Raw genomic sequence first — 72,089 nt, 5'->3', positions numbered from 1 at the left:
GTAACATAACATACCATGGTGCCGCCATGCCCTACCTGCTCCACCTGCTCCTATTTGTTAAAAACACTGCAACACATTAAAAATAAATTGCACCACAAACACATCACTTCTCTTATTAAAATCACCAGCAAAACAAACATTTTCATACATTATACATGAAGCCAAACTCTGCTGCACAGCTACTACAATCACATGTAAGCCCTACAAGAAATGGTCCTGTGCTGCAAAAATAACCTAGATATGCATCTTTTTTATGCACCCATTGTTGCCCTGTTCCTTATAATGTCCCAAACAGCACTAGTCATAGTCCAATTGTTCTAACAACATAGTTAACATACCTTACTACAAAACCCATAACATAACTTTATTAACTTGTTTTCCCAACAACTCCTCCTACCTTAAAAAATAACAACCTCTCTTACTAAAAGTACTTCACGATTACCACAAATACACAACAACTGCAAATACAGGAAAAAAGAAGATTGAGCAAGACAGCTACCTAAGGAAGAACACTCTTCACATCCTACAAAGTAAGTACATTAATATAGCATGTGTATCTTTCTATTGGTAACAATGTACTTTCATTATATATTAGCCTATAGTATTCTTTTGTAATCAACAACATTGTATTTCACTTTTACTCATTATATTGCAACATTCACACTCTTTCTTTTCCCATGTAAACATTGCTCTTTTTTCAATACACCACACATTCCTTACTGTCTGACAACATATCCCGCTCTCATCAACTTCTATATCACAATTTCACTTCCTTACTATTCCATTGCCCTATCCACGTGAGGCCCTAATTTCAACTCAACACATTTCAAACTCATTGCATTCCAAATCACAAACACACATTAGCACACATACACACACTTCCTCACCCATTTTCCATTACACCCACTGAACCCTCATACCTATGTACTAAATCAAACCATTATAACAACCATTGTGTTCCTCAACAATCTTAATGTCCCTACTTATTCAAGCAATCCACAATTCCCTTACTCATTAATCCAACCCCATCACACCTGTACAGCCTCTTACTCTTACAACCTTCCCAACCACACCTATCATCCCACTACACAATCACACAACGCTCTACTCATTGGTACAATCACACCCATACACCCATGCATAATACATGCATAAACATTTCACAACTTTCAAACGCAAACTTTCTTTTTTCCCCAACAGACAGAACAGAATGCCTACCAAACATCAACTCAGTAGAAAACAAAGAAAAAAATAGAGCAGACGAAAATAAAAACAAGCCATATAGTCATACACCTCTAAAACAATTCATAGAAAACATTAAAACAAATAAGCTAGTAAACTCACTCAACAAACCTAGATCAGCCACCACTAAAATAAGTAAGGCCTATCTTGCAAAATAGAAGAAAAAATATGTACAAACAAAAGCAGACCTACTAATGAATCTAACACTATATATACCAATGTTAACGTGACCACTGTAAAGCATTCCAAAAAATGTATTTTACAAACAATTTTCCACCAAAGAGTTCTTAACAATCTTATAAACAAAACTACAATTAAAACAACTAAAAATTATGTCACCATCTACCATTAAAAACTACAACAGAAAACTAAACCTCAAAGCTCTAATTGACAGCACATTTCTACTAAAGAGAAAGTTGTTTATATTAATTTTAAACAAAATGAAACCACTAACTATACTAATCAATACATTACAAAAAATACTTCAAACATGCGCAATGTCAATATAGATATATTTTCAAACTTTTGTGAAGGTGAATGGATTCAAACAAGCAGCACAGAACCATATTTCAATAAAGAGGCTTATAAACAAAAACAACTACACCCAAATGTCATAGACAACAATGGCTGAGAGTATGAAATGGTAGGGGACACCCTTATGACAAAATAAACCCTTATAGAAAAAAACATCCCAACAAACGTTGAACCAAATGTTCCTTTTGCCCAAACAAACCATCCAGTGTACAAATCGAAGCTCAATATGTAACATATGCCAAATCATTGAAATATTTACAACAATTCCTCTATGTGAAACTAAAAGACAAAAGTAGAATACAAACTTTACAAACCATGTACTCCTGCCCAGTACCTATCCACACTGGACTGTGAGGACATTAATTAGCATGTATGTCAGAAACTGCTTGCAAAAACACCTTCCACTACATCAAAATGTTAACACACCATTCTGCTATATGAAATCTTGTGCATAGACTGTACTATGCAAAAAGTCCTGCTCTAGAACTCCAAAATTTAGTAAATATGTTTAACTTATTTTGATTCAGAAAATTCCGTAACTTTAGAAAACATTAGGGAAAACATCACAAACACTACCCACCTTACAAAAACATACTAAAAAGAATTAGCTGAGTTTGAAAACACTTCTGCTGAAATACCAGACAAATGGAATTAATGTGCGCCGAAAATTCCCGCGCAGAGGTGCCAAAACGTGCGAATCGCAGGAAAAGTGCGAAAATCGCAGTGCAAGTGCGAAAATCGCAGGAAAACCAGCGCACAGCGATTCATGGAAGTCCGTTCGCGAAAAAACATTGGATGTGCGCTAAAAATGTGCGCCGCGCACGCCGGTGCACAGGTCATTCAACAGCGTGCGCCACGGCCACTGCGAAATCACACATAGCGCGGCGCACATCACAAAAGTAGACGGAACACGGGGCGTAACACTCGGAATGGGGAACAACGCGTGAAAATATGGGCGTCACGGGGGAAGTACAGGAGGCAAGTGCGCGGAACGCCCACATGCTCGCCTACAACCCGTATTCATGGAATCGAATAGGGCAAACCAGCGCACGGTCAAAGACGCGCACAGGGCCAAACAAGTACGCCACAAGAAAGCAGGCGGTAGCGCCCCTGCGACTGAAAAAAATGTGCGCCAAAATGTGCGCTAACAAAAAGCACCCAAATACAGCCATGATGAATGGCCCATACAGTGGCCCTCTAGGACACATGAGGTGCAAAGGGGCACCGACAAACATGGACACCCGCTGTGTGAAAAATATCGTGTGCGCATGTTCCTGGGTCCGCGGGAAGTTCCACACACGATTAGCCTGGGTACGTGTACTTCGGGGTGCGCGGGAAGTTCCACACGGGATTAGCCTGGGTACGTGTACTACGGGGTGCGCGGGAAGTTCCACACGTGATTGGCCTGGGTAGGTGGGGGTGCGTGGGAAGTTCCATATGCGATTGGCCTGGGTACGTGTACTACGAGGTGCGCGGGAAGTTCCACACGCGATTGGCCTGGGTACGTGTATTCCGAGGTGCGCAGAAGATTCACAAGCGATTTCTGCAGGGTACGTGTATTTCGGTGGTGCCAGGGAATGCTACTCGTGATTTGGCCATATGGGTCCCCCCAGGTGTTCCCTCGACACCCTCCACGGCCCCTGCAGGCAGCCCACACCACAGGGTACTACCCTGCACCCCTGCTCATGTCCCACAGGCAACCCATCCACCATGGCCATGTCCACCAGACAACCCACATGTCACCTTGCACTACTAATCACCAACACATGTCTCCCACCACCCCCACCCCCCAGCCACCAGGGGCAGCCTCCACCAGGACCCACTCATGTCTCCCACCACTCCCACCCCCCAGCCACCAGGGGCAGCCTCCACCAGCCCCCCACTCATGTCTCCCAACCCCCCACCCCCCAGCAGTGCAGGGGCAGCCTCCACCAGGCCCCCACTCATGTCTCCCACCACCCCCAACCCCCAGCCACCAGGGGCAGCCTCCACCAGGCCCCCACTCATGTCTCCCACCACCCCCACCCCCCAGCAGTGCAGGGGCAGCCTCCACCAGGCCCCCACTCATGTCTCCCACCACCCCAACCCCCCAGCAGTGCAGGGGCAGCCTCCACCAGGCCCCCACTCATGTCCCCTATTACCCCCACCCCCCAGCAGTGCAGGGGCAGCCTCCACCAGGCCCCCCACTCATGTCCCCATGCACCCTCACCCCCCCAGCAGTCAGGGTCACCCTCCACCAGGCCCCCACTCATGTCTCCCACCACCCTCACCCCCCAGCAGTGCAGGGGCAGCCTCCACCAGGCCCCCGCTCATGTCTCCCACAACCCCACCGCCTAGCAGTGCAGGGGCAGCCTCCACCAGGCCCCCACTCATGTCTCCCACCACCCCCACCCCCCAGCAGTGCAGGGGCAGCCTCCACCAGGCCCCCACTCATGTCTCCCACCACCCCCACCCCCCAGCCACCAGGGGCAGACTCCACCAGGCCCCCACTCATGTCTCCCACCACCCCCACCCCCCAGCAGTGCAGGGGCAGCCTCCACCAGGCCCCCACTCATGTCTCCCACCACCCCCACCCCCCAGCCACCAGGGGCAGCCTCCACCAGGCCCCCACTCATGTCTCCCACCACCCCCACCCCCCAGCCACCAGGGGCAGCCTCTACCAGGCCCCCACTCATGTCTCCCACCACCCCCACCCCCCACCCCCCAGGGGAAATCTCTACCAGGCCCCCACTCATGTCTCACACCAGCCCCACGCCCCAGTAGTGCGGGGGCAGTCTCCACCAGGCCCCCACTCATGTCAAACCACCACCCCCTCCCCCAGCAGTGCAGGGGCAGCCTCCACCAGGCCCCCACTCATGTCTCCCACCACCCCCACCCCCCAGCCACCAGGGGCAGCCTCCACCAGGCCCCCACTCATGTCTCCCACCACCCCCACCCCCCAGCAGTGCAGGGGCAGCCTCCACCAGGCCCCCACTCATGTCTCCCACCACCCCCACCCCCCAGCAGTGCAGGGGCAGCCTCCACCAGGCCCCCACTCATGTCTCGCACCACCCCCACCCCCAGCCACCAGGTGCAGCCTCCACCAGGCCCCCACTCATGTCCCCATGCACCCCCACCCCCCAGCAGTGCAGGGGCAGCCTCCACCAGGCCCCCACTCATGTCTCCCACCACCCCCATCCCCCAGCCACCAGGGGCAGCCTCCACCAGGCCCCACTTATGTCTCGCACCACCCACCCCCCAGCAGTGCAGCGGCAGCCTCCACCAGGCCCCCACCCATGTCTACCTCCACCCCCACCCCCCAGCCACCAGGGGCAGCCTCCACCAGGCCCCCAATCATGTCTACCACCCCCCCCACCCCGCAGCAGTGCAGGGGCAGCATCCACCAGGCCCCCACTCATGTCTCCCACCACCCCCACCCCCCAGCCACCAGGGGCAGCCTCCACCAGGCCCCCACTCATGTCTCCCACCACCCCCACCCCCCAGCAGTGCAGGGGCAGCCTCCACCAGGCCCCCACCCATGTCTACCACCACCCCCAGCCACCAGGGGCAGCCTCCACCAGGCCCCCACTCATGTCTACCACCACCCCCACCCCCCAGCAGTGCAGGGGCAGCCTCCACCAGGCCCCCACTCATGTCTACCACCATCCCATCCCCCAGCTACCAGGGGCAGCCTCCACCAGACCCCCACTCATGTCTCCCACCACCCCCACCCCCCAGCCACCAGGGGCAGCCTCCACCAGGCCCCCACTCATGTCCAACTCATGTCTCCCACCACCCCCACCCCCAGCCACCAGGGGCAGCCTCCACCAGGACCCCATCCATGTCTACCACCACCTTCACCCCCCAGCCACCAGGGGCAGCCTCCACCAGGCCCCCACTCATGTCCCCATGCACCCCCACTCCCCAGCAGTGCAGGGGCAGCCTCCACCAGGCCCCCACTCATGTCTCCCACCACCCCCACCCCCCAGCCACCAGGGGCAGCCTCCACCAGGCCCCCACTCATGTCCCCATGCACCCCCACCCCCCAGCAGTGCAGGGGCAGCCTCCACCAGGCCCCCACTCATGTCTCCCACCACCCCCACCCCCCAGCCACCAGGGGCAGCCTCCACCAGGCCCCCACTCATGTCTCCCACCACCCCCACCCCCCAGCCACCAGGGGCAGCCTCCACCAGGCCCCCACTACTGTCTCCCACCACCTCCACCCCCCAGCCACCAGGGGCAGCCTCCACCAGGTCCCCACTCATGTTTCCCACCACCCCCACCCCCCAGCAGTGCAGGGGCAGCCTCCACCAGCCCCCCACTCATGTCTCCCACCACCCCCACCCCCCAGCCACCAGGGGCAGCCTCCACCAGGCCCCCACTCATGTCTCCCACCACCCCCACCCCCCAGCCACCAGGGGCAGCCTCCACCAGGCCCCCACTCATGTCTCCCACCACCACCACCCCCCAGCAGTGCAGGGGCAGCCTCCACCAGGCCCCCACTCATGTCTCTCACCACCCACACCCCCCAGCCACCAGGGGCAGCCTCCACCAGGCCCCCACTCATGTCTCCCCCCACCCCCACCCCCCAGCCACCAGGGGCAGCCTCCACCAGGCCCCCACTCATGTCTACCACCACCCCCACCCCCCAGCCACCAGGGGCAGCCTCCACCAGGCCCCCACTCATGTCTCCCACCACCCCCACCCCCCAGCAGTGCAGGGGCAGCCTCCACCAGGCCCCCACTCATGTCTCCCACCACCCCCACCCCCCAGCCACCAGGGGCAGCCTCCACCAGGCCCCCACTCATGTCTCCCACCACCCCCACCCCCCAGCAGTGCAGGGGCAGCCTCCACCAGGCCCCCACTCATGTCTCCCACCACCCTCACCCCCCAGCAGTGCAGGGGCAGCCTCCACCAGGCCCCACTCATGTCTCCCACCACCGCCACCCCCCAGCCACCAGGGGCAGCCTCCACCAGGCCCCCACTCATTTCTGCCACCACCCCACCCCCCAGCAGTGCAGGGGCAGACTCCACCAGGCCCCCACTCATGTCCAACTCATGTCTCCCACCACCCCACCTCCCAGCCACCAGGGGCAGCCTCCACCAGGCCCCCACCCATGTCTACCACCACCCCCACCCCCCAGCCACCAGGGGCAGCCTCCACCAGGCCCCCACTCATGTCCCCATGCACCACCACCCCCCAGCAGTGCAGGGGCAGCCTCCACCAGGCCCCCACTCATGTCTCCCACCACCCCCACCCCCCAGCCACCAGGGGCAGCCTCCACCAGGCCCCCACTCATGTCTCCCACCACCCCCACCCCCCACCCCCCAGGGGAAATCTCCACCAGGCCCCCACTCATGTCTCCCACCACCCCCACCCCCAGCAGTGCAAGGGCAGCCTCCACCAGGCCTCCACTCATGTCTCCCACCACCCCCACCCCCCAGCCACCAGGGGCAGCCTCCACCAGGCCCCCACTCATGTCTCCCACCACCCCCACCCCCCAGCAGTGCAGGGGCAGCCTCCACCATGCCCCCACTCATGTCTCCCACCACCCCCACCCCCCAGCAGTGCAGGGGCAGCCTCCACCAGGCCCCCACTCATGTCTCGCACCACCCCCACCCCCCTGCCACCAGGTGCAGCCTCCACCAGGCCCCCACTCATATCCCCATGCACCCCCACCCCCCAGCAGTGCAGGGGCAGCCTCCACCAGGCCCCCACTCATGTCTCCCACCACCCCCATCCCCCAGCCACCAGGGGCAGCCTCCACCAGGCCCCACTTATGTCTCCCACCACCCCACCCCCCCAGCAGTGCAGGGGCAGCCTCCACCAGGCCCCCTCTCATGTCTCCCACCACCCTCACCCCCCAGCAGTGCAGGGGCAGCCTCCACCAGGCCCCACTCATGTCTCCCACCACCCCCACCCCCCAGCCACCAGGGGCAGCCTCCACCAGGCGCCCACTCATGTCCCCATGCAACCCCACCCCCAGCAGTACAGGGGCAGCCTCCACCAGGCCCCCACTCATGTCTCCCACCACCCCCACCCCCCCAGCCACCAGGGGCAGCCTCCACCAGGCCCCTACTCATGTCTCCCACCACCCCCAACCCTCAGCAGTGCAGGGGCAGCCTCCACCAGGCCCCCACTCACGTCTACCACCACCCCCACCCCCCAGCCACCAGGGGCAGCCTCCACCAGGCCCCCACTCATGTCTCCCACCACCCCCAGCCCCCAGCCACCAGGGGCAGCCTCCACCAGGCCCCCACTCATGTCTCCCACCACCCCCACCCCCCAGCCACCAGGAGCAGCCTCCACCAGGCTCCCACTCATGTCTCCCACCACCCCCATCCCCCAGCAGTGCAGGGGCAGCCTCCACCAGGCCCCCACTCATGTCTCGCACCACCCCCACCCCCCAGCCACCAGGTGCAGCCTCCACCAGGCCCCCACTCATGTCCCCATGCACCCCCACCCCCCAGCAGTGCAGGGGCAGCCTCCACCAGGCCGCCACTCATGTCTCCCACCACCCCACCCCCCCAGCAGTGCAGTGGCAGCCTCCACCAGGCCCCCACCCATGTCTACCTCCACCCCCACCCCTCAGCCACCAGGGGCAGCCTCCACCAGGCCCCCAATCATGTCTACCACCACCCCCACCCCCCAGCCACCAGGGGCAGCCTCCACCAGGCCCCCATCCATGTCTACCACCACCCTCACCCCCCAGCCACCAGGGGCAGCCTCCACCAGGCCCCCACTCATGTCCCCATGCACCCCCACTCCCCAGCAGTGCAGGGGCAGCCTCCACCAGGCCCCCACTCATGTCTCCCACCACCTCCACCCAACAGCCACCAGGGGCAGCCTCCACCAGGCCCCCACTCATGTCCCCATGCACCCCCACCCCCCAGCAGTGCAGGGGCAGCCTCCACCAGGCCCCCACTCATGTCTCCCACCACCCCCACCCCCCAGCCAGCAGGGGCAGCCTCCACCAGGCCCACACTCATGTCTCCCACCACCCCCACCCCCCAGCCACCAGGGGCAGCGTCCACAAGGCCCCCACTCATGTCTCCCACCACCCCCACCCCCCAGCCACCAGGGGCAGCCTCCACCAGGCCCCTACTCATGTTTCCCACCACCCCCACCCCCCAGCAGTGCAGGGGCAGCCTCCACCAGGCCCCCACTCATGTCTCTCACCACCCCCACCCCCCAGCCACCAGGGGCAGCCTCCACCAGGCCCCCACTCATGTCACCCACCACCCCCACATCCCAGCCACCAGGGGCAGCCTCCACCAGGGCCCCACTCATGTCTCCCTCCACCACCACCCCCCAGCAGTGCAGGGGCAGCCTCCACCAGGCCCCCACTCATGTCTCTCACCACCCACACCCCCCAGCCACCAGGGGCAGCCTCCACCAGGCCCCCACTCATGTCTCCCCCCACCCCCACCCCCCAGCCACCAGGGGCAGCCTCCACCAGGCCCCCACTCATGTCTCCCAACACCCCCACCCCCCAGCCACCAGGGGCAGCCTCCGCCAGGCCCCCACTCATGTCTCCCACCACCCCCACCCCCCAGCAGTGCAGGGGCAGCCTCCACCAGGCCCCCACTAATGTCTCCCACCACCCCCACCCCCCAGCCACCAGGGGCAGTTTCCACCAGGCCCCCGCTCATGTCTCCCACCACCCCCACCCCCCAGCAGTGCAGGGGCAGCCTCCACCAGGCCCCCACTCATGTCTCCCACCACCCTCACCCCCCAGCAGTGCAGGGGCAGCCTCCACCAGGCCCCACTCATGTCTCCCACCACCCCCACCCCATAGCCACCAGGGGCAGCCTCCACCAGGCCCCCACTCATGTCTCCCACCACCCCCACCCCCCCAGCCACCAGGGGCAGCCTCCACCAGGCCCCCACTCATGTCTCCCACCACCCCCAATCCCCAGCAGTGCAGGGGCAGTCTCCACCAGGCCCCCACTCACGTCTACCACCACCCCCACCCCCCAGCCACCAGGGGCAGCCTCCACCAGGCCCCCACTCATGTCTCCCACCACCCCCAGCCCCCAGCCACCAGGGGCAGCCTCCACCAGACCCCCACTCATGTCTCCCACCACCCCCACCCCCCAGCCACCAGGAGCAGCCTCCACCAGGCTCCCACTCATGTCTCCCACCACCACCCCCAGCAGTGCAGGGCAGCCTCCACCAGGCCCCCACTCATGTCTCCCACCACCCCCACCCCCCAGCCACCAGGGGCAGCCTTCACAAGGCCCCCAGTCATGTCCCCATGCACCCCCACCCCCCAGCAGTGCAGGGGCAGCCTCCACCAGGCCCCCACTCATGTCTCCCACCACCCCAACCCCCCAGCCACAAGGGGCAGCCTCCACCAGGCCCCCACTCATGTCTCCCACCACCCCCACCCCCAGCAGTGCAGGGGCAGCCTCCACCAGGCCCCCACCCATGTCTACCACCACCCCCACCCCCCAGCCACCAGGGGCAGCCTCCACCAGGCCCCCACTCATGTCTGCCACCACCCCACCCCCCAGCAGTGCAGGGGCAGACTCCACCAGGCCCCCACTCATGTCCAACTCATGTCTCCCACCACCCCCACCCCCCAGCCACCAGGGGCAGCCTCTACCAGGCCCCCACCCATGTCTACCACCACCCCCACCCCCCAGCCACCAGGGGCAGCCTCCACCAGGCCCCCACTCATGTCCCCATGCACCACCACCCCCCAGCAGTGCAGGAGCAGCCTCCACCAGGCCCCCACTCATGTCTTCCACCACCCCCACCCCCAGCCACCAGGGACAGCCTCCACCAGGCCCCCACTCATGTCCCCATGCACCCCCACCCCCCAGCAGTGCAGGGGCAGCCTCCACCAGGCCCCCACCCATGTCCCCCACCACCCCCACCCCCCAGCCACCAGGGGCAGCCTCCACCAGGCCCCCACCCATGTCTACCACCACCCCTCCCCCCAGCCACCAGGGGCAGCCTCCACCAGGCCCCCACTCATGTCTACCACCACCACCACCCCGCAGCAGTGCAGGGGCAGCCTCCACCAGGCCCCCACTCATGTCTCCCACCACCCCCACCCCCCAGCCACCAGGGGCAGCCTCCACCAGGCCCCCACGCATGCCTCCCACCACCCCCACCCCCAGCAGTGCAGGGGCAGCCTCCACCAGCCCCCCACCCATGTCTACCACCACCCCTCCCCCCAGCCACCAGGGGCAGCCTCCACCAGGCCCCCACTCATGTCTACCACCACCACCACCCCCCAGCAGTGCAGGGGCAGCCTCCACCAGGCCCCCACTCATGTCCAACTCATGTCCCCCACCACCCTCACCCCCCAGCCACCAGGGGCAGCCTCCACCAGGCCCCCACCCATGTCTACCACCACCCCCACCCCCCAGCCACCAGGGGCAGCCTCCACCAGGGCCCAACTCATGTCCCCATGCACCCCCACAACCCAGCAGTGTGGGGGCAGCCTCCACCAGGCCCCCACTCATGTCTCCCACCACCCCGACCCCCCAGCCACCAGGGGCAGCCTCCACCAGGCCCCTACTCATGTCTACCACCACCCCCACCCCCCAGCCACCAGGGTCAGCCTCCACCAGGCCCCCACTCATGTCTCCCACCACCACCACCCCCCAGCCACCAGGGGCAGCCTCCACCAGGACCCCACTCATGTCTCCCACCACCCCCACCCCCCAGCAGTGCAGGGGCAGGGTCCACCAGGCCCCCACCCATGTCTCCCACCACCCCCAACCCCCAGCCACCAGGGGCAGCCTCCACCAGGCCCCCACTCATGTCTCCCACCACCCCCACCCCCCAGCCACCAGGGGCAGCCTCCACCAGGCCCCCACTCATGTCTCCCACCACCCCCACCCCCAAGCCCCCAGGGCAGCCTCCACCAGGCCCCCACTCATGTCTCCCACCACCCCCACCCCCCAGCAGTGCAGGGGCAGGGTCCACCAGGCCCCCACCCATGTCTCCCACCACCCCCACCCCCCAGCCACCAGGGGCAGCCTCCACCAGGCCCCCACTCATGTCTCCCACCACCCCCACCCCCCAGCCACCAGGGGCAGCCTCCACCAGGCCCCCACTCATGTCTCCCACCACCCCCACCCCCCGCCACCAGGGGCAGCCTCCACCAGGCCCCCACTCATGTCTCCCACCACCCTCACCCCCCAGCAGTGCAGGGGCAGCCTCCACCAGGCCCCCACTCATGTCCCCATGCACCCCCTCCCCCCGGCAGTGCCAGGGCAGCCTCCACCAGGCCCCCACTCATGTCTCCCACCACCCCCACCCCGAGCAGTGCAGGGGCAGCCTCCACCAGGCCCCCAATCATGTCTCCCACCACCCCCACCCCCTAGCCACCGGTGGCAGCCTCCACCAGGCACCCACTCATGTCTACCACCACCCCCACCCCAGAGCCACCAGGGGCACCCTCCACCAGGCCCCCACTCATGTCTCACACCACCCCCACCCCCCAGCCACCAGGGGCAGCCTCCACCAGGCCCCCACTCATGTCTCCCACCACCCCCACCCCCAGCAGTGCAGGGGCAGCCTCCACCAGGCCCCCACTCATGTCTCCCACCACCCCCACCCCCCAGCAGTGCAGGGGCAGCCTCCACCAGGCCCCCACTCATGTCTCCCACCACCCCCACCCCCCAGCAGTGCAGGGGCAGCCTCCACCAGGCCCCCACTCATGTCCCCATGCACCCCCTCCCCCCAGCAGTGCAGGGGAGCCTCCACCAGGCCCCCACTCATGTCTCCCACCACACCCACCCCCAGCAGTGCAGGGGCAGCCTCCACCAGGCCCCCAATCATGTCTCTGACCACCCCCACCCCCTAGCCACCAGGGGCAGCCTCAACCAGGCACCCACTCATGTCTACCACCACCCCCACCCCCCACCCACCAGGGGCAGCCTCCACCAGGCCCCCACTCATGCCTCACACCACTCCCACCCCCCAGCCACCAGGGGCAGCCTCCACCAGTCCCCCACTCATGTCTCACATCCCCCCACCACCCAGCAGTGCAGGGGTAGCCTCCACCAGGCCCCCACTCATGTCTCCCACCACCCCCACCCCCCAGCAGTGCAGGGGCAGCCTCCACCAGGCCCCCACTCATGTCTCGCACCACCCCCACCCCCCAGCCACCAGGGGCAGCCTCCACCAGGCCCCCACTCATGTCCCCATGCACCCCCACTCCCCAGCAGTGCAGGGGCAGCCTCCACCAGGCCCCCACTCATGTCTCCCACCACCCCCATCCCCCAGCCACCAGGGGCAGCCTCCACCAGGCCCCACTTATGTCTCCCACCACCCCACCCCCCAGCAGTGCAGCGGCAGCCTCCACCAGGCCCCCACCCATGTCTACCACCACCCCCACCCCCCAGCCACCAGGGGCAGCCTGCACCAGGCCCCCAATCATGTCTACCACCACCCCCACCCCCCAGCAGTGCAGGGGCAGCATCCACCAGGCCCCCACTCATGTCTCCCACCACCCCCACCCCCCAGCCACCAGGGGCAGCCTCCACCAGGCCCCCACTCATGTCTCCCACCACCCCCACACACCAGCAGTGCAGGGGCAGCCTCCACCAGGCCCCCACCCATGTCTACCACCACCCCCAGCCACCAGGGGCAGCCTCCACCAGGCCCCCACTCATGTCTACCACCACCCCCACCCCCCAGCAGTGCAGGGGCAGCCTCCACCAGGCCCACACTCATGTCTCCCACCACCCCATCCCCCAGCTACCAGGGGCAGCCTCCACCAGACCCCCACTCATGTCTCCCACCACCCCCACCCCCCAGCCACCAGGGGCAGCCTCCACCAGTCCCCCACTCATGTCTCACACCACCCCCACCCCCCAGTAGTGCAGGGGCAGCCTCCACTAGGCCCCCACTCATGTCTCCCACCACCCCCACCCCCAGCAGTGCAGGGGCAGCCTCCACCAGGCCCCCACTCATGTCCAACTCATGTCTCCCACCACCCCCACCCCCCAGCCACCGGGGGCAGCCTCCACCAGGCCCCCACTCATGTCCCCATGCACCCCCACTCCCCAGCAGTGCAGGGGCAGCCTCCACCAGGCCCCCACTCATGTCTCCCACCACCCCCACCCCCCAGCCACCAGGGGCAGCCTCCACCAGGCCCCCACTCATGTCCCCATGCATCCCCACCCCCCAGCAGTGCAGGGGCAGCCTCCACCAGGCCCCCACTCATGTCTCCCACCACCCCCACCCCCCAGCCACCAGGGGCAGCCTCCACCAGGCACCCACTCATGTTTCCCACCACCCCCACCCCCACCCCCCATCAGTGCAGGGCAGCCTCCACCAGGCCCCCACTCATGTATCCCACCACCCCCACCCCCCAGCCACCAGGGGCAGCCTCCACCAGGCCCCCACTCATGTCTCCCACCACCCCCACCCCCCAGCCACCAGGGGCAGCCTCCACCAGGCCCCCACTCATGTCTCCCATCACCCCCACCCCCCAGCAGTGCAGGGGCAACCTCCACCAGGCCCCCACTAATGTCTCCCACCACCCCCACCCCCCAGCCACCAGGGGCAGCCTCCACCAGGCCCCCACTCATGTCTCCCCCCACCCCCACCCCCCAGCCACCAGGGGAAGCCTCCACCAGGCCCCCACTCATGTCCCCCACCACCCCCACCCCCCAGCCACCAGGGGCAGCCTCCACCAGGCCCCCACTCATGTCTCCCACCACCCCCACCCCCCAGCAGTGCAGGGGCAGCCTTCACCAGGCCCCCACTCATGTCTCCCACCACCCCCACCCCCAGCCACCAGGGGCAGCCTCCACCAGGCCCCCACTCATGTCTCCCACCACCCCCACCCCCCAGCAGTGCAGGGGCAGCCTCCACCAGGCCCCCACTCATGTCTCCCACCACCCTCACCCCCCAGCAGTGCAGGGGCAGCCTTCACCAGGCCCCACTCATGTCTCCCACCACCCCCACCCCCCAGCCACCAGGGGCAGCCTCCACCAGGCCCCCACTCATGTCCCCATGCACCCCCACCCCCCAGCAGTGCAGGGGCAGCCTCCACCAGGCCCCTACTCATGTCTCCCACCACCCCCCCAGCCACCAGGGGCAGCCTCCACCAGGCCCCCACTCATGTCTCCCACCACCCCCAACCCCCAGCAGTGCAGGGGCAGCCTCCACCAGGCCCCCACTCACGTCTACCACCACCCCCACCCCCCAGCCACCAGGGGCAGCCTCCACCAGGCCCCCACTCATGTCTCCCACCACCCCCAGCCCCCAGCCACCAGGGGCAGCCTCCACCAGGCCCCCACTCATGTCTCCCACCACCCCCACCCCCCAGCCACCAGGAGCAGCCTCCACCAGGCTCCCACTCATGTCTCCCACCACCCCAACCCCCCGCCACCAGGGGCAGCCTCCACCAGGCCCCCACTCATGTCTCCCACCACCCCCACCCCCCAGCAGTGCAGGGGAAGCCTCCACCAGGCCCCCACTCATGTCCCCATGCACCCCCTCCCCGCAGTAGTGCAGGGGCAGCCTCCACCAGGCCCCCACTCATGTCTCCCACCACCCCCACCCCCAGCAGTGCAGGGGCAGCCTCCACCAGGCCCCCAATCATGTCTCCCACCACCCCCACCCCCTAGCCACCAGGGGCAGCCTCCACCAGGCACCCACTCATGTCTACCACCACCCCCACCCCAGAGCCACCAGGGGCACCCTCCACCAGGCCCCCACTCATGTCTCCCACCACCCCCACCCCCCAGCAGTGCAGGGGCAGCCTCCACCAGGCCCCCACCCATGTCTACTACCACCCCCACCCCCCCAGCAGTGCAGGGGCACCCTCCACCAGGCCCCCACTCATGTCTCCCACCACCCCCAACCCCCAGCAGTGCAGGGGCAGCCTCCACCAGGCCCACACTCATGTCTCCCACCACCCTGACCCCCAGCAGTGCAGGGCAGCCTCCACCAGGCCCCACTCATGTCACCCACCACCCCCACACCCCAGCCACCAGGGGCAGCCTCCACCAGGCCCCCACTCATGTCTGCCACCACCCCACCCCCCAGCAGTGCGGGGGCAGCCTCCACCAGGCCCCCACTCATGTCTCCCACCACCCCCACCCCCCAGCCACCAGGGGCAGCCTCCACCAGGCCCCTACTCATGTCTCCCACCACCCCCACCCCCCAGCCACCAGGGGCAGCCTCCACCAGGCCCCCACTCATGTCTCCCACCACCCCCACCCCCCAGCCACCAGGGGCAGCCTCCACCAGGCCCCCACCCATGTCTCCCACCACCCCCACCCCCAGCCACCAGGGGCAGCCTCCACCAGGCCCCCACTCATGTCTCCCACCACCCCCACCCCCCAGCCACCAGGGGCAGCCTCCACCAGGCCCCCACTCATGTCTACCACCACCCCCACCCCAGAGCCACCAGGGGCACCCTCCACCAGGCCCCCACTCATGTCTCCCACCACCCCCACCCCCCAGCAGTGCAGGGGCAGCCTCCACCAGGCCCCCACCCATGTCTACTACCACCCCCACCCCCCCAGCAGTGCAGGGGCACCCTCCACCAGGCCCCCACTCATGTCTCCCACCACCCCCACCCCCCAGCAGTGCAGGGGCAGCCTCCACCAGGCCCACACTCATGTCTCCCACCACCCCCACCCCCCAGCAGTGCAGGGCAGCCTCCACCAGGCCCCACTCATGTCACCCACCACCCCCACACCCCAGCCACCAGGGGCAGCCTCCACCAGGCCCCCACTCATGTCCCCATGCACCCCCACCCCCCAGCAGTGCAGGGGCAGTCTCCACCAGGCCCCCACTCATGTCTCCCACCACCCCCACCCCCCAGCCACCAGGGGCAGCCTCCACCAGGCCCCCACTCATGTCTCCCACCACCCCCACCCCCCAGCAGTGCAGGGGCAGCCTCCACCAGGCCCCCACCCATGTCTACCACCACCCCCACCCCCCAGAAACCAGGGGCAGCCTCCACCAGGCCCCCACTCATGTCTACCACCACCACCACCCCCCAGCAGTGCAGGGGCAGCCTCCACCAGGCCCCCACTCATGTCCAACTCATGTCTCCCACCACCCCCACCCCCCAGCCACCAGGGGCAGCCTCCACCAGGCCCCCACCCATGTCTACCACCACCCCCACCCCCCAGCCATCAGGGGCAGCCTCCACCAGGCACCCACTCATGTCCCCATGCACCCCCACCCCCCAGCAGTGCAGGGGCAGCCTCCACCAGGCCCCCACTCATGTCTCCCACCACCCCCACCCCCCAGCCACCAGGGGCAGCCTCCACCAGGCCCCTACTCATGTCTCCCACCACCCCCACCCATCAGCCACCAGGGGCAGCCTCCACCAGGCCCCCACTCATGTCTCCCACCACCCCCATCCCCCAGCCACCACGTGCAGCCTCCACCAGGCCCCCACTCATGTCTCCCACCACCCCCACCCCCCAGCAGTGCAGGGGCAGCCTCCACCAGGCCCCCACCCATGTCTCTCACCACCCCCACCCCCCAGCCACCAGGGGCAGCCTCCACCAGGCCCCCACTTATGTCTCCCACCACCCCCACCACCCAGCCACCAGGGGCAGCCTCCACCAGGCCCCCACTCATGTCTCCCACCACCCCCACCCCCCAGCCACCCGGGGCAGCCTCCACCAGGCCCCCACTCATGTCTCCCACCAGCCCCACCTCCCAGCAGTGCAGGGGCAGCCTCCACCAGGCCCCCACTCATGTCCCCATGCACCCCTTCCCCCAGCAGTGCAGGGGCAGCCTCCACCAGGCCCCCACTCATGTCTCCCACCACCCCCACCCCCCAGCAGTGCAGGGACAGCCTCCACCAGGCCCCCACTCATGTCCCCTATTACCCCCACCCCCAGCAGTGCAGGGGCAGCCTCCACCAGGTCCCCACCCATGTCTACCACCACCCCCACCCCCCAGCCACCAGGGGCAGCCTCCACCAGGCCCCCACTCATGTCCCCCTGCATCCCCACCCCCCAGCCGTGCGATTTGCCTTGGTACGTGTACTTCGGGGTGTGCAGGAAGTTCCACACGCGATTGGCCAGGGTACGTGTACCTCGGGGTGCGCGGGAAGTTCCACACTCGATTAGCCTGGGTACGTGTACTTGGGGGTGCGCGGGAAGTCCCACACGCGATTGGCCTGGGTACGTGTACTTCGGGGTACGCGTGAACTCCCACACGCGATTAGCCTGGGTACATGTACATCGGGGTGTGCGGGAAGTCCCACACGCGATTGTCCTGGGTACGTGTACTTCAGGATGCGCGTGAACTTCCACACGCGATTGGGCCTGTGAGAGTGGGGTACATGTATTCCAGGGGTGGGCAGGAATATTTACCCGCGACTGTGCCTGTGAGAGCGTGCTACATGTATTCCTGGGGTGGGCGGGAAGATTCACACGTTCGCCTACGACGTGCCGAAAAATAAATGGTCCAATCCTGAGACACGTACGCCAGCATGAAGCAGGCGTACGTTGACCCGCGCAGCATAAAAGTGCGCGCAAACAAAAAACAAGCTCATACTCCAGGATGAATATACCATTCCTAGCAGCAGTGGCCGTGGGTTACCAAAGGAGGAGGAGGAGGATAGTGAGGGCCCGAATTTTCACTCCAGAACCGGCCTTTTTGGGATGCCTGATGACCAGGTGTATGGGAGGTACAGGTTTCCCCCACACATAATACTGGGCCTGGTCAGTGAGTGGGAGGATGACCTCACATCACCCACCCTGTGCTCCCAAGCACTCAGCCCCCTGGAGAAGGTCCTCAATGTACTGCACTTCTTGGCCACAGGATCATTTCAGCGGACAAGTGCCATAGTGGGTGGGGTGTCACAGGCCACGCAGTCACGCTGCCTACACCAGGTCTTGAACATCATCACTGCACGCCCATCAGTCCGTAGGCACATATACCTGCCCAGGACACCTGCAGAAAGGCAGGCTGCCACCCTCGATTTCTACGGTGTGGCACAATTCCCAAAAGTGCTAGGTGCCACTGACTGCACCCATGTGGCACTACGTCCCCCCAGGGCATCTGAGCACATCTATAGGAACTGCAAGCACTGGCATTACATCAACGTGCATGTAGTATGTAATGCTAATGGAATCATCACCTCAGTATATGGCAACTATCCAGGGTCCACCCACGACAGCTTCATTTACCGAATGTCTACCCTAAGCCGGGACCTAGAAGCTGGGCGGCATGGTGCTACATGGCTGCTTGGTGAGTATGAATGCCACTGAACATGCATGCATGTCAGATGCAGAGTTATGTCACTACCCCACTAATGATACCCATCACCTCCTCACCAGGGGACAGTGCCTACCCTCTGAGCACCCACAAGATGACGCCAATTCGGAACCCCATCACGCCTCTAGAGGTAAGATACAACACAGCCCATATTGCAACCCGGGGCATAGTGGAGCGCACATTCGGAGTGCTCAAGTCACGCTTTCGCTCCCTTGACCGTTCTGGCGGGCAGCTGTTATATGCGCCCCCAGTAGTGTGCAGGATCATAGTGGCAGCATGTGTCCTGCACAATGTTGCAACACGCCGGGGCCTGGCTGTGGACATGGTGGTGCCCCCACATCCCCAACCACATGCACGGCCGCTGCACATGGGAGGGGAGAGGGCACGGGGTGAGGCAGCCCGTACGCAGCTGGTGGCTAATTACTTCACATAGAAATCACAACCCAGTGGAGTGCACACAGGCCTGGCACATACCATCTGATAAGCAATGATGACTCGACCTGACAATTAAGACGAACAAAGGGACTGTCAACTGTCAGAACCATAGCAGCCTGAGATTGTTCATGTGGAAGTGTCACAATGTGTGCATCCCTACCTACACAAACACCACCAATGCAGTGTCATCAAAAGACACACTTCTATGCTGCAGAAATGAATACCCACTTCCAAAATACTACATGAAAACAGTGCCATGTCACCCACCCTGTCCCCGGCACGGCCACACAACACACCATGGCATGTCATGCAATGTGAGAGGAAAGAAATTAATCCCCACAACATGCCCCAAGTGTCAGCAGCAACAGTGTCCTGAATGGAAACATGTCCACACATGAAATGCTCACAGTAATGCAGGACCTACAACCCACATTACCAAATACTTACCAAGAATACCAATCACCTACACAACCTCCAACCTACCTTAAACATGACATTACAGACTTAAAAATTAGCTAGCCTCACCACCTGATGATGACAGCCCTCCGAACACTTCCAAGTATACAGTGCTAGCGCCACGCAAGAGTGTAGGTGCACTGCTTACAACATGGACTCCAGTTCCAAGGTGGACCGCATTGTGAAGACATGAAGAATGGACCAGAAAATATGGAGGATGAGATGGATGCAGAGGCACATATCAATACACCACGCAGTGTACAATACAACAACAATATGCACTATGAATGTATACACAGTATTGACTACAGACTGCCCACACAGCTCATGGGAGTCCAATGTCACCAAGTACGTCAATGTCACTTGGGCACACCCTTTGCAAGCCCATGGAAACGGGAAGCAGGAGGGGTGTGTGTGACAAAAACCCAAGCATCTGAACCAAATCCATGACAAGCCTGCATGTGCCCAGCCACAATGCAACGTATGCCCACGGGAGCCACACAAGGCAACACACTGTCCAAAAAAAAAAAAAAATGGCCATTAATGGGCCCGGGGGGGGGGGTGGGGGGGTGGAAAGGCCAACCAGGAGGTCCGAGGACAAGGTGCACACCAAAACCCACCTGGCCTACACGGCTACCCTATTGTGTGGAGTATTACTGCTGTCGCTATCCAAACCCTCTGCAGCTGCATCAGGAGGTGGTGGCACTATGGGAGGCAGCCCACGCAAAGCCCTAGTCTGCTCCTCCATGGCTGCAAGCATGCGGGTGTGGTAGGTCTCGTTCTGGAGGATAAGTGTGCGGAGGTCCCCATGCAACAAATCACGGGATGCCCGGACCTCCGCCCTAGTTGCCTGCATCTCAGCTGAGAGCATACGGGTGAGACGCTCCAGCTGCTGTTCTGTCCTTCGGTTTGTTGAAGCCTCAAGCTCAACAAGAGTCGTCCTGAGGTGAAGGAGTTCTAGCCTCAGGGCTTCCCTGTGGCCCTGGGACTCTATGGAGATGGCTTCCTGCAGAGTCGCCAGTGCCGCCCGCCTGTCCCTGTCGGACGCCAACATGTCCTCCCTGTGTGACTGGCAGATGGAGTCGGTTGCCTGCTGTAGTCGCTCCATCAGCCTTTCGGGGGGGACAATGGAAGTGGCCACCCTATCCATGGCCTGAGCCATCATCTCTGATGATGCTGCCTGTTGGGTTGCCATACCGTAAATGGATTGCTCCCATGCGGTATTACCAGGTGGGCACCACACCTGTCTGGGGCAAGGCGAACTGCGCCTTGCTGTGCCGGCACTGCCTGAGGCTGCAGGACTGCATTCCCCCTCTGATCTGCTGGCCCAGGAACAGGGTCAGATGTCGCGGAGTGTGACCCTGCATCCGTAACCACCAAAGGCGTACCTGCCAACACTTACATCCCCATTGAGGGCTCTAACCCTGGTGCAGGTGGGTCGGACAGAACAGAATCCCTCCCAGGAACACTCACCTGCGACGGCACGTAGGTCTCATCATCCGAATCGACACCTGAGTACAGCTCGGGGGAGGTGCAGCCAGAGACACCCCTTGAGAGCGCGACCTGCAGCAGTTGTGGGTTCTCCCCCACCACCACACCACGTCCCTCACTGGTGGTCGGTCAGCCCTCAGACCCCTCCTGGGTCTGCACCATCTCCACAACCCCATCAGTATCAAGTGAGTCTTCCACTGCAAAGACATAAAAGAAAACAAATGGAAACAGGTATTAGCACTATGGCACACAATTACTGCTGAGAGGCTACAGAAACAGTATTGATTGACACATGTCCCACATGACTAAAACACTTGCATGCATGCACCATCACTGCGTGTGATGGGGAGGCGGATGGCACACATTGATGACACCAAGATGGAAGATGAACACATTTGCTGCATGCTGCCTAGCAGTGGCATCACACATTGGCCAGTGATTGGCAGGTCAAATACACATGCCATCACACAGATGGCATGTACCCTAGCCATTAAGTGAAGAGGGAGAGGAGGTCACCAATTGTTCATTCAGTCCAGTTTGTTCATATAATTGATTATTTTCATTGTAATGGTTCAAATGTTTAACCTGCAGCTGCCAGTCAAAAATGGTCCTATAGCACAGGGACATGTCCAAACTAATCATGTCCACGAAACTGAGCCAGTCCACTGTACCATAGCCATGTCAGACATGTGACAATAGGACTGAGAAATCTCGGGTAAAAGTGGTGTTATGCAAACAATCTGCCTGAATAAACAGAGGTAAATAAGCAACAGTGTTGTGGCAAGATGACACTCCAAGGGCAACTGGCGTGGTGTTGGGCTGGATGTCTAATGTTGGCCGAAGGGATGCTGCTATACCCAAATGCTGTTGCCAAGAGTGTATAGGAAGAGGCACATGGGTGAGCCAAACCACTGAGGCACACACACCCTCCCCTGGCACCCAAACAGAAGCCCTCCTACACACACCATGCACATGGATGACACACACATGCATATGCACTCACCGGACAATGCCTCGTAATCTGCCAGTTCTCCCACGCCTTGGATCTGTTCCTCCGTGACGTAGGTCCCAGCAACCTGCTCATGTGGAGTGAGTTCTATTTCGTCTGCTGGAGACCCACCTCCAGTCACTATAGTTGTGGCATGACTTGAGGCCAGCTTATTCTTTGCCCTGCGCTTCAGGTCATTCCATCGCTTGTAGCATTCATTAGCTGTGCGCCTCACGATTCCAAGGGCACTTATGATGTCCGCAATGGTCTGCCAGTGTGCCTGACGTTGTGCAGGTGTGGTCTTGGATCCTGCAACAATCACCATTTCGCGGTCATGTGCGGACGCATACTCTACAAGTGCATTCAGTTTGGCCTCATTGAAGCTGGGCTTCCTTGACGGGCCGGACTGTGTAGCCGTGTCTGGGGCATCAGCCTCTACTGGACGAGCACTCTTCCTCTTCCGCTTGGAAGGTGAAGGGGATCCTGAGTGTCCTACGCCGCTCTGGACACTAGGGGCAGGAGCGTGGGATTGCACACTCAGCATGGGAGTTGGTGCAGGCATTATCTCAAGTGTGATGGTGTCAGGGGGAATGTCAGCATGATGGACTTGGACCGACACTGTCCTGGATGGGTGTGTGAGAGGTGGGGTGGATGGAGCCGCAGCTGCCCCTGCAGACTCCCCAGCCTGCCTACGCGGGGCAGCAGATGACCTAGCTGCCCCTGATCCACGTGGCCTGATGACACCAACGTTCACCGGCGCACGTGGCCTAGACCTGCTGACCTGGAAGTCTGCCATGGAGTCACCCTGTGCCAGGTCTGGTTCCACAGTGGGCTGGTCCAACAAGGGCTGAGCATGGATGGTGTCGGCCTCAGTAACCTCAACCAGGGGGGGGGGCATGGGTGTCCCTGACTGCTCCTCCACACATGGGGGGCTAGGGGCACCCTGCAAGTCACAGCCACGTCCCCTACTGGATCCACCACGGCCACCACTTGGGGCTCGGCCACCTTTGCCACCCTTACGGCTTGGTCGCCTCCCAGCCATGGCACTGATGTTATTGTGCGTATGGGAGTCGATGTGAACTATTGTCCTGGGCAATTGGGGGTCAAAGGGGTTGGGTACCAGATGGTAATCGTACCCTAGTGCTCTAGCAAGGCTGTATGTCACCCCTGGGGAAAGATGATGGGTCACGCAACGCACAGGCACCCCAAAAAAGCGAAGTAAGGTGCACGCAACCCACATGCGTGGAAAAATAAACCTGCACTACGCTGTGGCACCCAGGAACACAAGAATGAACCTTTGCGTGTCATACGCAGCCTAGAATGACCTCTGAAGGGGTATGCGACACATGGGGCAAGCACAGATGTTAAATACGTGCGCGACTCACCGTCTGCCAGGAACAAAAGCTTGAAAAATATGCTTGTGTGCGCATTGGCAACACCCCCGCCAAAAGAAGAATTGTACGCTGTCTGAGGAGACAGGACAACAGTAGTAGGGAACGCTGTTTGAGGAAACAGGCCCAGGAAAAAGAGGAAAAGAGAAAAATCTGTCAGAGGTAACAGGGAGTACGAACTGGAAACGCCGTGAAGTAAATCGCGTGTGAACCGACAAGAAGTACAGATTTCACCCACTCGCTCTCCACGAAAAGCACGTACAAGGAAATGGCGTTCTACACGTACCTTTTATACACACGTCACAGACGCGCATACGCGATGAGGCCATTTCCACCAATTATGCGCTTTGACACTCGGACGTGTATCTCTTCATTTTTACACGCGCCTTTCTCTACGGCCATGCGCGTGACGTCACAGCTGCGCATGGTGGCCTTTGGGCCAATGAAATCACATATGCGAGCACACGTGGTAAAACTGCATGTCCGAGTGTCATCGCGTGTAATCGGAGGGAAGTGAGCGTACACGCGATTGGCCTGGGTACGTGTATTTCTGGGGTGCGCAGGAAGTTCCACACGCGATTGGTGGAAATCCATGTGTGCTCTGTCATCACGTGTAATGAGGGAAACACCTGCGCACCTCACGTCACAGACGCGCTCACGCGCTAAGGGCCTTTGGTCCAATGAAATCGCATATGCGTGCTGACGTGCATACGCGCTAAGGGTCTTTCCTTGATTTACACTCAGACGTGCAGGATTTTCATGTGCCAAATCACTCCGTATCAAGCTGGCCACGCGTGAGCACACGGAAGACCACGCTCCTGCCCAAAAGGCCGAATTACTGCCCCCCCAGAGCCCCGAGCAGCCTCCCACGAGCCATCTGCTGCTGCCTGCCTGCCTGCCTGCTGCCACCGTGCCCTGCCATTTGGTGCCTGCACATCAGCCATCTGCAGCGGTCCATTTGCTGTGTCCTCTCCTGCTGGAACAGAAGACTCCCGACTGGGATACCATCACTCCACAGCCCAGCCCCAGGACCCAGTTGCCCACCCACTCCTGCCTCTGGGGTTGCCATGTCGGGCACTGCAACATCTGGCACCACTGGCAACCCCCGGCCAGAGAGGCAGAGGGGCACCAGCTTCACTGCCACCGAAGTTGGTGTCCTGATGGAGCAAGTCCTGGGGCAGTATGATGCCCTCTTCGGAAGTAAGCGCGCCAACAAGGAAGGACGGACTCGGATCTGGACGGACATCGTGACTGCCATCAACGCGGAGGGGGTGGCAGTCCGTGACTACCAACATGTCAAGAAGCGCTGGGATGACTGCAGGTCCAGGGCCCTCTTGAAGGCCCGGCGCCTCGTGGAGGGGGGCCGGGGCCGCATGAGTACCATCCAGATGAGGGTTTTGGAACGCGTAGGCCCAGCGCTCCACGCCCAGATCCTTGAGAGGCAGATCTGTCTGGAGTTGAGCGGTAAGTGGCCAAGCATTGTTGTGTGAGACAGGGCATGTTGCAGTGTGCTGGTTGTCTGATACTTGCCTGTATGTGTGACATAGGCCATGTATGCATGTGTGTGTGCAGGGACGTCATGCATGTGAGACCAGTAATGTGTGAACCACACGGTTGGTGCATGTGTTCAAATGCAACATGGGTTGACCTATGCGGAATGGCCACATGAAAGCATGCCAGTCTCTGTTCCTGGACATGTGTGAGGGATGGGTGATGATGCCATGTACATGTATGCTGTCCATGTCTGTGTGTCTGACCTGCGTGTCTGTGACTTGTGAATGCCAGGGATGCATGACACATGTCTGTCGCAATGTTCAGGTTCACTGATGCAGCCTAGTCATCCTTGTATCCACTGTGTCTGTGGTGTACGAGGCCAGATGGATGAAACTAGGGTGAAGTGTGTGCATGTTATAGGCATGGCCCATGATGCATGTGAGTTCCAAAACAACAGTGTATGTTTCAAGAATCACTTGGACATGTATGCTAATGTCCATAGCATGCGCCATGCCTGTTACCGCATGTGTTTTACCTGCACTGAGCCATGTGTTGTGGAGGGACATGATGGAAGTGATCTTTGACAGTGCCACTCGTCTGCTACTGCTTCCTTTCTAGGGGACCATGTACAGTACCCTGATGCTTGTGTTCTATGTCTCCCTCTACACAGCGCCACGTGAAGAAGAGGGCAGACACGGCTCTGTGGAGCAAAGCTGCGTTTTTGCCCCCACGGCTGCAGCGGAAGGGGTGGGTGAGCCCCCACAGGGGCTTGCAACGGCGGAAGACGGGGTGGAGCCATCCAGGTTGGTGGTTTCCACAGAGGAGGAGGAGGCCGCTACTGAGGCGCACATGGGGCCTGGTGGGGGCATCCCTGCTGGTGCAAGTGTTGCAGTCCAGGGGCAGGGGCAGGAGGCAGCACAGGTCGCCATGGAGGGGCCTGTGCATGTCACTGTCCCTGACATTGTGACTGCACCACCATGCACCAGCAGGGATGCCCCATCCCAGGCCCGTCCGCAGGTAGGGGGGATGTCCATGTCATCTGACTCCCCTCCACCTGCGGACGAGGGGACCCCTGGCCGTATGGAGAAGGTCTTGATTGGTGTCGCGTTGCGCACAGGTGCAATTCGTGATGAGGTGCACGCTTCCCGGGAGGAGCATGCACGTCATCACGGAGAGCACCGTGCCGACGTGGCCCAGTTGGGATCGGCCATGGTCGGGGGTTTCCTACATGTGTTGACCAATCTGGTGACCCTCTCCTCCTCTGTGGAGACTATGCACCAGTCGTTCTCCATGCCGTCTTCCAGCCCAGATGCCACCAGGGCCCCCTGTGGACCTGCCCCGACCAATGCAGCCGGCTCAGTGGGGATCGGCGTCGGTGGATTCCATCAGCCTGGATGCCGTCCTGCTGGCACAGGCAGTTGCGTCGGAGGCAGTGGCAGGCTCGACGTGGGAGGCATCATGGCTCGGGGCCATCAACATCAGGGGTGCAGGCATCGGCCGGAGGGCAGGAGAACGCTGGAATGGGAGTGGCTTCCTTGTGGGAGCGGTTGGGCCAGCAGATAGGTGCGGAGCGGCAGCGGGCAGAGGAGGAACGGCTCACAATGGTCAGGGCAGAGAACTCCATGCGGAGGGCGCTGAGGCGGGCTGAGTGCCTCGAGGGTCTTCGCAGGGAGTTGGAGCTGGACACTGCTTTATCCCTGCGAGACCTCGGGGCCAGGGAACATGCCCGCCTCCAAGCCATTGAACAGGAGTTCGATGATGCCCTGGCCCATGACAACATCCAGTGAGCCGTTGGACTAGCCCGTTGCCCATGTAAATAGTTCTGTAGTTAGTGTTAGGTTTCCTTTGTGTTTGCATTTTCTTTGGACCTTTTGGACAATGGCCCACATTTTTGTATATAGTTATTTTTTATTAGGTAGTGTTGTTAGATAGGTTTCATTTCTTTTGTTGGGATCATGGACCATGGCTTGTTCACCTGTACATAGTGCACTGTTGGATTTTCTTTTCTTTTTACAATATACCCATGGAGCAATGGCTTTCAATTATAATTTCCCATTGGATTTTCTTTTGTGGACTGTGACTTTGGACACCATTCCTTTGGATTCTGATTTTTGGTTTTGCATTTTTTCACGGACATGCTGCTTTTTACTTTTTTTACATTCCCATTTCTGTTAGTTCAATTTTGATTCAATTCATGTTTCCTTTAATACATATTTTTTGATCAAACTTCAATGTGTAGTATCATCTCATTGGTTTCATGCATATCATGATACGGTTTTGAGATTCACTGACACCCATTGGGTGTATGTGAGGGACATGTGTTCGTTTCCAAACTTGCAATTGCTGTTCTATCATGTTATTGCCATTTCTGAGTGGGTGGATGCAATACTCGGGTGGGTGTTTTTGCATTTGGAGGCTGACCATAGGGACCAGGGATCTAGATTGTGATGACATGTTGGCTGGGGAACATGAGTTGGACATGAATGGGGGCCTGCTGCCAGGTGCCCCACAGTGATGGGGGGTGGGGGTGCAGGGGAACATGAGTTGGACATGAGTGGGGGCCTGCTGCCAGGTGCCCCACAGTGCTGGGGGGTGGGGGTGGAGGGGAACATGAGTTGGACATGAGTGGGGGCCTGCTGCCAGGTGCCCCACAGTGCTGGGGGGTGGGGGTGCAGGGGAACATGAGTTGGACATGAGTGGGGGCCTGCTGCCAGGTGCCCCACAGTGCTGGGGGGTGGGGGTGCAGGGGAACATGATTTGGACATGAGTGGGGGCCTGCTGGCAGGTGCCCCACAGTGCTGGGGGGTGGGGGTGCAGGGGAACATGAGTTGGACATGAGTGGGGGCCTGCTGTCAGGTGCCCCACAGTGCTGGGGGGTGGGGGTGCAGGGGAACATGAATTGGACATGAGTGGGGGCCAGCTGCCAGGTGCCCCACAGTGCTGGGGGGTGGGGGTGCAGGGGAACATGAGTTGGACATGAGTGGGGGCCTGCTGCCAGGTGCCCCACAGTGCTGGGGGGTGGGGGTGCAGGGGAACATGAGTTGGACATGAGTGGGGGCCTGCTGCCAGGTGCCCCACAGTGCTCGGGGGTGGGGGTGCAGGGGAACATGAGTTGGACATGAGTGGAGGCCTGCTGCCAGGTGCCCCACAGTGCTGGGGGGTGGGGGTGCAGGGGAACATGAGTTGGACATGAGTGGGGGCCTGCTGCCAGGTGCCCCACAGTGCTGGGGGGTGGGGCTGCAGGGGAACATGAGTTGGACATGAGTGGGGGCCTGGTGGAGGCTGCCCCTGGTGGCTGGGGGGTGGGAAGGTGGTAGACATGAGTGGGGGCCTGGTGGAAGCTGCCCCTGCACTGGTAGGGGGTGGGGGTAATAGGCGACATGAGTGGGGGCCTGGTGGAGGCTGCCCCTGCACTACTGGGGGGTGGGGGTGCAGGGAGACAGGAGTAGGGGCCTAGTGGAGGCTGCCCCTGCACTGCTGGGGGTGGGGGTGGTGGTAGACATGGGTGGGGCCCTGTGGAGACTGCCCCTGCAATGCTGGGGGGTGGGGGTGGTGGGAGACATGAGTGTAGCCTGGTGGAGGCTGCCCCTGGTGGTTGGGGGGTGGGGGTGGTGGGAGACATGGGTGGGGACCTGGTGGAGGCTGCCCCTGCACTGCTGGGGGGTGGGGGTAATAGGGGACATGAGTGGAGGCCTGGTGGAGGCTGCCCCTGGTGGCTGGGGGTGGTGGGAGACATGGGTGGGGGCCTGGTGGAGGCTGCCCCTGCACTGCTGGGGGGTGGGGGTGGTGGGAGACAGGAGTGGGAGCCTGGTGGAGGGTGCCCCTGACTGCTGGGGGGTAGGGGGTGCAGGGAGACATGAGTGGGGGCCTGGTGGAGGCTGCCCCTGGTGGCTCTGGGGTGGGGGTGGTGGGAGACATGGGCGGGGGCCTGGTGGAGACTGCCCCCGCACTGATGGCGGTGGGCATAATAGGGGACATGAGTGGGGGCCTGGTGGAGGCTCCCCTGGTGGCTGGGAGGTGGGGGTGGTGGTAGACATGAGTGGGGGCCTGGTGGAGGCTGCCCCTGAACTGCTGGGGGTGGGGGTAATAGGGGACATGAGTGGGGGCCTGGTGGAGGCTGCCCCTGGGTGCTGGGGGTGGGGGTGCTGGGAGACAGGAGTGGGAGCCTGGTGGAGGGTGCCCCTGACTGCGGGGGGGTAGGGGGTGGAGGGAGACAGGAGTGGGGGCCTGGTGGAGGCTGCCCCTGCACTGCTGGGAGGTGGGGGTGGTGGTAGACATTAGTGGGGGCCTGGTGGAGGCTGCCCCTGCACTGCTGGGAGATGGGGGTGATGGGAGACATGAGTGGGGGCCTGGTGGAGGCTGCCCCTGAACTGCTGGGGGGTGGGGGTGGTGGTAGACATGGGTGGGGCCCTGGTGGAGGCTGCCCCTGCACTGCTGGGGGGTGGGGGTGGTGGTAGACATGGGTGGGGCCCTGGTGGAGGCTGCCCCTGCACTGCTGGGGGGTGGGGGTGGTGGGAGACATGAGTGGGGGCCTGGTGGAGGCTGCCCCTGGTGGCTGGGGGGTGGGGGTGGTGGGAGACATGGGTGGGGGCCTGGTGGAGGCTGGTCCTGCACTGCTGGGGGGTGGGGGTAATAGGGGACATGAATGGGGGCCTGGTGGAGGCTGCCCCTGGTGGCTGGGGGGTGGGGGCGGTGGTAGACATGAGTGGGGGCCTGGTGGAGGCTGCCCCTGCACTGCTGGGGTTGGGGGTAATAGGGGACATGAGTGGGGGCCTGGTGGAGGCTGCCCCTCGTGGCTGGGGGGTGGGGGTGGTGGTAGACATGAGTGGGGGCCTGGTGGAGGCTGCCCCTGCACTGCTGGGGGGTGGGGGTAATAGGGGACATGAGTGGGGGCCTGGTGGAGGCTGCCCCTGATGGCTGGGGGTGGGGGTGGTGGTAGACATGAGTGGGGGCCTGGTGGAGGCTGCCCCTGCACTGCTGGGGGGTGGGGGTAATAGGGGACATGGTTGGGGGCCTGGTGGAGGCTGCCCCTGGTGGCTGGGGGTGGTGGTAGACATGAGTGGGGGCCTGGTGGAGGCTGCCCCTGCACTGCTGGGGGGTGGGGGTGGTGGTAGACATAGGTGGGGCCCTGGTGGAGGCTGCCCCTGCACTGCTGGGGGGTGGTGGGAGACATGAGTGGGGGCCTGGTGGAGGCTGCCCCTGGTGGCTGCGGGGTGGGGGTGGTGGTAGACATGAGTGGGGACCTGGTGGAGGCTGCCCCACAGTGCTGGGGGGTGGGGGTGCAGGGGAACATGAATTGGACATGAGTGGGGGCCAGGTGCCCCACAGTGCTGGGGGGTGGGGGTGCAGGGGAACATGAGTTGGACATGAGTGGGGGCCTGCTGCCAGGTGCCCCACAGTTCTGGGGGGTGGGGGTGCAGGGGAACATGAGTTGGACATGAGTGGGGGCCTGCTGCCAGGTGCCCCACAGTGCTCGGGGGTGGGGGTGCAGGGGAACATGAGTTGGACATGAGTGGAGGCCTGCTGCCAGGTGCCCCACAGTGCTGGGGGGTGGGGGTGCAGGGGAACATGAGTTGGACATGAGTGGGGGCCTGCTGCCAGGTGCCCCACAGTGCTGGGGGGTGGGGCTGCAGGGGAACATGAGTTGGACATGAGTGGGGGCCTGGTGGAGGCTGCCCCTGGTGGCTGGGGGGTGGGAAGGTGGTAGACATGAGTGGGGGCCTGGTGGAAGCTGCCCCTGCACTGGTAGGGGGTGGGGGTAATAGGCGACATGAGTGGGGGCCTGGTGGAGGCTGCCCCTGCACTACTGGGGGGTGGGGGTGCAGGGAGACAGGAGTAGGGGCCTAGTGGAGGCTGCCCCTGCACTGCTGGGGGTGGGGGTGGTGGTAGACATGGGTGGGGCCCTGGTGGAGACTGCCCCTGCAATGCTGGGGGGTGGGGGTGGTGGGAGACATGAGTGTAGCCTGGTGGAGGCTGCCCCTGGTGGTTGGGGGGTGGGGGTGGTGGGAGACATGGGTGGGGACCTGGTGGAGGCTGCCCCTGCACTGCTGGGGGGTGGGGGTAATAGGGGACATGAGTGGAGGCCTGGTGGAGGCTGCCCCTGGTGGCTGGGGGTGGTGGGAGACATGGGTGGGGGCCTGGTGGAGGCTGCCCCTGCACTGCTGGGGGGTGGGGGTGGTGGGAGACAGGAGTGGGAGCCTGGTGGAGGGTGCCCCTGACTGCTGGGGGGTAGGGGGTGCAGGGAGACATGAGTGGGGGCCTGGTGGAGGCTGCCCCTGGTGGCTCTGGGGTGGGGGTGGTGGGAGACATGGACGGGGGCCTGGTGGAGACTGCCCCCGCACTGATGGCGGTGGGCATAATAGGGGACATGAGTGGGGGCCTGGTGGAGGCTCCCCTGGTGGCTGGGAGGTGGGGGTGGTGGTAGACATGAGTGGGGGCCTGGTGGAGGCTGCCCCTGAACTGCTGGGGTGGGGGTAATAGGGGACATGAGTGGGGGCCTGGTGGAGGCTGCCCCTGGGTGCTGGGGGTGGGGGTGCTGGGAGACAGGAGTGGGAGCCTGGTGGAGGGTGCCCCTGACTGCGGGGGGGTAGGGGGTGGAGGGAGACAGGAGTGGGGGCCTGGTGGAGGCTGCCCCTGCACTGCTGGGAGGTGGGGGTGGTGTTAGACATGAGTGGGGGCCTGGTGGAGGCTGCCCCTGCACTGCTGGGAGATGGGGGTGATGGGAGACATGAGTGGGGGCCTGGTGGAGGCTGCCCCTGAACTGCTGGGGGGTGGGGGTGGTGGTAGACATGGGTGGGGCCCTGGTGGAGGCTGCCCCTGCACTGCTGGGGGGTGGGGGTGGTGGTAGACATGGGTGGGGCCCTGGTGGAGGCTGCCCCTGCACTGCTGGGGGGTGGGGGTGGTGGGAGACATGAGTGGGGGCCTGGTGGAGGCTGCCCCTGGTGGCTGGGGGGGTGGGGGTGGTGGGAGACATGGGTGGGGGCCTGGTGGAGGCTGGTCCTGCACTGCTGGGGGGTGGGGGTAATAGGGGACATGAATGGGGGCCTGGTGGAGGCTGCCCCTGGTGGCTGGGGGGTGGGGGCGGTGGTAGACATGAGTGGGGGCCTGGTGGAGGCTGCCCCTGCACTGCTGGGGTTGGGGGTAATAGGGGACATGAGTGGGGGCCTGGTGGAGGCTGCCCCTCGTGGCTGGGGGGTGGGGGTGGTGGTAGACATGAGTGGGGGCCTGGTGGAGGCTGCCCCTGCACTGCTGGGGGGTGGGGGTAATAGGGGACATGAGTGGGGGCCTGGTGGAGGCTGCCCCTGATGGCTGGGGGTGGGGGTGGTGGTAGACATGAGTGGGGGCCTGGTGGAGGCTGCCCCTGCACTGCTGGGGGGTGGGGGTAATAGGGGACATGGTTGGGGGCCTGGTGGAGGCTGCCCCTGGTGGCTGGGGGTGGTGGTAGACATGAGTGGGGGCCTGGTGGAGGCTGCCCCTGCACTGCTGGGGGGTGGGGGTGGTGGTAGACATAGGTGGGGCCCTGGTGGAGGCTGCCCCTGCACTGCTGGGGGGTGGTGGGAGACATGAGTGGGGGCCTGGTGGAGGCTGCCCCTGGTGGCTGCGGGGTGGGGGTGGTGGTAGACATGAGTGGGGACCTGGTGGAGGCTGCCCCTCCACTGCTGGGGGGTGGGGGTTGTGGTAGACATAGGTGGGGCCCTGCTGGAGGCTGCCCCTGCACTGCTGCGGGGTGGGGGTGGTGGGAGACATGAGTGGGGGCCTTGTGGAGGCTGCCCCTGGTGGCTGGGGGGTGGGGGTGGTGGTAGACATGAGTGGGGGCCTGGTGGAGGCTGCCCCTGCACTGCTGGGGGGTGGGGGTGGTGGTAGACATGGTTGGGGCCCTGGTGGAGGCTGCCCCTGCACTGCTGGGGGGTGGGGGTGGTGGGAGACATGAGTGGGGGCCTGGTGGAGGCTGCCCCTGCACTGCTGGGGGGTGGGGGTGGTGGTAGACATGGGTAGGGCCCTGGTGGAGGCTGCCCCTGCACTGCTGGGGGGTGGGGGTGATGGGAGACATGAGTGGGGCCCTGGTGAAGGCTGCCCCTGCACTGCTGGGGGGTGGGGGTAATAGGGGGCATGAGTGGGGGCCTGGTGGAGGCTGCCCCTGGTGGCTGGGAGCGTGGTGGTAGACATGAGTGGGGGCCTGGTGTAGGCTGCCCCTGCACTACTGGGGGGTGGGGGTGGTGGTAGACATGGGTGGGGCCCTGGTGGAGGCTGCCCCTGCCCTGCTGGGGGTGGGGTGGTGGGAGACATGAGTGGGGGCCTGGTGGAGGCTGCCCCTGGTGGCTGGGGGGTGGGGGTGGTGGGAGACATGGGTGGGGGCCTGGTGGAGGCTGCCCCTGCACTGCTGGGGGGTGGGGTAATAGGGGACATGAGGGGGGCCTGGTGGAGGCTGCCCCTGGTGGCTGGGGGGTGGGGGTGGTGGGAGACACGGGTGGGGGTCTAGTAGAGGCTGCCCCTGCACTGCTGGGGGGTGGGGGTGGTGGGAGACAGGAGTGGGAGTCTGGTGGAGGGTGCCCCTGACTGCTGGGGGGTAGGGGGTGCAGGGAGACATGAGTGGGGGCCTGGTGGAGGCTGCCCCTGGTGGCTGGGGGTTGGGGGGTGGTGGGATACATGGGTGGGGGCCTGGTTGGGGCTGCCCCCGCACTGCTGGGGTGTGGGGGTAATAGGGGACATGAGTGGGGGCCTGGTGGAGGCTGCCCCTGACTGCTGGGGGGTGGGGGTGCTGGGAGACATGCATTGTTGATCAGTAGTGCAAGGTGACATGTGGGTTGGCTGGCTGCGGGACATGAGCAGGGGTGCAGGGTAGTCCCCCGTGGTGTGGGCTGCCTGCAGGGGCCATGGAGGTTGTAGAGCGAACACCTGGGAGGACCCACACGGCCAATTCACGTGTAGTACTCCCCAGAACCCCTGAAATACACGTACCCTGCCGAAATCGCGTGTGGAATTACCCGTGCACCCCTGAAATACACGTACTCTGCTGAAATCGTGTTTGGAACTTCCCGCGCACCCCTGGAATACACGTACCCTGCTCGCACGGGGCCAATCGCATGTGGAACTTCCCACGCACCCCTGAAATACACGTACCCTGCTCGCACGGGGCCAATCGCGTGTGGAACTCCCGCTCACCCCTGAAATACACGTACCCTGCTGAAATCGCGTGTGGAACTTCCTGTGCACCCCTGAAATACACGTACCCTGCTGAAATCGCGTGTGGAACTTCCTGCGCACCCCTGGAATACACGTACTTTGCTCGCACGGGGCCAATCGCGTGTGGAACTTCCCGTGCACCCCTGAAATACATGTACCCTGATGGAATCGTGTGTGGAACTTCCCGCGCACCCCTGAAATACACGTACCCTGCTGAAATTGCGTGTGGAACTTCCCGCGCACCCCTGAAATACACGTACTCTGCTGAAATCGCGTGTGGAACTTCCCGCGCACCCCTGAATTACACGTACCCTGCTGGCACGGGGCCAATCGCGTGTGGAACTTCCCGCACACCCATGAAATACACATACCCTGCTGAAATCGCATGTGGAACTTCCCGCGCACCCCTGGAATACACGTACCCTGCTCGCACGGGGCCAATCGCGTGTGGAACTTCCCGCGCACCCCTGAAATACACGTACCCTGCTCGCACGGGGCCAATCGCGTGTGGAACTTCCCGCGCACCCCTGAAATACACGTACCCTGCTGAAATCGTGTGTGGAACTTCACACGCACCCCTGTAATACACGTACCCTGCTGGAATCGCGTGTGATACTTCCCGCGCACCCCTGAAATACACGTACCCCGCTGGAATCGCGTGTGATACTTCCCGCGCACCCCTGAAATGCACGTACCCTGCTGATTTTGCGTGTGATACTTCCCGCGCACCCCTAATGCACACGTACACAGGACAATCGCGTGTGGAACAGTTAGGCGGAAACCTGTGCAGTTCCCTCTGGGACCACTGCAAAAGATTTAGGACTAGAGGTGTTTGGCGGTGAACCCACTTGGTAGCAGTCTGTACCACACAGGTTCACTTGGTAGCTGTGGCTGAGCAGTCAGACTTCCCTCAAGAAGAGTTGAGCAGTATGTGGAGTATACAAAATAGGGCAATTCTTCCCAGCAAGACAAAGCAAACACGCAACAAGGCTTAGTGTAAAGATATTAAGGTATTTATTTATAACGAATATATATTAATATTTAATATTATGTCTATTAAAAACACTATGGCACTTTCACGGCAAACAAATCAAACACAATTACTCTACGAAGAAGAAACGATCAATCCCCCTAACAATATTTCGACAAGTCTAGGTTCTATCGGCACCACTTATTTACAGACAGAGGTGTATACCTCAACCTAGATGGCACTCTAATATTAGTTAGGACGGGAGAGAAAAAGATGGGCAGGTTACGAAATCAACACAGTTCAATACTTCACGGGTAAAATGTACGGTAAGAAGGCAAGAACCACAATAGATCATAAAGTTCAGAGGCCAGGCCCACTCGGAGGCAAGGCGATATGTCCCAAAAAGTCTCTAGTGGAGATGCATTCAAGTGTTTGTAGCGAATTGTTATTGGCAGGTTGAACCAGTTCAGAACAATAAATGAGAAAAGCTTGGAGGCGACCCAACAGAAAGGAGAGGATTAAGACACCACACTCGAACCGATCGAAAGGGAAGCCAGGCGGACACGGTACCTTGTTGTGGAGGGCAGCTCCGGCGGGGGCAGTTGTTCCTGGTGGTGGATGCACGTCGGGTCTTTGCCAAGAGTAGAGATGTTCTCGTCGTCGAAGAAAAGTGAAGTCCGGTGCACCACCAGGGAAGAGACCAGCCGCGGAGTGCTCCGTCACAAGGCACCACCTTTTGGTCGCGGTACAGGGGTAGTGGCTATCCGGTTGCCGAGGTGCGCTGCACGGGCAATTCGACCACTGCGTCCTGAGGCGAATAAAAAGCAAAGGGGACTGGTTGTTCCCACCAGTCAGGGGAAGAGACTCTCCGGCAGGGAGATCTCCTCTGTCGTCGGGAAGTGGTGAGTCGGCTCAGCAGGGCTCCACCGGAGGTGTCGTCGTTGCAGGTCGGCTCAGCATTACCCTCGTCGGATTCTTAGGTCCTGTGGCGACTTCTGAAGATCCAGTCCCAAAAGCCCTGCTTTTATGCAGAAAACCCCCATTCTTTCAGTCTAGCTGTTAATCAACACATGCTAAGTGGTGCGAGGGAAGGCTCACCACTTGGGCCAATCACTCCAGAGTGCGACCGGAGTTGGCAAGGCAACTCGGTCCAGGGTGCCTAAACCCCCTCCCACACCCCTGTGGTAACCCAGACAGAATGGCACCACTTTGGAGGGTCTCTGTACAGAGCCCGCCAAAAGTGGAACAAAGGGCTCAACCTTTGGTTTAGGAGTCACAGAGACGAACACAGACGCCATTTTAAAAACCGAGTTCTGGCAGAAAATACCATCCGATAAACTTATTTACGATAAGTAGACCAGTGGTACGTTAGAGATTAACGAGGAAAAGTATCAATCTCCAACAATGGGACGAATCCCATAGGGTTAGGTTCGGGATGGAACATAACAAGTAGTTTCCACTGCCACCAGCCAAAACTCGACGAGGGGGGACGGGACAGTGCCCCCTCGAGTAACAGATCCAAGAGTAATCGAATTATACCTACTAGTACGTCCACAATAAGATGGTTTGTACTAGTTCTGTTAGTAAATTTAGGTCTAGTAAAGCAAATGGTGACTTTACATGCCCGGGGAGACCGTAGTCAGTCTCCGGGTATGGAGTCTATGGTGGAGGTCCGCTAGGACGCCCCAGTGCTACGGCACATAGGGTGCGGTGTAACACACATAGAAAAACATATGAGACCCTATGGCGTAAAAGACCCCATAGCCCATAGAACACATTGACATTCAAAGGAATTACACACATACATGTCCAAGAGTGGGGGGAAAAGAGTCTCACTCTTGGCAGGATGGAAAAAACAAACTCCCGAAATCCAGCAAAGCTGCTGGGGGACTCACTAGGTTAGGAAATTCAGCCTAAACAGAGAATTCTCCCTAACAGGAACTTTCCGCGAACCACTGAAATACACGTTCCCTGCTTGGCGTTTGCTGTTTGCCAGCCCTGTGAACTGGTCCAGGGTTAGCGCAGCCCTTTGCGATTATTTGGGGATTTTGAAGGCTTTTCCTTGCGCAAGGGTATTCTTGGGGGCATAACTGGCGCTGCTGCAGGGTCGCTGCTCCACGCTGCGCCACGGCTGGTTTTGGATGTGAAAATCCATGAATACGCTGTGCGCGGAAATCGATTTTAACGCACGCGGCTGGGGCAGACATTCGCACGGGCAAGCTGTGCGCCAGTCGCGTCCGCCAATTTTGTGCGAATTTCTATGAATTACCCTGAAAGTATGTGTCTGTTGTCACAGAACTTTTTATAAAAAGAGCACACAAATAACAGATGTGGCCTACAAAATAGAGGACAACAAGGAATCCCAATGGTTTCAATTAGCTTTATATCTAACAGCAGAACATAAATACAAAATAACTGACCCGTCAATAGTTTGGACATACTGCAGTACAAAGCTTGACAATAACCAAATGCCATCAAGTGCTAGCACTAATAACTTAGACATCCCACTTCGAAAAGTTTCCAAAAACTTAACTTGTATGAGAGCATTATAAGCCAAACAGTACATTCATTTCAAGCTATAATACACCTTGTAGGATTGTTTAGCGTGTTTTGGGAGCACAGAGTACAGCACCACTGCACAGGGTCAATGTATAGCATGTTTTTTTTTTTTTGAAGTGCAGCGCCACTGCATGGGTTTGGTGCATTGATATAATGTGGTACAGCAAGACATGTGTTATTGAGCATTTTTATGCAGCGCCACTGCATGGGTTTGGTGCATTGCTATGATTCAGTTGTTTCAAGCTATGTGTTGCCAGTGTAACATGGACATATAAGTAAGGGCAGGTTATTCAGTCAAAAACGATTTTTACATATAAAATGAAAATACATTTTTCACAGTTAAAAGCACACATCTGAACCTTCAAAATGCACACCATTTCTCACCTGAAATGCCTATGTTGCAAGAGACACATTTGGTAATTAACAAACTAATCTCACTAACAAGACTAATAATTATAACTCATTAATAAAAGAATGTGTCTTCACTGCAAAATGAGGCCTACTCTGAAAATCAATTTTAAACACACATTCAAGTTTTTTTTTTTCTTTTGCCTTTCTGTGCTCTGTCCACAGTAACTGCAGGAAGCAAAGACTGAATAAGCAGGAAATCAGTTTGGTTACAGTTGCAACTGTATAAGCCAAGCCATTGTGTGCAGAGGGTGGTTAGGGCATGATAGAATTTTATTGGTTAGGATTCTTTGGTAGGAGGGAACCAGAGTTTTTGTTTAATCTCGAGGAAGGAGCTGAGGGCAGATGATTCTGGACACAGCTCGAAGAAGGACGGGGTTGACAGCTGGTTATGCCTGATGAAATGGTAGAAGAGCAGATCTCCTTAGCAGATCCGTGTGACAGCAATGAGGATAGGAACAATCTGAGGGAGATTTTTATGGAGTTTAAAGATGTATTTGCAAAAGATGCTTATGATTGCGGTTTAACTGATTTACATGTGGCCACACTTCCGGAAGGGTGTAGCAGAAGTCTAGTATTTGTACGCCAGTATAGACTACCGCTGGCATGTTTAGAATCATTAGCAGAGATTATAAAGAATTTGGAAGCTCGGGGAATCATCAGGCCCATTCATAGCACATCCAATACACTTATTTTAGGTGTGTTAAAGCCAAATGGTCAATGGAGGCTATGTGCAGACTTGAGGGAGTTAAATAAAAGAGTGCCAGTATCCAGATGGCCACTGCCATTCATAGATCAGGGCCTAGCTCAGGTACATGGTTCAAACGTGTTTACCACATTAGATCTCACCTCTGGATATTGGTGCGTGCCATTGGCAGAGGAGATACAGAATTTATTTTCCTTTACATTTGACAGGACTCAATACGCCTGGCTTAGAGCTCCGTTCGGGTACATCAATAGTGGGAGTGAATTTGGCATATTTTTGAGAAAGGCCATGCCAGATGCAGCGATAAGAGGAACCATAGTTTATGTGGATGAGGTCCTGATAAAAAATGAAAGCCTGAAAAGCCATTTTGATGAAATAAGACATGTGCTTGGCCAATTGCAGAAAGCAGGTGCAAAAGTGTCTTTACAAAAAGCACAATGGTGCAAGAAAAAAGTGAACTTTCTAGGCCATGAAGTGACTGAACATGGGCTAAATCCACAAAAGAAGAAAATAGAGGCCATACAAAAACTAAAGGACCCTAAAAATGTGAAAGAGATAAAAATTTTATTAGGGATGACAGGCTATAACAGAAAGTTCATTGAAAATTATGCTGAAATCACTCAACCATTGACTAAACTGCTTAAACTGAATACACCCTGGATATGGGAAAAAGAGCAGTCTGAGGCAGTAGCTAAATTGAAGGAATGTCTTGTAAAGGCACCATGTTTAGCATATCCCATAAAGGGTAGGGATTTCTTTATAGAAATAGGGTTCTCTGAAAATTGTATATCAGCAGTGTTATCACAAAAACATGATGTGAATCACAAAACCATTGCATATGCAAGTAAAGCATTTTCCCAAGTTGAAATGAAATTCAATGAATGTGAAAAGGCCCTATCAACCGCTGTGTGGGCGCTACAACATTTCCGCCCTATTGTTCAGGGAGAAAAGGTGATTATTGAAACAAATCATCAACCTTTGCAGTTTTTAGAGAGTAAAAGAATTAGGTCAGGTAATCTAGCGCAGTCCAGAATCACTTCATGGATGTTGGCATTACAAGGTTTTCCTGTAGAAGTGAGATATGGACAAAATAAAAAGAGCCCAATTGCTCAAGGGTTAGCTGACTTACATGACTGTGCAGCTGAACAAGTATCAAACGAAATGGAAGTGGAACCTAGTTTGCAGGAATTTGAACAATCACCACACAAAGCTTTTGATGAAAAAACATGCAAGGATCTGCCAACTGTATATGTGGATGGTTGTGCTTTTCACATTGAAAATGACAGTAATAAACAATTAGTGTCAGGAATAGGGAATGTCTGGTTGAAATGTGAAGGCGTCCCCAGTGTAGGGATGAGGATTGGAGCTAGAAGCAGTCAAGTTGCGGAATTGGTGGCCATTTATAAAGCAATTGCTACTGCAGTTGATAATAAATTCAGTGAAATTGTCCTGGTGACTGATTCCGACTATGCAAGAAATAGCTTTGTGGAGTATTTACCTGGCTGGAAAGCGAGAGGCATGGTTACATACAACAAAAAGCCACTTAAACATGGAAAAATGATACAAGCCATAGACAAATTGGTGTCAGAAAATGATTTGACAATATACTGGAGAAAAATGTGTGGGCATTTAAAAACACCCGGAGAGGATATGGAGGGAAATGATAAGGCAGACCACCTAGCTAAAATTGGGGCTGTGATGGGAGAATTGCTACCTATAGATGATTTACTGGGTGAAATACAAATTGATGCAGTAAAGCGTTCTAAAGCACCAAAGGAGGTAGATCAACCAGTGGTACAGTGGGGTCATGATACACCAGACCAAGATTTGATTGAGGCACAACAGAATGATCGAATTTTGGGAATCTATATATAATCATTTGATAGATCCTGAACAAAACCCTTTAACAGAAAATGATTGTATGGGAAAAGAAGAGTTGAGGGTGCTATTAAAGAATAAAAAACGAGTTAGACTGCAGGATGGACTCATGATTAGAGAGTCCATAACAGGACAAATACAGTGGGTGGTACCCCTTTCATTCAGAGGGCTAATGCTACAACATGCACATGATGCAATAACTGCAGGCCACAGAGGTTCACAAAAAACACTGGAAATACTAAAAGATTATGCTTACTGGCCACATATGTCCCAAGATGTGGAATTATATACTAGAGGATGTCTAGTATGCGCCCAATTTAAACCTGCTTCACAAATGCATAGAGCACCATTGATGAAAAGAGGCCTAACTCTTCCATGGTCAGATTTGCAAATAGACTATTTAGGCCCTTTAAAAAGGTCGATCAGAGGGAACCGTTACATTTTAAGTGTGATATGTTTGATGTCGAAGTGGATTGAATGTATTCCTGCACCAGATTGTAGTGCGCAAACAGCAGCCACATTGCTGGTGAACCATGTGTTCTCAAGGTTTGGGTTGCCACAAGGAATTGAGTCAGACAGAGGAAGTCATTTCACAAGTACTCTAATGAGTAAGGTATGGCAAATACTGGGTGTGAAAAGGAAACTACATATCGCATATCGGGCAGCCTCTTCAGGTGGAGTTGAACGGAGCAATAGGTCTGTTGTGGACATATTAAAGAAATTTGTGGCAGAAGCAGGTTCCAGCTGGGATTTACGTTTACCGTTGGTTTTGATGGCAATCAGATCAACTCCTGCCAAAGCAACAGGTATTAGTCCACATGAAGTCTTAACAGGTAGGAAAATGGTTTTACCACAACACCTACTATACAGAACACATGAGCAGACACTTGGGAGTGCATCCATAGTTCATGAGTACATTGATGAATTGAGGAAGCATTTGCAACATGCATTTGCTTTTGATCAGAGAAATCTAGAAAGAGCTGCTGACAGTGCAAAGTCATACTACGATAAAAGAACATCAGTGATAGAATACAGTGTAGGGGATCAGGTGTATAAGTTTCATTTTGGAAAAAGTAAACAGAAACATTATAAATTTTGAGCAGCCTGGCAGGGGCCATTTCGAATTATAGATAAGGTTTCTCCTGTAGTTTATAAAATTTTAAAGACTGAAGGTGAAACAGTAACTGAACAGTTTGTGCATGTAAATCAGATTAAGCCATGCCATCCCAGACACGAGATCAGGCAGCTTCAGCATGTAGAAACAGATAAAGTCCCTTGAACATAAAAAGGTGGAGTGACTATGTCTAGTCAGGAGGCAGTGACAGAGAAGTTGGGAAAAAATGATGGTTGAAATGGTACATAAACACTGTAATATATGTAAATATATATAAAGTATAAATAATATAAAAAGTAAATAAATAAAAAAATATATATAATGGAAGCTCATGGTCGGTGTGCAGAATGAAAATGCATTAAATATTGAATGTTATTTTATGTATGCTTGTTCTCTATAACCTGTGTTTAATTTCAGAAGGCGAAAGAAAAAGGGCAATATACTTTAGAAGGCGTGTTTTATTTTGGCAAAAGGGTGAAATTGGATTTGTGCTATATACTTAATCTGTTTCTTTTCTATTTGATTTAGAATATTAACATATTTGTACCAGAGGTCACGTGAGACGATGGAGTCCTGGAGTACCCTGGATGAAGACCAAAAGATGCCTGCCTCCGGGTGGAGGTGAAGACAAAATAACCGGAATGCCAAAGAAAAGAGGACTTCTATAGAAAAGGATCCAAGAGTACCAAGATGAAAGAGTGCCCAAATGAACCAAAAGAGGCAGACAAGTGTCCTGGCATATGGAGTTCCACGTATTTATTATTTTAATTAATTGTTTTAATCTGTTATGTTAATTATTTGTTTTAGTTAGTTGTTTTATTTTATTATTTTCAATTGACTTCAAGTATAAAATTGAAACACTGGACTATGGACACTTCCATTGGGAAGGCAATGTAGAACATTTTATAAGAATTGATGAATTCAGATGAATTTTAATATTATATTGATTGAACAGTGATTTTTTTAAAAGCGCATTTTATTTTTCATATTCAAAATGCACACCATTTATTTTCTTTTCATCTGAAATGCCTATGTTGCAAGAGACACATTTGAAGATTAATGAACTAATATAATTAACCGTACTAACATGATTCTAACTTCTTAATAATATAATGTGTTCTACACTGCAAAATGAAGCAGGGTGAAACTCATTTCAGACTGTGTGCAATTTTATTTTTTCTTTCTTCTTGTTTTTTCTGTGCTGCTTTGTCCACCATATTTTGCAGGAAGCAAGGATTTGAATAGCAGGAAATCAGTTTTGTTACAGTTGCTTACTGTAAAAGATGTCTATTGTGCGCAGAGGGTGGATAGGGCATGATAGAATTTCATTGGTTGGGATCCTTTGGTAGGAGGTAACCAGAGTTTTCTTGTATAATCTCGCGGAAGAAGCTGGGGAGAGGACATCTTGACACAGCTCGGAGAAGGACGGGGTTGATAGCTGGGGATGCCCGATTCCTAAAGCAGATTCAATACTGCTACAGAGACTGGGATTTCCAGTCAACAAGCCCCAGTTTGAGCGACAGCAAATGCTTGTCCTTGCTTGGTGAACCCCTCCAGAAGGCGACCAGCCAAAGAAGTTACATGCTGAATAAGCCTGGTAATTATCTCGCTGAAGTGTGGGAGCTGTGCGTATGTGTGCGAAAATATCCAGTCAGAGTAGGAGCGGAGATTCCTGTGTTTTAACCACATGTTAATGTTGCAAATTGAATTCTTGTTCCTCGCCACTCTCCTTTCATTGTGTTACAGATAATGTTGTTTTGTGAGCTTTCGATTTATTTCTGTAAAAAAAAAAAAAAAGAGTAAGCCTGTGTTGAAATGCAAGTTTTATAATACAAAAAAAATTATCTGAAAGCAGACGGGAAGTGTGTTTCATCTTATCTTGTCCTTTGTGCATCTATCATTATAACACTGGTAATATGGGAAGATCCTTGCACAGTACAATTGTCATTTTTAAAAGTTGCTAAAAGATAACACATGGCAGCAGCTGTGTGCATAAATCCATTCAGTATATGAGTGTGTGTGTTTGTTTTCTGAATGGAACATAATAATAACAAGATGAAATAGCCGGCTGCCGAAGGTCTATGAGTCGGCAGGAAGAGAGGCCCTGGACATAGCTCACCAAACGTAAATAAGTTGGTGATAAATACCACATATAGCTTGCTGTCGTAGATAAGTCACTGAGAACAGCCCATGGTGGCACTCCAATTGGAAATGTGGTGTTTCTGAAATGCAAGCCTGAGGTCTCTCTAGTGATCACACGAACAAACTAAACAAAAATAAGGGGTTCTGGATATTGTGGTCACCTATATAAAACAAAGGATTTATGCTCACCCATAAATACCACCAATAACGCATACCAACATAATGTATACCACTAAATGTATCAGTGTGCTGAAACAATGTATGTATACTATAGTACTATATACCAAATCTAATCTGAATGTAAAGAGTGATTATTACTGAATTATTTTCATTTTGGCGGTAAGAAAATACCGCCAGGCCCCAGATCTATACAAAATACCCTACAACCTCTAGCCGAAAAAACAGACAAATCTGAGTTTCTAAAAGGCATTAATGGCAAAGCAGTATATTTGCTATTAGAACTTAAAGACACTGTTGAAACTCTAGGAGTACAAGAGCCAAAAGATCCTTGTACACGTTAATTGTTAATGGTGTAAAAACAAAAGACAAAAGAATGGACAACAACTAGTCAACTTAAACAAAGTTAGACAAGCCCCACAATATCTCAAAGACAATTAATACTACAACGATATAAACATAGAAGAAAACTTAAAAGAAACCACCCAAATAATTCAAGATTCAACACAAACTGTCCAATATGAATGTGTAGATCCTGTTTCTGTAGCCAACGTTTTAGACCAGTATACAATTCACCCACCATACCCCAAAGATACTGTAGAAGATGCATTAGAAATATATCAAATGTGTCAAACCAAAAGGCTTCTGAATGAGCATATGGGAGAAATGTGTTGAAGCATGTTCTTTTCCTCTATTCTTTCCTACAGGAAAATGAAGAAGAAATGATGAAAGATCCACACAAATCACTGCATCAGAATATCCATCTTTACAAAAGTATTCTGAAGGCCCAAGGTTCAGAAACAAATGGAGAATACATGTTCGCCCTCCTGTTTGAAAGTGAACTTGCAACTCTATTGCATGGAGTTGCACACACATTAAAACATGCTGTCATCTTTTAAACATTTCTGCTACCCAACTGCTTCAAAAGATAAAAGACAATGATGAAGTTTTGCAGTCAAGCATCACAGATCTCCTGGCAAACATGAGTGGTACACATGAATACTGTTTCCGATTTCATGCTGATGTACGTTGTTTGCTAAGGAACCCACACCCACCCACATGTTTTGTTACTTTAAGTTGTGCAGAATATGTAATGGATGACTTTTATAACTTCTTAAGCACTGAAAACCAAAATAAACAGGGACTAGATTTAAAAACACCAGGAGAACTCTATTCTCTTGACCCTGTCAATGTATTAAGGTACTTTCACCATTGCTCCATTGCAATGCTGCCATTCATCTGCAATAAAACTACCCCTCCAGTCGGAGAAGTGGACAACTTATTTTGGATAAAATAATATCAATGCAGAGGAGCATCACACATGCACGTGCTTTTATGGATAAACAATGCTTCCAAATTTGGCCATGACTGTGATGCCACTGTTTTACAATTTATTGAACAATACATCCCTTCAGAAACCACACATAATGAGCACGTACACAAATTGTATGCTTTCAAAAATATAAGCGTGGCAAATACTGCTAATGTCGTTATACAAACAAAGGTAAATACAATACCAAATGTCGCTTTAGCTTTCCTAGACCAGTTTGCACAAAAGGACAAGTAAATAGCTCAATGTCTTCTGTTAGACACAGAGTAAAAGGCATATCCCCTAAAAACACATACAAAAAATGCAAATGTAGACATAAAATACATTGCAGACACTTCCACTACAGTTGCAGGATTTGTCACAGCATATCTCACCCAAGCTGAGAAAACAGTGCTAAAAGACCTCTGGGATGACATATCATCTGACAAAACACTGGCACAGCTTCGACTTCGACTTTGACTCTTAACTCACCCAAATCCGCTGACCCCTTGCACAAAAAATGTATAAACCTCCCACTGGCCTGATCTCCAAAAGCAATCCCAATGCTTCTCAACCTCAGTTGCCCAAGATCACCACCGTACACCAAGCCACTCACCTGCTTCAAAGGTGCTCTCATCAACGCACGATCACTAGGAGCTCATGCAATCAAAATCCATGACTTCATTATTGAACAAAACCTAGACCTACTAGTAATCAGAGAATCCTGGCTTCATCAAACATCTGGACCTTGGTTATCTCTTGCCATCCCTCCCGACTATACCATCCTTAGGACCGATAGAACCCATACCACATGAGGTAGTGTAGCCATCACAGCTAAGACTAATTTACAATTAAGACCTTGCGCAATCTAAGACATCACAGGGTACGAACCGCTGCTAGGAAAACTGGCCACGAAGGGTAAAACCACAATCAACATTGTTGTGATTTACAGAACACCTAGCTCTAACAGTCACCCCAAAATAGACATTCCTTTACTTCTTGCTCCACTCATCAAACCCAATACAAAATGTATTATCCTTGGAGACCTGAATCTAGGCTTCAATGACGACCAAGACCACAAAGCTGAAGCCCTACATACAGCGCTCAGTGATGTGAAATTCACCCAACAGGTTAATGTTCCTACACATATCCAGGGTAGAACACTTGATTGGATCCTCTTCCTCAATACAAGACTTTCTGTTGACACTATTACTCCTCTCAACTGGACAGGCTACCACTGCATAGCATTCACCCTCTTGAGTGATGAACCGAGCACCTCCCAAGACTAATACAGTAGACACCAATGAAGCTAGAAACCCCTGTAAACTCACTGTTGAGTACTTTGACCCCATCCTTAACAAAACACTAGAAACCAACCCAATCACCAGCAAGGACCCAAACACCATCGCCGACTACTACCATAAATGCCTCAACTTTACTATCGCTGAAGTAGCGCCAATAACGTCCAAAACACATCGAACGGACAAAAAGACAAATTTCTGGTTCAATGAAGAATTAGTCTTGCTTAGAAGAACACAATGTGCCCTTGAACACGCCCATACTAAACATCCTACCTCAGACTCTGCTAACGCATTCAAGCAGGCCAACAAAACCTATAAAACAGCCATCATCACCCATAAAGCCAATGCCTACAACAATCACATCAGCAATGCCTCTTTGGATTCTAAAGAACTCGTCTCAATCCTCAGAGAATTAGAGAATCCCACCCCAGCTACGACCTTGGCTGGATCTGGTTAAGAATGGTGCACCACCATAAAAAATGCCATAGCCGCCAAAATTGAACTGCTACAAAACAAAATAACCAATAAAAGACTTGCATTAGCATATAAAAACACAATAATCACCAAACACTGCATTACCCTCAACATAAGTTCTAATACTCTATTCCACTTTGCCCCGGTCACTGAAGAAGTAATACTGGATACTATATCTAAGCTTATAGCTTCCAATTGCAAAGGTGATAATGTCCCAGCAAAAATAATTAAAGCATGTGCCTCCACCCTCACCCCCACCATCACCAACTTTGTCAACGCTTCTTTCAACACCAACACAGTCCCAGCCAGCATCAAAGAAGCCTGGGTCACCCCACTTCTAATAAAAAAACATCATTGGATCCCACTGTGCCTACTAATTATCGCCCAATTACAACGGTCCCGTCCTTACTCAAAATCATAGACAAAATAGCATACACTCAAATCCAAACTCACCTCGAACAAAACCAGCAACTTGGAACCAGATAATCTGGCTTCAGACCTAATCATAGCACGGAAACAGCACTTCTGGATCTTAAAATCCAGATGGAGACTATCAAAGATCAAGGGAAACTCTGTATACTTTTGCTTTTAGACCTATCTGCAGCATTTGATCTTGTGGATCACGATAAATAGTGTAATTTGCTAGCTAATGACTTCAACTTCTACAACGATGCCACAAACTGAGTCAAATCCTTTCTAGTGGAACGCACCTCTAGAGTCCCTATAAGCAAAGAAGCCACTGATCCCATCCCAGTCCCTATAGGGGTTCCCCAAGGTTCATGCCATTCTCCAATACTCTATAATGCCCACACAAAGATACTTTTCTCGGCATTAGACTATATGGATGTCACCTACACCAATTTTGCAGATGACACCCAGATCCTCATACCTCTATCAGGCAACTATGATCAGGACACATTAACCATAAATAAAATATACACCATCATCCAAAATTGGATGGCGTTAAATAGTCTCTGCCTCAACGATGAGAAGACAGAACTTCTCATCGTGGGATCACAATCCAAAACAGCCGCCCTCCATGCCAACTACCACTCAGTCAATATTGATGGCACACTGATCCCAGTACTCAAGCAAGTTAAAACCCTTGGCGTATACCTAGATGCCAACCTCACTATGACCATACACATTAGCACCCTCTCTTCATCCACTGCATATACCTCCAAACTAATCTCACTAAGCAGACAATACCTGACTCCGACCAACTGCCTCACACTGGCTAGGGCCCTGGTACTGTCCAAGCTGGATTACGCCAATGTACTCCTACTGAGCATCTCCAACACCATTCTCAGTAAATTGCAACATATGCAAATTAGCCCTATTAGCAGCTCTAGGTATAAAAAAAAATTGAACACATCTCCCAGATTAGAAAAGATGCTCACTGGCTTCCCATCAAAGCCAGAATCATCTTTAAAACTCTCTGCATCACGCAACAAATGCCTCACCAAAAAGCCCTGATCTACCTTAACACAATACAGAAAAAAGAAGCTACCAGATCAGTTAGATCCAAAGACAATCATCTCACAGTTATCCCTTGTTACAACAACACCAGAGCAGGTGGTAGCAGCTTCCATGTCCTCGCACCTAGACACTGGAATTCCATCCCCATCAGCATCAAAAAAGAGACTTCTTTCACAGGATTTAAAACACTACTAAAGACTTGCCTATTTACCCAATATTAGTAAGATATCTTTCACCTGTACCTGTAAATACAATCAGAATGTATTATCCCTGCCTGTAAAAAATGTATTTATTTCTTGTTCCTTGTACAATATAAGACTAATTACTAAGCAGTATGTAACCACGCCATGATACCTAAGGGTCTTGTAAGAAATGCTAAAAAAATAATTAAATAAATAAATAAATTCAGTATAATAATGATCTCCTATAGAGAATCTGTATTCTATGAAGCTGCACACCGTTTTCACAGGTACACCCTTATGTGGGAAATCTGAAGATATTGGGCCTCATTGCGAGTTTGGAGGTAGCCATGGCGCTATTAGCCCCATGGCTGCTTCCAAACTCTGGTCCAGTCTGGCTGAATGGGGACTTACCGGGACATTCTGACCTAGGTGGACCCGGTAAGTCCTCATTCAGTTTACCATTTCGCATTCCCATTTGAGCCCCCATAGGGCTCAATGAGAATGGGGAAGGCGCTTATAACGAGCCAGCAAATTGCAGGCCCATTATTAACTCCAAGGTCCCTTAACGGGACCCGCAGAGAATGGTCAGAACAGCCGTTCCTGCTGGGACCCGCTAAGGGACCTCGGAAAAGGGCGGTAAGGGTTTAACGGCACCGGCATCATTACCAGTGACCGTTAACCCTTACCACCCAACTCGTAATGACCCCCATTTTCTGGCTAAACCTTGCTCCAGCGTCATTATAAAAAAGGGTACTAAAATCCTACCAAGAGATAGAAACAATAGCCACATATGATCCCAAAAGCCAGGATATGTTAAACAACAATGTAATTGCAGATACTACCCAAGGGGAATAACTGATTTGGAAAACATGTGCCTGTATACCATAGCCCAAAACTACTCCTACATAAGCAATGTCACACTAGATGAGACAACTGGAAATTATTCAGTCTCAACTTGTGAAGGAAGCCTAATAAAACTAAGCAAAGCCAGCCTAGTTTACCATATACAGTTATCATTTGAATATCTGCAGCATGGAGAACTTTATTAAATAGCCCTACTACAACTTTTCAAACCTTGGAGAAAAGAAGTATTATTAGGTGACAATAACTCATTTAAAGCTGCTTTCAATGCAAATGAAAGCAGTAAAACACATGTTCATGTTAAACAAGACAAACAAATGATGGACAATGAACGGCAACAAGAGGAACAAATTGAAGCTCTACTAGATAAAGACTCTCCTGAAGGCAGTCAACCTTCTCTTAACGGAAGTCAAGAACCACTTGGAGAACCACTCACTATAAAGAAAGCAGAACTAGCCATGACTGAGGTCGGAAATGCCATGTATCAATCTAAACAATCTGAAGAAGACTTGTCTGTGTTAAAATCACAGCTAAATGATGAACAACTCACCATTTATCTAGAAATGTAACATGGTTTTAAACATGAAACTAAGGGCCTCATTACACGTTGTCCAGTAAGGGAATACCAGTACCGTTAAAGATTTACCGGTACCGGTAATTCCCCAAGCCAATCACGACCCTGACCCACCGCTATTAGCGGACCCGGTAAGTACGGTGCCACTAACAGCGGCAAGGCCGTTGGGTGCGCGACCCCCATACCGGAAATAGCGCCATGGAGCTAATATCACGCCATCACAAGCTATGCGGACATGGCATTAGCGGCATGGAAAAGACCCCAAACTCCCTTACCGGCATGGCGCACATAACGGCATCTAAAAGCACCCGTTAAGAGACCTGAGCAGTGTTCCCATCTGTCACAGATGGACACAATCAGCACAGGTGAAGGCAATGGAGACACGTAGCACAAAAGAGCACACCACACCCCTTCCCACACCAAGATGTTCCCAAAACCACCAACATGACATGGGCTTCAGTACATGATTGCAGTGCAGCACCAACAACAACAGGCTGCACCAGAGGTGACCCGTAACAGGTACCCATTCCTCACACCATACAGGCGATGCCAGCTATCCACTGAAGAGGTGGCTCCTAACCCCTGTACGGAACCCACAGAACCAGCAGGAAGAGGACTACAATATTGCACATACCCGTACCCGCGTCGTGATAGAGCTGTCATTAGGCCTTCCAATGACGCTGGTGCCTAAGCGGCCAGGGTGAGGCTCTCCTGTATGGCCGTGACAAAGTGGCAAAGACAACCATGGCATGTGTAGAGTATCACCAAATGTGCATCTGATGGAATGTGCCTATGCCACTTGACATTGACATGCAACCACCAGATGTGGATGATGTGGATGGGGCTGAGTATGGGTGAAATGCTCCAGCAGGACATGCAAGAGACGATGTCAAGGAGGCACCCGATGTGCGTCAGCATCTGAATCAGAAATTCCATCAGGTACAAAGGTGAAATTACATGGATGCAGATGGGTATTGTTGCCCTGGTGCATGTTATGAGTCCCACAAAGGACCCTATCCACAATAAATGACACATACACAATGATGGAGACGACGCCTGTTTTTCAAATTCAGAACAGTGTATTGTGAACATAATGTGATATAAATGTGCATGACCCCAACTTTCCAAATGCCCCTTCCCCCTGCCCCCACAACACCCCCAAGAACACCCTCTCCCCCCTCTCCCCACAACACCCTCAAGAACACCCTCTCCCCCCTCCCCCCACAACACCCCCAAGAACACCCTCTCCCCCCTCCCCCCACAACACCCCCTTGTGAGCCTTATAGTGTCTATGTGTGCTGCTCAACATGTGCCACCTATTCCTTGCTGGACCTAAGCCACAGGGCCTCCTCCACCATTGGGTGGTTGTGACGTGGGGCGCCTCAGGTTGTGCAGAGAGCGGCGCAGGGGGCTCGTCTGCAGGGAACCTGAGGAGGAGGAGGTGCCCGGTTGATCCTGTGTAGGTGGTTGGTATTGCCGCTCCATGATGTCCCCAATACGGTTAATGGCCTGGCGGATTTGGCCCATTTCCTGGCAGATCCTGTCAGTGCAGGCCTCAATGGCCTCCCTTGTTTGGCCTGCATATTTGCTGAGGTCATCCCTCAGACGGCCTGTCTCGGCCAAATGCTGGGCGACCATCGCAGTAATGTCTGCCTGTCTCCGGCTGATGGTTGCAAGGTCAGGTAGGGTGGCGTGTGATGTTGGGCTGGCTGCTGCATCCTGGTCCGTTCCCCTGGCGTCAGGTGAGGACACCTGAGGGCTCCATGCCCCTTCAACGGTGTGGGTGTCATGTGCTCCATGGCTACCTGATCTGGATGTTGCCCTTGGACTTTCTGCAATGGAATGTGTCGGGCTGGTGGAATGGCATCGTTCTAGAATTTCAATTGCGTCCTCCTCGTCAGTGAGCAGTGTGGTGGCTGCTGCCTCACCAATAGAACTGATGGCAGCGGAGTGCGTGCCCTCCGTGCGCATTTCACCTATGATGGGGCACACTGGCGTGGGTTCAGCAATGACAGCAGCCGTGCCCTCAGGCTGTGTGGAACTGGTGCTCCTGCTACCTTTGGGCCTCTGCTGATGGAGACTCCTCCCAGTTCCCCTAGAGCTGATGGCGGTGTCACCTTTCTCACTCATCCTGGCCTTTTTGGCTGCTAGGGGGGTACGTGTTGCAGTGCATGTGCCTTCAGTGTCTGTCAGTGATCCGGTTGAGGACAAAAATAGGGTGTATCAACGTTAATGGTTTTAAGTGCCTTATGCAGAATGTTCACGTCATGCTGCTTTATGCATTGGGGCCTCTTTATCATTGATTCTAGTAATGGGGATGTCGGGTTGGTCATGCATGGATGGGTCTCTGTTGCACGTGCATATGGTGATGCATGCATGTATGTGTGTGGCAGGATCAATGGCCTGGTCATGGACACATATTTGGGGGACCCCTCACCCTTCACTGTGCATTGTTTGATGTATACACTCACCTCCACCAGATGAAATGGCCACACCATGCTCCATATTTCCGACTCCCTCTATGGATTCGAGTCCAATTGTGGAGGCACATGTCTCCTCCCACTCCTTCAGCTTCAACGGGGAATCTGCGCCACCTCCTGTGGCCATTGCCAGGTTACGGTTGGCCGTTAGTATATTCCACACACGGACCCGGAGGTCGTCCCACCTCTTGTGGCAGTCCTTGATTCTGCGGGAGGTAGTGCCCACCGCACTGACTTTCCGGGCCTTTTTCTTATTGATCGCCTCCCGCCGCATATCATTGGCGAAAAACAACTTCAGCATTAGCTGCAAGTGTCCCGGTCAACATGATCAGCTCCACATTTGAGAATTTTTTTTTCCGCTAACGGTCTGAGGATTTAATTAGCGCCTTCGGCATCTTCGGGCTTTCCTGGATGGTTTCTTGTCGGAGTTCTCGAGAAAGAGGTCCTGGATGCAGAGGATGGCAATGGATTGTGTTTTTAAAGATGGCCGCTGTGCTCTTTCCCGTTCCTGTGCGATTGCGCTATTTACGGTTCCGCTTTTTTACGGTGACCGCTAATGGCGGTGACCACTAATAGCGGGGACCGCTATTTGCATGTAGCGTGGGGGCAGAGGTGCTATCAGCACTTTGGTCGAGGCCGGTAAGGGGCATTTTGGGGACTTTTGCGGCATGGCGGTACGGACTTTTACGGCATGGCGCTATGCTCGTGTCCGCAGACTCGTAATGGGACGCTATTAGCGGCCTCTTGCGAGGGCGGTTACGCTGATAACGCCATGCCGTAAAATTCCAATTTTTACCGGACAACGTGTAATGAGGCCCTAAAACCTTTAGTTGTAAAACGGATAAACCTCTGTTCCTGTATGTGGGGAAGCTGGTACTGGCAAAACATTCTTAAGTAAAATGATCTGCGCATTTCTACAAGACTTAACATACAACTACCTTTCAGCTGTTGTAACAGCCCCCACAGGTCTAGCTGCTTACAACATAGCATGTGTAGCTTTACACCAGCTAATGCTCATCCGAGTAGATCACCAAAACAAATAAGAATACCACACCTTATCAGCAGAAGCTGCTACTGAAGTGTGCAGAATTCTGAAACAAATGAAAGTGTCCCTGATAGATGAAGTATGCATGGTTTCCAACTGCATGTTGGCTTTAAGACATCTCAGTATGCAAGAAATTCTAAAAACCTATTACGAAGAACTGTTGCTTCAGAGAATTAACTCAAAGCATATGTCAGTCTGAAGATCTCAGCTATGCTAACATTTTAAGAAGCACTAGAACTGGTCTGCTTACTAAAGATGCAAAATACATCTTAAAAACTAGACTAATCCATGAGCTATATGGGCAAAACACACCTGCCCCTGATATCATGGAACAATTAACTCAAGAGAGCATAACATGCATGTCCTTAAAGCCAACCCCATGCAAGCTGTAGTGAATTCAAAAATACAATGTTAAAAAAAGAAATGCAACCAATACTGCATATTAGCTCCACAGATTAACTAGTTGTGGACGGCATGACACTCTTTATGTGGCACCAAGCAACAGCATGACTAATTATTTTTGAAAAATGTTTCTCCAATACCTGGATTTGAAAATGTATTAACTCTGTGACTAAACTGCATAGTAATTCTAAAACATAACCTTGATGTAGACCATGGTTTAGTCAATGGAACAACTGGTACAGTTGTTGGCTTACAAATATTCACGTGACAACAACATTCAGTTTGTCAACATTCACTTTGCCAAACTTGCAGAAGTAAAAGAAAGCAGCAAAATAACACATTTCCTTTTTCAAAGACAGTACGTATGCAGAGAACAATTTTCTCTATTTCTTGCATATGCTGTCACTATTTACAAATTACAAGGTCTAACCCTAGGTCACACATTGAGTGAAGTTGGAAGCAGAGTCTTCAAAGAAGTTACGAGTTGCGTTGCACTTTCACGTTTCCTTACACTCAATGGACTATTCCTACTTAACTTTGATGCAAACAAAGTCAAAGTTGACATTACTTGCATCATAGAATACAACAGCATATATTCACTGTACACCTCCATCTAGATATGTCCTTGTATCTCAAAAAAGAAACCTGTTACAAAAAAAACAAATACAAACATAGAACAACTACTACTCCATCAAATAATGCAACCACAAACTATCTTGTACAAAAGCAACTGCACCTCCATTAGAAGAAAAGGAGACAAATGTCTCTTCTCAAAAAACAACTGCAGACTAATCAAAGGATAGATAGGTACAACTATCTGGTTCATTTACATTCAGTAACTCAACTGGAGTAAATTGCTTTGCAAATGTGGCAAACAATCTTCTCTTCCAAAAGCAACCAATTGTTCACAACATTTACTTAAATGGCTTGGGCCAGTTGTGTTTGCAAATGCTCTTCCTTCATAGAACTGCCACAAATCATCCTGACAGCACTTACAGTGTCTCACGTATAATGCAAGAATTTGGCTACTTTACTGGAATGGTAAAATTGACCATAAACACACAGGAAGATCCACGAGAAATCCTAATGTACAGACTACAATTACTAGAAACCAAAAGCATCCCTATGAATGAAATCTTCCAGGATATCATACACGTGGAAACATACATGCCCTCTCCGCAACCATGATTCACAAGAGCACATCTCTAATCAACAATTTGTGTATGTATTCATACAAAATTGTGAATTCATTCCATTTCACCTGCTTCTGCAGAATGCATATCATGGCATGTTATGCCCTTTTTGCAAATCAGACAATCGTTCCAGCATACAAATAAACTCACATGGCCAAGATGTGATACTAATGCTTCTAAGGTACAATGCAGATATTACTGAAAAGAACTGTAAGCTCACTAGCTTTACACACAGCCAAGTATCTCTTGGCAAGAAACCCTTCATAACAGTGGCCATAATCTACCACACTGTTGCCACAACCACTTCAGGCCACTATACTGTATATGTCAAAAAAAGAAGTGGTTGGTTTGAATGTAACAACACTTTCATTACTCCAAAACATAGGTTACCAGCAAATCAAACAAATACCTACTTAATATTCCTTCAACCAAATGTACTCACTAAAGTATAGTACAATACACAGTTAGAGTACACCAACTGGTATCTAACTACATTCATAATACTACAATAGTACTTTAAAATCCAAGACAGTTAGAATACCATATACACTTCAATTATATCATTCCACCAAATTACAAACACTGTATACACATGTAATGATATATTTGGGTTTTTATTGATAGTATGCATTATGCCATATCTAAATGCAGCTATTTTAAAATAGGTGACCATAGGTGCACAATAGTTTTCAGTAACATATATCTAAATGCATCCATTTCAAAATAGGTGCACAATAGTTGCAAAATAGTTTTCAGCAACACATATCTAAATGCATCCGTTTCAAAATAGGTGCACAATAGTTGCAAAATAGTTTTCAGTAACAGCAAGCAGGCAATTGTTCAGAACATTTAGTAAAATGTTTTAGCACAGTGTGCTGTCATTTTAAAATGAAGAGGTGCACATTTTTACAAATGGGATGTTTTCATGTGTGCGAACTGCATTAGAAATACATAATTAATTAACGTTATACTAACTGCCTTACTGATATATTAACTTCAACCCCTCTAACATTATTAATAAAGTTTTTGTGCACAATGAAATACATTCTATGTTTTTACATGCACGGTTAAAAATTCACTTTATTTTCCATGAAGAGATGCACACTCAGTCCATGTGAGCGTTTTTTTCCATGGAGAGCAGAAATATGCCACTAGAAGAAAGGAAAACAGAAACAGTTGCTTTGCAGAGGTGAAACGTCATTGTCTTGAAAAATGAGGGCTCGTACAGGGCACATTCTTTTATTCTGATTGGTAGAGATTGAGGGTGGATGCACCAGGTCAATAGAGGGCTGACATAGGGATGATAGGCAGGAGGAGTTTTCTTAAGGAATAACCAGGGGGAAGAGTTCAGATCATGCGTCTGTGAATCATTTCTATACAGGGGAATCACAAGGGTTTGATGTTTGTACCAGAGCGGTAAAGTATTTGCTAATTTACCACTGTAGCTAAAATAGCAAGCAAGGAAAAGTGAATAAATACCTGCAAGGTAGGAAGGTGTGTGTAGGTGTTGTGAGTGAGCCTTCTTTGCATGCTGAAATGAAGGCAGTGTCAGATGAGACACATAGATTACTGGATGTAAATAAGCCAGTAATACCAGCCACATACAAAAGGTGGCTTTCTGAATAATCTCACTGTGTTCTCTAAGGGTGTAATGGGTCTGGGGGGTTCTCTACAGGTGACCAAGAGATATTCTAATAGAGAGGAAAGATTTGTTTTATGATGGGGCTGTAATACAAAAAGCCATGCTCACCACTATACCACAAAAATAAGGTAATTCTGAAAATACCACAAAGTAAGATACCACTAAAATTACCACCAACCCAAGCTAATACTATGTTATCACCAAAATAAGGTAATACAAAATTATCTCTACATGTAAGGCCAGTTTACCGCCAGTTTACTACCAAAATGTCACGGTAAGAAAATACCACCAAATACCGAATTTGCCCCAATAAGATAAAAAACCTACATTCCCCCTATAATAAATATAATTACTATACACATTTTACTATAGTGTGTGTGGCCAGGGTCAGGTTCTTGGGGGCTTTGCCTATGACCATGCCCCCAAGAATTAGGCCCCTGGCCACAACCACCACAATATAATTAAATCATATAACAGGTATGTGAAATACACCTTCAACTAACAAGACTTGCCCAGAAACCCATCCAAGTGATGTCCGCACCCTTTCCAGGCCCTTTTCAGCCACAAAATAACCCCAAATGTATTTTCCTGACTTGTTTGTCACTGCATCTTCCGCGGACCATGGTAGTGATCTGCAGATCCAAAATGGCAAACGTTTCAAAAATGATGATGCACCTCACGTTTTTGAACATCCAATCAGTGTGCCAAGCCACCTTCTGATTGGTCCAGGGGTGTCTGCATACTCCGAATCAGGAAATGACTATGCAGACCAGACCCAAATATCAATAATTTTGTTGTACCTACTTTTTGGCATTTTTTTTTTTTATTACTAGATGGATTTACACCAAATTTGCAAGAGCACACTTTTGGTACCAATCTGCCACTCCTTGCGCATGTTTGGTGCACTTCTGTACAGCAGTTTGGACTGAAGGCACATTTTTTTGCATTATTTGTATGAGGATTTCAAATGTTTTGGGACCCCCCAATACTATGTCCCCCCCTGACTAAACAGCACCAAACTTCACAAAACCATTGAGCTGGCCATATACTTCTTTGCAAAGTTTGGTGAGGATTCATCGAACAGCACCAACATTATAGGCCACCCAGAAAGTGCTCTTTCTATGAGTTGTACAACTTAACCATAATTAGACTACTGCAGGCCGTGTAATACCTTTTAACATAAGCATGTAATGTAAAATACTGCCTAACATGTAAACAAATCCCTCTGCTGCAATCAGTTTCTGGAAATATTAATCACACATGTAAATGATGCTTGCACCACCTTTAATGCAGTGATTCCTTATTAGCAGAGTGAGTTCCTGCTACATATTGGTCTCAATCCATCATACACTTGTTCAATGACATAGCCATTGAAGGCAAGTCCATGAATGCTCACACCAGAGAGAATACAACCCACTAGGGAAGAAAGGCCCAATTCGATCTCGTAAGGATAATACGATTTAATCTCACATTCAGATGAGAGCAACAGCAAAGAACTCTGCTGCTAAGAACGTTCTGCCGAACAAAGTAGTAGAAGCAGAATTTTATAATGAAAAACATCATCATACATGACGCAATGAATAGGGACAAATCCTGCGTGGCTGGTTGGGATTTGCCTATCCAGGATCTGCCTGCCCCATAAGGAATGCCAGGCCATAGGATCCAGCCCAATCCGTCAGTCTTCCATCAAGTGGATGCTGTGTTTATCATCTTCTCACATCGAAGGTCAGAAAACAAATTGATTATACTACTACCATACAACTACTTAATCACTCATACTGTGCACTTGCCAGGCCTTACGACAAGCACAAAGGAGGCTATGGGGCACTCTAATCTTCACATAAACATTTCACTCACTCCCTTCCATTCCATCTGGCTCCAGGGTCTCCACCCTCATTTTGGGTTATTTATCCCTCCCAGCACCTCGCAATACATATCACACAATGGTTGCTTCAACGATGTGCCCGGTCCGTCCTCTTTGAACATCTCAGGACTTGTTACTTTGGGGTTGCTGGTCAAAGGGCACCTGGTGCCATGGAATTCAGAGGTCTTATGTGTTTTTCAGTTATATGGGCTATATCTCGTGGTCGCCTGAGGATGGGCCGGGTCATGCTTTGGCCAGTGTGAGACATCATGCACAATAGGCACAGGTCTGTGATTGCGGTCTTGTAAGGCACATTCCTCTCGAACATTTTTGCAAATTGGTTAGAAATGAATAGGTTTTGTTGCCATTGGGGTTGTGGGCTGTCTTCATGGGAGCTCAGGCACTGGGGATTTCTCTTTTCTCACGATTTGGGCCTAGTGCATGCAATGCTGCATTTACCTTGCAGGCCCTCCATTCAATCGATGGTTACTAATATCTACGCAAAATAGCAATGCTGCTTGTGCCTTATGCTGTACTATGTGGATAGACTATATTTCGTTATATTGGAGTGGGGTCCTTTTATAATGGGAGATAGTCCTCTCACCGTCCCCCCTGCCCCCTGTCCATCATAGTGCTTTGAATACATCTCACCTCATTCTAAAGTGCGCAGGAGGGGAGGGTGGGGCTGCCCCCTGCCCAACACCATGCACACAACTCCTTGCACCTAACACATACAGCTGCAAAATATAACTGTGCAGTACTAAACCAAGACTGAAGTCATCTTTTTCCCCTCCAACTCTCTTCCCACTCCCACCCCTCCCCCTTTCATTCACTTCCCTCCCACTAATCTCCCGATCTCTCTCCACGCTCGTAACTTAGGCATTTGCTTTGACTCCACTCTCTCTTTCTCCCACCATATCTCTCTCACTTCTCGTGCCTGTCGCTACCACCTCTTCAATATTCACAAAATCCGCCCTTCTCTCACCTTTCATGCTACTAAACTTCTAATCTCCTTTCTTATCTTCTCTCGTCTCTTCTCCTGCTCCTCCTCACTCTTTGGCCTACCTACTTCTCATCTTGATCCCCTCAAGTCTATCTACCACTCTGCTGTCCATGCCCTCTGTCTCCTTACCTCCCGCGACTCTATCTCAGCTTCCCTCTCCTCCCTTAGATGGCTTCAATTTGACTCTCAACTTAAACTTCACTTTCTCTGCCTTGTCTAGCTCCCCCCTACTTCTGCTCCCTCCTCTCTTTCTACACTCTCTCCAGTTCCCTTCACTCAGCTGATCACTTCCTTCTGACTGTGCCTCCGTCCGCTTGTGCCCCCTCCTGTTTCCGCTCCTTCCAGCTCCTAGCTCCCCTGCACTGGAATGCCCTACCTCTCTCAATTCGTTCTATTCCTACTTTCTCCTCATTTCGTACCTCCCTTAAATCTCTCCTTCTCCACCCCCGCCTTAAAACTCCCTCCCCTTCTTGCTCCCCCTCCTTTCTTTCTCCTTCCCTTGATTCCCTCCCTTCACACCCTACTACCCCACTCTCACGCTTCCCCCCCTCTCTCCTCCTTCTCCTCCCCTCCTCCCCTCTCCCACACATTCCCACTGCTTTTCTCTCCCTATTCCCTCCAGTTTAATTGCTCTTCTTACTGATTTGTTGATTGATTGATTCATACTATAATTCGCTTCTACCATTATATTGTTTATGTTTTTTGTACCAAGTTGTTCAATTGTGCAGCGCTTTGGTGTGAAGCGCTATATAAACAAATAAATACAAATGCAAATATTTAGTATTATGTAATACCATCTGTGCGCTGCAATGTACTGCTGTTTTATAATGTGTGCCTAACAACCAACAAATCTAAAGCTCTTTGATGCTGGGAATTTAGGTGCTATACCTACATGACATAACTTAACATTACATAACATAATATATTCACTATTTCCTGGAGTCACCAGGCTTAGCTCAGGATAGTCTACTTTCCTGAGACCACTTCAGTTGTATCACTGTTTTTCAATACTCGTTGCCATACAATTCATGTTAATGCGATATTTACGATTTGTAGCTTATTATGCAAAAGTATGTTTGACTGTTTGCTTGTGTTCTTATCTCAATTAAATTAATCTTCACATAATTCAATAAAGTCCTTCTGTGGCAGTGTTACACACATTGTTGTGGTTGGCATAACTCAAAGGGCTTGTTCTACTGCTGTGATGCCACATTATCCTTAGCACACACATTTACAAAGGACCCCATCAGTAAATCAGCTGTTTAAATCACACTTGCATGTTTTGCCATGCATCCACATTGCACATGTCTGTACAATCCAGATGCAAGGGAAGAGCATCTCTCATAAAGTGACACATAGGAAAAGGACCATGAAATAAGAGTACTATGAGACTTACATCAGGCATGTCATTCCTGCGATTAGCACATGGAGGTCGTTATTTACCTCTTCTCAGGCAATCAGAATGTGCAGAGTGCATTCAATAACAAGTGGCATTGACAGCATTCTGAACATTCTTGGCCTGGTTTACAAAACTGTTTTACAATGGTGCCATCCCGTTGAAAAACGTGTATAAATCATCCCCTCTTTCTTCTAAAGCAACACGACACTTCCTTTCTGGCAGGTGCTCTTTTGCTGCTAATCTCTATTTAAGGAAAAAAAGACTAAGATAAAACATTGGAAAATGCTTTCACATTCTTATAGAGAATAGTGAATGCTCGCATTAAGCCTGCTCCATTATAACCAAGTTTGTATTTTCAATGGCTAATTTATTAAGACAACCTTATTTAAATACTAGAAAATAAAAAGATATTTAATTTACAAACTCAGTTTGTTTATTTACTTTCCTCACTATTACTTCAAACGGAACGCTCCAAAACATGTATTGCACTTTGTGCCAATAGCCTTGGAGACCTCGGGCATAGTCATTATCACTTGGGATAATGACCCCTCCCCAACTTATTGCCATAAACTTCGCCTCGGCCATACCTTGGTGACAGGTCATTATGCCACAATAATGACCGCTGCCTCAGTCTGAAAGGCTATACATGAACTCACTGAAGTGGTTGCCAAGCAAAATGTAAACTAGTATATATTAAATAAATAAACAGAGGACAAATCACATGCCTATAGAATATGTGTAAAGTGGAAGTGGTTAGAAATTCCACCATTTCTGTGGTGTGGCAACTGAATACAATACATTGTTATCTAGAGTTAAAGAGCGCAGAAACAACATTCGAACAGTGGCATTATTATACATTACTATTTGAATGTTTTGTCGCACTCCAGATAATGCATTAGCAGAACAAGTAGACCTATATGAGAAAACGGGTAGATTCTGTTTAAGATCAAATATCTGGAGAGATGTAGAAAGCAAGACGGGTTAAAGACCAGTAATGTATTTAACATCCAAAAGCAGAAAGCCGCTCAAGAATGGCCGCTGTTTATAAATACTTAAAGAATAGTAATCACCAAGAATGAACAGACCTAATTAAAGCAATACATTGTAACTCTGAAATTAATCAAGTCGTATTAGAAACAAATGCAGGTTAAATGATTGGTACAATGCCAAAAGAAACGCGATGTGAAATAGGTGTTACAGTAACACGATTAGTAATCGCTTTTGAGCCAGTGTGTGCCTCAGTATGGTGCAGATAATGTTGTAGTTGCATTGCTGAAACTTGAAATCGACCAGTCTGTATCCTCCACGCTTTGTTTTTTGTGCATGTACTTGCTGTACGTGTAGAGACACCCAAATATGTTATATTTACATCTCGCAAAGAGAGAGCAATGCAATTCGTGTTTCCCATATTACAAACCCGGTGTTGAAATGCTTTCCTTTCAACTTGTATAGCCAGTTGTAATCTAGAAACATTCAGTTTATCGGTTAATGCACAGAGGAAATCTGATATTTCCTGTGCTAATCAAAACAAGCGTACTCAATTGTTCATTGTGTGTGGTCATAACAAGCAATATTTGTGGCCGTTGTTTGTATATGTTTATTTCAAAGGGGACATGTATGTCACACCCATTAAACATGTTTCTTATTCTAAAATAATGAAACTACTCATTATTTTGCAGCATAAGAGATATAAAGGTTGTCATTACAACGTGTAGAGTGCTAGGGCAGTTCGCTATACTATCTATCGCATTTCCACTGCCAAATGGCTTGTGACACAGACCTGGCTGTGGGCCATGCGGTGTCGGTTTCGCTGGTCTCACGCATGATGACATGGTGCTAAAGAACAGCAACCTTGCAGGTAATGCGTAAGCACACAGAGGTCAATAGGAATTGATCTTGGGTATGAGCGGAAGTGAAACATTAATTGTGATAGGGAGCAAGAGAACTGTAAGCAAAGGAGCAAAAGCCGGAGGATGCTCACAAAGCCAACATGCACTCACCCGTAGCACTGCATGACCCAAATGCACCCATCCTCACAGCACCACATGATGCACATCTTCAGCGAATCCAGTGTGTGTTCTTTACACGCTGTGATTTGTAAGCCCAGTCACAAAAGGGGTATGATGTTAGGAGCTGTCTCTGAAAGCAAAGGGTAAAAAGACAGAATTCAGCAATGGCATCTGGGATCCCTTTCCCATCCATGCAATGGTCTCTATGTAGATGAGCCTAATGACGTCATCTTTTTTGAAGCGCTTAATACCGGATACTAGTCTCTAAGTGCAGAATAGGTAGTCAAACCTGTGTTGTGACATATGTTGCGCTGTGTTGTCTTGCTTCCAAAACAAACACGTTGCCCCTGAGCTATCCACGCAGCCCTTAGCCAATGACATAGTCAGATAATCAGGTCGGCTGGGTAATACTCACCATATCCTTTACAGTTCTCCATGAGTTGGTTACATTGAAAAAGTGCAACTCCAAAAGAACCTCAATTTAAGCTCTACGGAAAAGTGAGCATGGTGAAAATAGCAAAGGTTCCAATTTAGATACGCTGATTCAGGGTTTGGTCAGGTGTGGTACTAGTCACTGGGATTAATGGGAATCGTGCCCCATGAAAGAAATCTGTATCAACAATACCTTTGGGATTTGGGAAATATTATAACTCAAATTAACTATTTTCCTGATAGCAATATTTACGAGAGCTAAGTCGAACCCTAGTCCTACACTTGGTCCAATGATCTGATATTCACATTACGTAACTGACATCATACCTTTCCACTTGCACTACACAGGTAAAATAGTTTCCATCTATAATTAGCAAAGTGAGCACGTGGCATAGTGCTGAGAATACCTGTCGGGACTTCCTGCAGAAACCTCTCCCTGACAGAAGTGGAACTAGAAGTGGAGTAATAAACTACCCTACAGAGGCAATGTAATTTGTGGAACATCGGCTTTGGCAAATTACTGACATTACTTGATATTCTTAATCCTCTCCCATATGCATTCTAGTGTGTTTGGTGGGACTTCCTCAGCAGAGCCGACAGGAGAGGTTGGGCCACAGAGGGGTCTCAATCATGATCCTCCTGCCTCTGCATCATTAGGCAAAACCTCAGTCTTTATGATGTTTTCACTACAGAGCCTGAGTAGCAGAGAGTGGGAGACAAAAGGTGAAGAGAGTGGAAATGGTAGGACGTGGGGAATGGCCCAGCAAGGCAAATCCATAGGCAGCAGCAATAGGAGTTAGCAGCAGAAAACTGAAGATGGATGCAGGCAGGCTGACATTTTTGGAAACAGGCACATCAGAGTGTGAAGTGCTATCAGAATGGTAATGGTGTTGGTGGCAGCACCGGTGTCAGAAGGTGAAATGGCTGACACCCTGGTATAAATATCAGCAGGCACAGCAGAGGTTGTGGTGGCTGCCAGACTGGTGGCCGCGGTGGTGGCCATAGCTACAGGCGATACCATGCAGCAAGGGTATTTCTAGGTATATGACAATGGTGACTGCATTGCATCCTGCAGAGGCCGGAGGATGTGTTGGGGCCCAATATGGGTGTGGTGGTAACAACAATCGATGGTACAGGCACAACTGCAACTGCTGCCCACTTACTGTTTGACTTTTAGGCTTGTTGGGAGAGTTGTGTCATGCAGGTAGCTGCCATGATGACTTGGGTATTGTTTTGTATAAACCATGGGCATTTTGGAGGCAGTTAATTACATCTCAAAGTGAGTAATGTATGTGCACTTGACACACGATACGTGGCATATTTCCTTTGCCTCCTGGGTTACATGGGCCAGCTGATGTGAATGTGATTTGGTTGTGGTGCATGCAAATGTCTAGTTTGAGAGCTACTGAGTGTTTGTATGGATGTTGCAACTCTGATGTGCCCATTGTTTACAGGATGTATTTGATCCACCAAGAGGCCTAGGTGGATTGAGATGGTCCTTCTTCCACAGTCATTAAAAGGTTCTGCAACTTCTGTTTGGTCTTGTGGTATTAGTGCAAGGGTTGCTCATGTTATGGTCCATCTATATCGTAGACATGCCTTATTGCTGTGTTAGGGCTATGTGTTGGCTAACTGTATGTGTGGCCGATGCCTGAGTACACATCATTTTTCAAGTACATGGCTATTTGGACAGTCAGATGCTATGTTGTGGAGCTCATAGTCTAAATGTGTTTGGACTTCATGTGTCATAGGGGGACACTGTATGGCAGATTACCGTAGGATGGGTTTCACATTGACAATTACGATTGAATGGGGTGACATGCAAGTGAATGCTTTGCTATATTACCAATATCACGTTACTCTCAACCTTGCATCATTGTCAATGTACCACCTCTTCACTAGTCCTCTGGTATTGGTTGGAGTAATTCTGCATGCCCACTGATAAGCTCAGCAGTGTGATTAGAATTTGGAGATATACTGTCATGTGACTAAAATCATCAAGATGCAATGGTCTGAAGCAAGTATGCATCCTGGCACACAGTTGTCCACACTCTATGACACCAAACGCAAAAAGGCCTCATCTTCAATTAGATCATTTCCACCTAAGCGTGGGTGTTATTACAAATGCTTTATTTTCTCGGTAATACAGTGCAGATGGACAAGACCCCAGTTGGATTGCAACACATGCTACCAATGCTGGCTCTTGTCATGATATTAACATCAGATATACAAAATAATGATATGTTCTCATTAAACAGAAAAAAAGGTGATGGCTGTAAGGTTTATAACTCTGGCATTGCACTTGGAAACCCTAAAGACCATCGTGCTTCACTTGCCAAGCCATTTCAAAACGGGAACATTTGATATTATCATTGGAAATTAAGCATATTAGAGATCCAATTTGTTTTCCATCTAATATTTGTGAAGAGGGGGAACAACAGACTTTAGTTCATCTCTTATCGGAATGTGAAGGATCTTGGTGAACTAGACAGAAGAGACTAACACGATGTGTGTATGATGGTGCAACGTTGAATACAAATTTGTTTTGACAAAGGTTAAGCCAGGGACATGAAACTTTACTAACAGCGGAAGTGACAGCGGTCTTAAAAGTATTAAAATTAATTGAAAGGTGAATTTAGCTTTGTGAATGTGAATGGACAGATTGTGAAAAGGAGGTATAAGAAGGAAAGAAGCTGTGCTCTTGTTTTCTCGCTTTGTCTTTTTCGTGTTTCCTGTTTTATCGTATTAATGTCTTCTTTCTTTTTAGTTTTTTCTTATGATGTTTCATTTTATGTTCTGTGTAAAAAAGTCATAATGCTCACTAAAATGCACAATAAATAAAAAAAGTTTAAAAAAATGGGAAAGACCATATGCAAATCAGAACTGGTCACCCCCTCAAAAGGGCCAGTCCAGCCGAATTTCTTGGTTTCATCCTTTCTGCACGTGACTACGAGCATCCCCAAACATATTTCAGCCTTGTTGGGCCTCAGTGAGGAGTAGCTTGGGTCTCTAGGCTGTAAGAGGATTCAATTCAACACTACAGCTAAGACAATGCCTAGTCTGGGATACTGAATGGAAACCCTTATTGATATATCTTTCTGTCCAGTTCATGCGTTCTGGATGACTACCCCTATATAACACCCCTCTCTTGGAATCCCCCTGAACCCACTGAGCCAAGAAGTAGTTCTGTTTTGCAAGTTAAAAGGTTTATTGGAGAATTTAAACAATATATATATATATATATATATATATATATATATATATATATATATATATATATATATATATATATCACACTTTATGATAAATTAATACTTGGATATCACACTTAATCTGAGCAGTAATCAATAATGGATAGTCTGGCACTAGCACACTTGTGAATAGGAACAGAAGAATAAGGTGGTAGAGAATGCTTTATATAAGTTCAGATGGATGTAATGTTGAATGAAAATGCAATACAGAAAATACTCAATATGATTTCAACAAAACAATGTAATCACTTTTCTCTGGCAATCCCCTCCCCCCTTTATGCAATGCAAGGAAATGGAAGGAAAGCACACAGTTCTCAGAAATGCAATCAAATGTAATTCAGTTCACCCCAGCAAGCTTAGACTACAGAAGTTTGAAACACAGGCCCAAAATGCTTTTATATGTGATAGCGATATATTGGAAAATGTGCTAAAATGATTCTAATTCCCTATAGAGGTTCAGGTTGAGGATTAGTTGGTTTAAATTAGTTCAGGCTTACTTTAGCAATGTTCTTGGAATGATTGGCAGGTTAAACGAATTTTTGGCAAATGAAAGCAAGGAAGCTGCTGTTTTCACACGTGGAGAAATTTGCAAATCGATTGCGGCAAAAGTATAGGAAGTAGGAATGCGGTTAGAGGTTCGTTGAAAAGCCAAGTTTCCCAGCTTTCAGAGGAAAGTTACTGCAAATCTCTAAGACAAACGGTCACGGAGATATGAGCGATATGGTAAAGGTCGTTTTTCAGAATTGAAATTTTAAAAGTTCAAAGTGACAAGTTACAGCTAGCAACTAGAAATGACAGGTGACAGCTTTGCAAATGACAGGCGACAGTTAGGAGACAGTTCTGGTTAGATTAAAATAGATTGAACGATATTATTTTAACTAAGAGATTGGTTCTGCACAGTTCTGCTAGGTACTCACAATATATTTAGAAATAGAATGGGCCTCGCCACGGATCTGGTCAGGTTTTCTTCACTCGCCACGGACGGTCTCTGCGCACAGCGTCTGGGTCAGCTCTCTGGTTCTGCGAACAGCGGTCTGGGTCAGCTCTGCTCTGCCTCTGGTTCTGGATACTGCTCTGCTTTCTCTGGGTACAGCACTGCTTCTGGATCTTTCTGCACAGCTTTCTCTGGACCCAGCGCTGATCTGCACGGCTCCTGGATGCTGCTATCGCTGTTAGGTTTGCTGGATGCTGAGGCCTGCTGAGAAGAGTTCTCAGTTTGTGGGTGTAGGCCCTTGCTTTGAGTTCTGAATCAAGTTCTTTGGAGTTTTAAAGTCTAAGTGTTGAATCTGGTATCTTCTGGATGTTGTGTGGACCGGCAGAGCGCGTTGCAGCAAATGGAATTGAATGTCCCTATCTGTCCTGACTGTCTGCTTTTATGTGTTTTGAAAGTGGGTGTGTGTGCAGCATCACTAGCCAGCCCCTCTCTCAAATGCCCATTGGCCCAATTCTCCCCTCTCCCATGATTGGGGAAGGAACTGTGAGTCAGAGTGATGCTGTAGGTTTTATGGGTCAGAGGATCCTCCCCTGGTCAGTTTGCCCACAAAATCTATATTTGATCAAAATGTACACTTCATAGATACACAGTGGTTTGAAATTGCATGCACCCATCATGCATTTACTGATGGTAGCCCCTGTTCAAACTCTGCTCTTCCTGGGGGCTTGCATTCAGAAATGGCAATATTTTGTGCTTTTTAGTGGTTTTGCAACATCGGATTTTTCTCCAGATTTGTACACATGTACACGGCCTGTCCATACATACTCCAGTAAATTAACATGTCTCTAGCTTAAACACAGAGTCTGTAGTATACATAAATAGCAGGGTTTTGCCCCAGAACATCACACAAATTGGAGTTTGGGCTTGAATTGAAGGTACATTTTTTTAAATTAAGGCTCTCAAAGTTATACATTTCTGTCATTTAATTACAAAGAGTTATCAGTGTTTCTGTAAAATATATATTTTTGCTTTCAATTCAGTTCTCAGAGTGTTGGAGTCCGCCTCCAAGACTTGGGTGGGTCAGTCACATGTGTCTTCTGGCAGGCAGGTCTTTGTTGACAGGAAACAGTCAAAATCAACATATCCTATTCAATTGCAAGAGCCTATTGTGTGGTCTCCAGGAGGCTCCCAGCCAGTCTGCCTTCTATCAATCAAGAGGTCATGTGAGATTCTAACTCCTGGTGTGAATCTCTGGAGGTGAGAGGGTTTCCCAGGCTTCAGGCCTCTGGGAACAGCAGGTGGCTAATTTTTAATTAAAATGCAGCCTTTGAAGTCAGCTGAGTCAAATCCCTTTGTCAGCAACTGCACTCAGTTCTCCTGTCAGAGTTTAGACCGCTAGCGCCGCCTTGAGGATTTTGTTGGTACTGCATGCAATTTTGGGATCTTTCTTGGATTAATGCATTCCAAACAGGAATGTTCTTACATGGTAGTAAAAAATCCTTGCTTAACATTGTTTTGATGGGGCTCCTTACAGTAAGATGGTTATGTGAAACCCCACAAAAGGGTTGAATCTTTAAAGTGGTCCAATGAGTCACGATTTCAGCAACCTTTTGACATCAGTAACAGTGGATTTTGTTAACAAAGATCTTTCTTTACACTGGTGGGTGGCAAGTTAGGTAACCATTTTGGTGTGCGCACAAACTGCGTTGTTCTCCTGGATTCTGGCGCACTTGTGGGCTTGTTGGCCATCTTGGATTTTCTAAGCCCACAGCACCAAATGTTGCAGCATGATAGCTCAAACGTGGGTCAGGACACCCAACAGATCCCCCCACGTGACTGCCCTTTGAATTTGAGTCGATGAGGAGTCGGGTGCACAAGGGTTTTGACCCAAGCACTGGTCTGTCCGCATAATCTTCTTCCAATTCTGCAAATGGCACAGTTCAGCATCTTTTCCTCCATCCAGTACTGATCGATCGGTTCTCCTCGCCGGTCCTGATGGGAATATTGGGCGGTACCCTGGGCCCCCCGCGTCTCTGCTCCCAGTCTCCGGATCGTCCTCCTTGGCCAGTCTCGAGGTTTTCTTTCTCCTAGGACGACAAAGGAAGAGCGGCAATACCTATTCATAGACATTTTTCCCCCACCATTGATATAGTGGGGTGGCATATAAATGTATAGTCAAAACATATGGACATGCACATTTCTTTTTGCATTCAAAAACGAAAACACCCACATTGAGAAACTCAGAATTTGATAGGCGATATGTAGGATATTTTAAGTTAGAACTGAATTAATCTGAGACAGTACCCTCTAGGATTCCAGAGGATTCCTCCAGTTGTTGCAGAGTGTGCCTGGGATGGCAACACTTCAACTGGTTTATGTGGACCCACTTGTCTTCCCCCTCTGCCAAACCGTCTTTGGGGATGCGGATCTTGTAGGCCACAGGGGAGATTTTGTCTATAATCTCAAAGGGTCCCTTCCATGTAGGCAAACATTTTCGCTGTTTGGCCTGGTTCCTTTGGAAATTGTATAGATAGACCCGGTCCCCCACCTGATATTCCTTCCTGGAAGTCTTCAGGTCATAGTGGGTCTTCATGCTATCAGCTGATCTTTCTAGATTCCGCTGAGCATAAGCAAAAGCATGTTGAAGGTGTTTCCTTAAATTCTCCACATACTCATGAGTTGTAGAGGCATTTATCAGTGTCTGCTCTTGGATCCTGTAGAGCAAATGCTGAGGAAGCACCATCTTGCGCCCAGTCATAAACTCAAATGGTGACATTTTGGTTGCAGATGAAGGGGTAGATCTGATGGCCATTAGGACCAGAGGTAATCGGATATCCCAACTTGGCCCAGAATCTGCCACAAACTTCTTTAATATGCTCACAATGGTTCGGTTATATCTCTCTACTGCCCCAGAAGAAGCTGGCTGGTAAGCAATATGCAACTTCCTTTTGACCCCCAATATCTCCCACATCTTTGTCATTACTTCACTGGTGAAGTGGCTACCCCTGTCTGACTCAATCCTTTGAGGTAGACCGAAACGGGAAAAGATGTGGTTAATCATCAGGGCAGCTGCAGTTTCTGCCTTGCAATTTGGGGCTGGGAGACATTCCACCCACTTGGTAAACAAGCATGTCACAGTCAACATGTACTTATTCCCCCTAGCAGAGCGAATCACGGGGCCTACAAAGTCGATTTGTAAATCTGACCATGGCAGTGTCATCCCCCTCTTTTGGAGAGGTGCACGGTGCGTGAGGGATGATGGCTGAAATTGTGCACACACAAGACACCCTTTCAAGTATTGGTCGAGGTCCTGCCCGATGTTTGCCCGGTATGCAACCTCTCTTAAGATTTCCAATGTTGTGTGAAACCCCCTATGACCGGCGGTGGCCGCATCATGGGCATGACTTAACATCAGGCTTCGGAATGAGGTAGGAACCACCCACTGATCGTGGCCGGATTTGGATTTCCTTACCAGCAAACCATCTTGGATCCGGAACATTTTTGGACATTTCATCAACACCCTTAGGTCCTCTTTCCCAATGTAATCGGTATCCGTCAGGGGAAAGTTCTCAGGGTCCTCAAGGTTCTGGTAAAATTTACCATTTATTGGATCCCCCTTCTGAGCGGTAATCAAATCAGCATCAGGGGTCTCCTTACTCCATTGTGCAATTGAAAGGTCGTTGTGAGCATTTGTCTGGGACCTAGTGATAGCAGTGACCTGGATTTCCCCCAACAGGGACTCAATCTCAATTAGATCCCCTTGGATGGCCCCGGTTTTGGCCAGCTGATCAGCTAAGTAATTTCCAGTTTTCTCTGGTCCCTCTACTTTGGAATGACCCTTGATCTTTTTCCAATAGATGGTCATCTCATTCGAGGTGACC

This window comes from Ambystoma mexicanum, chromosome 7q, assembly GCF_040938575.1.
Source record: "Ambystoma mexicanum isolate Mex_15411 chromosome 7q, UKY_AmexF1_1, whole genome shotgun sequence".
In the NCBI taxonomy this organism is placed as follows: domain Eukaryota; kingdom Metazoa; phylum Chordata; class Amphibia; order Caudata; family Ambystomatidae; genus Ambystoma; species Ambystoma mexicanum.
The sequence above is the reverse complement of the archived record's forward strand: the minus strand, read 5'-3'. Positions refer to the sequence as shown.